We start from the raw sequence: 72,089 nt of genomic DNA on the forward strand, positions 1-72,089 counted from the left end.
CATTAAAGAACCTGCAGGTGTATACTATGAACAACTCTACACATACGTGGAGTCCATAGCAAAAAAAAAAAAAAAAAAAGTGAATTTTAACCTAACCTTTACACTTAAACAAAAATTAACACAAAACAAACCATATATTTAAATGCAAAACATAACATTATAGAACTTTTATATGAAAAAGTGGAGAAAATTCTCAGGACCCACAGGTCAATTATCTTGATTAAACAGACATGACACCAAAACCACAAGGTATAAAAGAAAAAGTCAATACATTGACCCTCATCAAAATTAAAAGCTTCTGCTCTTTAAAATACCTTGTTAAAAGATGAGAAGATAAGCTACAGACTAGGCAAAAATATATACCAACAACTTAGCTCAGAAAGAACTCCTGTCTAGAGTACAGTATATGAAGAATTTTCAAAACTCAACAATAAAACAAAAATTTGATTTTAAAATGAACAAAAGACTGAACAGACATTTTACCATGAGGATATATAGCACATAAAAATAAATTTGACATCATTAGCCATAAGGGAAATGCAAATTAAAACAACACAATGCAATATTACTACATGCCAGTTAGAAAAGCTAAAATAAAAAATAATGCCAGTACCAAATACTGGGAAGGCTGTGGAGAAACCATATCTATTGTACTTGGTTAGTGAGAATGCAAAATGGTACAGCCACTCAGGAAAATAGTTTGGCACTTCTTTTCTAAAAAATTAAATGTACATTTGCAATAAGACTCAGCAATCACAGTCCTTGGCACCTTTTTCTTTTCCTTTTTTTCCTAGAAAAAAGGAAAACTTATTGTTACACAAAAACCTGATCACACATATCACACATTCTCATTGCAATTTATTTGTAATAGGTCGAACTTGTAAACATCCAAATTTCCATCAATAGATGAAGGATAAATGAACAGTGGTTCATCCACACCATGGCATACAACTCAGCGATAAACAGGCATAAACTAACAACACATCAAAGTATGGATGGATCTCAAGGGAATTATGCCAAGCAAACAAAAAACTAATATCAAAATAGTTACATACTATGGAATTCTATTTATATGCAATTTCTAAAATGACAAAATAATAGAGATGGAGAACCAATTAGTGAGTGCCAGGGGTTAGGGATAGGGTGGTGAAGTGAGTATGACTTTAAAGAATTAGCATGAAGGATCACTGTGGTGATGGAAGAATTATATATCTTGACTTTGGCAGTGGCAACTCCAATTTACACATATAATAAACTGCATAATACTACATACACAAAAAATATGCATGTAAAACTATTGAAATCATATGGTCTGTTGATTGTACCAATGTCAATTTCTTGGTTTTGATGCTATACTCTGCTAATAGTTACATAAAACTTAACCAGTTGGGAAAGTAGGTGACATTTATTCAGGACTTTACTATTTTTGCGATCTGTTGTGAACCTATAATTAGTTTAAAATAAAAATATTTTTAAACCATCTTGCCAATAAGTTACATTAATAGTTATAATTATTAATAATTATAATTTTTGTCAAGCATTATGGTCAAAAATTGTTTTTAGGCTCTATATGCTTCCATTGGACTATTTGTCTACCCTGTGTTGATACCATAATTCTTAATATAACTTTATGGTGTCTTGATATTTGGTAGAGTAAGTCTTTTCACTTCGTTTTACTTTTTAAAGATTGTCTTATCTATTGTTTGGCCTTTGAATTGAATTTCCATGTAAACTTTATAATCAATTTCCAAAAAAATATACCCTCTACTTGGATTTTCATTAAAAGTGAATTAAATAGCAAGAGTAATATTCTTTGCAATATTGAGTCTTTCAGTACATGAACATTACACATCTCTAGATTTATTTAAGTCTTTACATTTGCTCTTAGTGATGTTTTGTAGTTTTCAGTATAGAGATATTTTTATATCATTCATTTAAAGTATCTATAAATATTTTACATTTTTTGTTGCTATCTGCTTCCAGAGTAACGTGACAATACAGTTTTGTATATTTTCTTAGTATCTGGAACCTTGGTGATTTTACTGATTTCTTAGTCTAGTTTGTACATTCATTTGAATTTTTTATTACACAGTTTTGTCATCTGCGAATAATGGTAAATTCCAATCAATTATTATGTTGCCATCAGTATTTAGCTAATTATTAATCAAGAAAATGGGTGCAAAGGGAATAAACTTAGGAGCAGAGTCTGTTTGCTTCACCAGGAAGCTACAGCTTCACAACCCAGGGGATTACAGCATGACTCCACCAAGGGGGTTAACACTCCTCCCTTCTTATCTCTTATACACGATTGCCTGGTGGGAGGATGTGGCAGACAGGCACATGCACAATATGTCAAATGGAGCAAGGGAGGTGCATGACCAAAGAGTCCTGTCAGTCTAAGTAGGGGGTGTGAACCTATTTAAAGCCCATAAAAACTTGAGAACTTGAATGGCCATTTTGAAAAAGCACTCGGTCCATCTCAGACCCAAGCGCTCTTTCTCTCTCTCTCTCTCTCTCTCTCTCTCTCTCTCTCTCTCTCTCTCTCTCTCTCTCTCTCTCTCTCTCTCTCTCTCTCTCTCTCTCATCCATAACTCCCATTCGCACATTCTCTCTTGCTGGGGAGCATACAACCATGTGGGTGTAGAAGCTACTGGAGCACAGAGAAGATGGCGTGAGCTCCAAAAGGACTAAACTGAAAAAGAAACACTGGACACTGGGTTTTGTTTTGTCCTCGCTGAGGACAAGTTTGGACGTTTTTCACGGCAGGACAAACATGGAAAATTGGAAAATCAGGGGGCAGCTTCTATATCCACCTAAATAAACCATGCCACACCACAGTTTCTCATGTGTGGGTCCTTGGAATGCTTTCCTCATGGTTTCATGAAGAGCCTCATTTCCACTGACAACAATTACACATTTTATATCTTTTGTCCTATGTATTTATAGCTCACATAGTTATACTAGCTAAACTCCAATACAATTTTAAATAGAAATAATGAGATATCTTGTTTCATTCCCAATCTTGGGTGAAAGCTTTCAATATTTTATCTTTTTTTTGATATTAATTACTGCTGTAAGGTGGATTTAGGTAGATAGGTAAATAGGTGATAGATAAATAGATAGAAAGATAGATAGATAGATAGATAGATAGATAGATAGATAGAGAGATAAAAACGCTTGATCAAATTAAGGAAATTCTATTCCTAATGTGTTAGGAAGATTTTCTCTATTTAATTATAAGTGGGTCATCATCTTTTACTTATGATATGTTTGCATGTGAACATAATAAATGCCAAAGAAAAACTGTACTTTATTAAAATTAAAATTTAAATGAAATTTAATTGATTACAATAATTAGAATAACTTTAATGCAAACAAATCTGCACAACTCATTTTAAATTATTTTTGTCTTTCAGACTTGGGATGAAGCTTTAGCAAAGACAGCAAAAGCATGGGCAAACAAGTGCAAATTTGAACACAACAAATGTTTAAAAAAATCATATAAATGTCATCCAACTTTTGAATTTGTTGGAGAAAATATCTGGTTAGGTGGATTACGCATATTTACACCAAAATCTGTTATTGTTTCTTGGTATAATGAAAATAGATTTTATAATTATAGTAGTTTACATTGTTCCAAAGTTTGTGGCCATTATACACAGCTAAGTATTTGACATTTTATTGATTAGTTCTTATTTATGCATATTCATTTTAAAGTATATTTTATTGATTATGTTATTACAGTAGTCCAAATTATTTTCCCTTTGCTCCCCTCTGCCCAGTACTACCTTTCCCTCCAGCAATCCCACGCCCTTAGTTCATGTCCATGGGTCCTGTATGTGATTTCTTTGGCTTCACCCTTTCCTATATTATTCTTAACTTCCTCCTGTCTATTTTGTACCAAACAATTATGCTTCTTAATTCCTGCACCATTTCCCCATTTCTCCCCCTTCTCCCTCCCAGCTGATAACCCTCCAAATTATCCCTATTTCTACGATTCTGATCCTATTCTGGTTTGCTTAGTTGGATTTTGTTTTTATTTTTTAGATTCAGTTGTTGATAGTTGTGAGTTTGTTGTCATTTTAATGTTCATAATTTTGATCTTTTTCTTAAGTAAGTCCCTTTGACATTTTATATAATAATGACGTGGTGATGATGAACTCCTTTAGCTTTACCTTGTCTGGGAAGCATTTATCTGCCCTCCCATTCTAAATGATAGCTTCGCTGGATAGAGTAGTCTTGGTTGTAAGTCCTTGCTTTTCATCAACTTGTTGCCAGTCTCTTCTTGCCTGCAAAGTTTTTTTTTTTTTTGAGAAATTAGCTGATAGTCTTATAGGCATCCCTTTGTAGATAGCTCTCTGCTTTTCTCTTGCTGCTTTTAAGATTCTCTCTTTATCTTGAACCTTTGGCATTTTAATCATGATATATCTCGGTGTGTTCCTCTTTGGGTCTAGCTTGTTTGGGACTCTCTGTGCTTCCTGGACTTGTATGTCTATTTCTTTCCCAAAATTTGGAGAGTTTTCCTTCATTATTTTTTCACATAAGCTTTCAATTTCTTGCTCCTCCTCTTCTTCTGGCACCCTTATGGTTTGGATGTTGGCATGTTTAAAGTTGTCACAGAAGTTCCTAAGCCTCTCCTTATTTTTGTCAATTCTTGTTTCCTCATTCTGTACTGGTTGACTGTTTTTTTCTTTCTTATGTTCCAAATTATTCATTTGAACCCCAGTTCCCTTCCCTTCACCATTGATGTTGTGTGGATTTTCCTTCATTTCATTTAGCATAAACTTTACTTCTACTCTTATGCATTTGCCATACTTAAGCATATTTGTCAAGCCTGTGAGCATGTTTATCACCAGTGTTTTGAACTCTACATCTGTTAGGTTGGCTAGCTCCTCATTTGTTAGGTTAGCTATCTCCTCATCACTTAGTTCTCCCACTGGAACCTTGATCTGTTCCCTCTTTTGGGCCATACTTCTCTGTCTCCTCATCTTGACAAGCTCCTGTGTTTGTTTGCCTCTGTGTCTTAGGTAGAGCTATCATACCTGTTATGTTGTAAGGGGCGGAGCCTTAGGTATTCATCAGTAGAGGATGACCCATTTCACCACGTTGTGGTGTTGTTTGTGAGGGAGTGGTTTGAGAGGGAACAATGCCGTTTGCCCAGCACTTATCCCTTTTCCAGGCACTTCTCCCACTTTGTATGAGACTGACACCTCTCTAGCTGTTGCTCTGGCTGTCATTCCCAGAGTGGGTGGGTCTGTGGATGTTCTTGCACTGTGCAGACTCTTTAAACAAGTGGACTCTGCTGAAAGACTGGCAGTTTCTTCCTCCACCACAACTCCCACTGGTTTGTACAGTCAAAAGCAATGAGGCTTTATTTTCCCTGGCACTGGGACCATGAGCTTCCCCATCTGGTCTGGTGCTGGGAGCGCTCCCCAGGTGTCTCTTTTGACTTTTTAAAACATATGACTGTGTTTTCCACCGATCTTCTGCTGTTGCCACTGCTACTGCCACTGCACCACGTCCTCTCTTCCCCAGCTCCAACCCTCCTACCTGTCTGGATGAGTACTTCTTTATATCTTTGTTTGTTGGACTTCCACGCAGCTCTATTTTCTGGAACTTCTGGTTGTCTCTAGTTTTGAGGTAGTTGTATTTCTTCTTAGTTGTGGAGGGAGATACAGCGTGTTTGTCTAGGTCTCCATCTTGGCCAGAAGTCCCACTTATGTGTATTCTAATCACAAGACACGCTTTCTGCATTTTCTTTTGAGTTTGTTGTATATCCTAAAAACTCACCTTCACTTGAAGATAGTTTTATTGGATATAGAATTCTGTAGAGCTTTTGTTTTTGATCTTTAAAGATTATTGTCATCTCAATGCATTAATTCTAATAAGTCATCTACTATCATCTTTTCATTTACTCCTGGGTATATAATGTCTTTTATCCCCTGATTAACTTTAAAATTTTTTCTTTATGGCAAGTTTTGAACAATTTCATAATATACTGAAGTTTTCTTCATATTTCTGTGCTGCAGTTTACTGAGTTTCTTAACACTTGTAGGTTCATAATTTAAATCAAATTTTGAAAAATGTTGGAAATTGTTTCTAGAAATATTTCTGCCACTATCTCTCACTTCTCTCTCTGAGAGTGCAGTCACCAATGTAGAACCCACTTGAGTTTTCCTCTGGTTCACTAATGTTTCTTCTGTTTTTTCTCACATTTTTAAAACTGATTCATTTAAGTAGCCTTATTTCTTTATCTTTAAGTTCACTAATATTTTCTGCATTGATGTTTAATCTACTCTTAAAGACATTTAGTTTATTTTTCATCTTATATGTGAAAGTTTATATCTCTAGAAATTTGATTTTGTCTTTTTAAAATCATCATAACTATATCTAAAATATTTGATCCCTCATCTAGCTTTTTAACCATATGAGATAGTTACAGTGATTATTTTAACATTTTCTCAATTAATACTAGGATCAATTTTAGTTCTAGGGTAATTTCAATTGATTATTTTTTTCCTCTGCATTATAGGTTATTTATTTATTTATTTTTGCTTAACATATTGGATATATTTTATTATATTCCCAATATTTTAAATTTTGCCTTTTTGAATTCTTAATTTATTTATATACCTATATACATTCTTAAATTCTCCTCTGGAAGACAGTTAAGTTACCTGGAATTTGTTAAATCTTTTTGGTTCTTGCTTTTAAAATGTTAAGTGGAACTAATGCAATGTTTATCTGGACTAATTATCTCTCATCAGTGAGGCAAAATTCTTCTTCATACTCTACCCCAGTGCCCCAGTAATTATGGAACTTGCCAGTATAGCTGGTGGAAAGGGCTCTTCTCCTGGCCTAGTATTCTTTCCTGTAGTTTTTATAGGTGCTTCTTTCCTGAGTCTAGGTTAGTTTATTCAAATGCATGCTCTGATGAGTAGTCTGCTGAATTAAAGACAGGGAGGCCCTAAAGATTTCTACAGTTGTGCCACTGCTAGATTTTCACGACTGAGGTACTATACCATCTAAACTCTTGCCTCCTTGAACTCCCCAGACTCTCTGCTGTCTCTCAATTATGTGAATCCATCCAGCTTCTTCTGGCTTCCCCACCACCTCTTCCCTGCCAGTCATGGCCTGGAAACTTTCTCAAAGCCATAAACCAAGAAAGTTGTACAGCTCATAGCTTCTACCCACCCCAGCTCTCAGGGAACATTATCCTTTGTTGTCGTATGTCTAACACCTTGAGGAACTTTATTTCTATAAAATTTCCAATTCTTTCAGTTGTTTCAGGTGAGAGTTTTTGGTGAGAAATGGAAGTCACATTTCAGCCAAGCTAATGCTAGATATGGCACTGAACTCCTAGGATGACCCATTTAAGCAAAAGAAACCACTCTCTTCTCAAGACTTATTCATCTGTATCAGTTGAATTAAAATACAGTGTGTGAAAGCATATCATTTCTATCAGAGGTACACTGAATAAGGAAATTAGCAGCTTTCATGCTCTTACTCTCTTTAACCTTTGTCCAAAAATAGGATGCTGTAAATCTGGAAATCTTTCTCATAACAGATGTTTTATACACAGATTGTCATTTGGTATTGCTAGGAAATTGAAAGAATGGGATCAAATGTCAGGTGTCCTGATAATAAGCAGAATGTAATATTCTTAATATGGCATCAAGGCTGAGTCATGGCCTTTATATAATCCTTTGTTTGCTCTTTAGTAAAAGAAGAAAAATTAAACTTTTCAAATACCCTTTGTGCCTTAGCAATACTACAGCAGAACCCAGAGCTCACTCTTCATTGGTTAATTTACTCATATGTTTAAACAATTCAGAATATACTCGTTCTTCTTATTGGTTCAACAACTCTTGTTTGTGTATCCTCTTTGGTGTTCTGAAGGAAATACAGTAAAATTTCTTACTATTACCACCTGAAGTTATTTGTACTAAAGTTACAACCAATGTTCATATTAATGTTACATCTAGTCCCTTTAAGAAGAGCAAAATATTTTAAACCTATACATAATCAATATTTATTTTTACTGTTCCAAAAACCAAAAAAGTCACAGTTTAGATATATTAAGAAAATAAAATATCATGGTGTAGTCATTCATGAAACATTTTAAACATGAATTTCTTGAAAATATATATACATATATACATGTAGTCACATTGTTCATTAATTTTCTAAAACATTCCAAAGGAATGGAGTATTTTAAGAATATAACTTAATCTCATTTTATTAAGTGGGAAACTAGCACAGAATTGATTCATCTCTCTTCTGTTCAAAGTGTTTTTATTGCATTTTTCTGCCTTTCAGGCAAACAGTTTTGAAAAACTGTTGATTTCAGCTACATCCAGGCCATGGGAAATAGTGACTAATACATTTTGTTAATTGAACTGTAAAATAAATGGATTAAGAAAAATTCATTTGTGTTTATCAAAATCTATATCAATTTTCCTGGTTATTTTGTTTTCCAGAATAGAGTATTTTCCCCTTCATTCATTTAGGAAATGGAGGGAATTTCCTTCTCATTGTCACTAAAGAATACTAATCTTTTCACCTCTTTATCTCTCTTTCCCTTAGCTAGCTTTCCATAGAAATCTTATTCTTTTGAATAACTACTATCCTTTACAATGAAACAAAAATATTCACCATTTTTACAACAGGCATGTTTTTTGCACTAACCCAGTGTGTCCTTAGTCTCTATCCCTAGTCTCATCCTTATCTATCTCTTTTGATTTGACAGAGGTAAGAATATGGTAAAAAACACAAAATTTGAAATGTGATTATAAACTAAGTAGAATATTTAAATAGAAAGAAATAAAAGTTAATAATTGTTTTCATTTTAAAGTGTGATTTTAACATTCCTTGTATTATATACTCATGGAGAAAATAAAAATATTTCATAAACCACCTAGAAAAAAATATTTTGCTATATATTATATTTTTTTGATTTATGAGTATTATCGTGAGGGAAAATTAACTGTTACCCCCTTATGAAAGAAACCTTTTAAAAAAGTGCTTTAAAGTAAATACTAGAGATTAAGAAAAATAATCAATAAGAATTTATGTATATTCATTTTTATAGCATGACTAAGATTATAGTTATTCTCACAGTGCACTGTGGCATATAGTTGTTTTGGATATTTTATTTAAATTTTTTTTCCTTATAGGTAGTTTGGGCCAATTCATATAAACTTGGTTGTGCAATTACAGTTTGTCCTAAACTTGGGGGAGGTGAAGCTTCAATATTTGTCTGTGACTATGGACCTTCGTAAGTTATTTTGTTATTAAAAATATTTTATATTGAAATAAGTGTTACAAATTGTTTCCAAAATAGAGTCTTATACCAAAAAGACAGGAATATATTTAATAAATAAAGTATCCCTCTATAATGTTAATCAAATGAAATGGATGAAAATAGAAAGTCGTGAGAGAATATTGCTATTACCTTGTGTAAAGAATTATACCTGCCATGAAATATTTAAACCTCAGAGTAAAAATGATGAACATTGTTTGTAAAGTAACAACAAACAAACAAACAAAAAACAGATAATCTAAAATGCATTGCCACTCTAAATATTGGAAAACAAAAGAGTCTGGCAGCTGCTTCCCTAATACTACACAACATAACTGGATTCAGCAAATGAAAACTGTATCACAACAACCAACAACAGAAGCTAGGGAATTGAAACAAAGGCAAACTAGGCAACGAGAGTGGGAAAAGAATTATAGGTATGGGGAACATACTGGGGGGAGGTCAGAGGGGAGGGGGAAGGGAGGGAGATGATACGAGAATTAAGAAGCATAGTAGGAAGGAGTGGAATAGACAGGAAGATGTTGAAAAGAACTATATGCACAACCAATGGGCATGGACTAAGGGGGGGCAAATGGAGGGGGGGTGACAAGGTGGAGGGGAGCAGGGGGAAAAGAAATTGGGACAACTGTAAAGCATAATCAATTAATAATAATAATAATAAAATGATTTAGCATGCAGCTATGAAAATAAAGAGAGAAGAAAAACAAAGGACAAATGAAACAAATGGAATAAACAAGATGATGATAGCCTTAACCTTACCTATGTCAATATTCACATCAAATGTAAAAGCTACAAGCACCCAAAGAAAAAGCAGAGATTGTGAGATTAATGAAAAAAATTAAAAATGATATGCTGTCTACAAGAAGTATACTTTAAACATAAAGACACAAATGCATTAAAAGTAAAAGGATGGAAAAAGCTCTACTACACTAATGTTAGTAGAAAGTAAAGCTGCAGTGTCTATATTAATACCCAATCATGTGAATTTCAGAGCAAAAAATGTCACCAGGGATAAAGAAGGCAATTAAAAATAATAATGGGGTAAATCAAGAGGTAACTTGGATGAAATGAACAAATTCCTCAAAAGAGACAAATTACAAGTGAGAAATAAAAAAAATACAAAGCAGAATCTTATAAATATAGGTACATAAATTCTAAGCAAAATTTAACAATTGAATCCAATAATATAGTAAAAACATAATACACCTTGTCCACATGGAGTTTATTGCAGGAATGTAGGTTTGGTTTAACTTTCTAAAATCAGTCCATGTAATCAGCCATCCTAAAAATAAAGATCATATGATCATTTTACTAGACTGAGAATAGGACATTTATTTCTGATAAAAGTTCTCTGTCAAATAGAAACAGAAGGAAACTTCTTAAACCTAATACAGAGCATCTTTGAAAAACCTGCATGTAATCTTATACCTAATAGTAAAAAATTTTTCTGTAAAGTACAGATAGTAAAAATGTTAGGCTTTGCAAAACACATGCATTCTGTTACATATTTATCTTTGTGATTTTTATTGTTTTAAATAACTCCTTAAAATATACAAAATCAATTCTTAGCTCACAAATCACAAAAACAGACCACAAGCTAGATTTGGCCTATGGACTATACTTTGCTGACTTCTGGTCTATAGATCTATATAGAAAATCCAATAGAGTCTATGCAAACTCTTCTAGAACTAATTAATAAATTTAGGAATTTTTCAAGATATAAGACCATATATTAGCAATAATCATAAGTTGAAATAAAATGACAATACCATTTATAATAGCATCAAAAATATAAATTATCTACAGATAAATCTGACAGAAGATATGAAGGACCGGTACACTGAAAATAACATAATATTCATGAAAGAAATTAACACATACACAAATAAATAGAGGGATATACCCTTGTTAATGGGATAAAAGACTCAATATTGTTAGGACATAATTTTTCAATAAATTGATCAATAGAGTCAAGACAATCCCAATAAATATTCTGGCAGGTGTTTATTGTAAAGACTGACAAACCTTTTCCCTACAATTCATGTGGAAATGCAAAGACTTAGAATAGCCAAAACAACTAAGAAAAAGAATAATTTGGAAGAACTGACACTATTGTTTTCAAAAATTATGATAGCTAGAATAATTACAACATTGTGATATTGACATAAAGTTAATCAAACAGATGAGTGGAACAGAATAAGGAGAACAAATAAACCCATACATGGTTGACCATATATGATTTTTCATAGATGCACAAAGGCAATGCAGTGGAAAAGAGATGTTTTAGCAAATGCTGCTAGAACAATATGTCATCCATATATAAAAAACAAAAGTAAACTTGAATCTACACAAAACACAACCTACAAAAATAACACAATAGATCTTATACCTAAATGTAAAACCTAAACTATAAAATTTGTAGAAGAAAACATTGGTGAAAACTGTGACCTTAACAAAGCAAAAATTTTTAGCTACCACACCAAAAGCATGATCCATAAAAGAACAAATTTCAAGTTGGATAACATTAAAATTTTAAATTACAACTATTTGACTTTCAGTCAAGATGGAGGTGTCAAAAAAGATTACAACTATTCAAAGATAATTCTAAGAGAATGAAAAGATAAGCTACAGACTGGAATAAAATCTTTGGAAGACATATCAGATAAAAGACTTGTACTGAGAATACAGGAGGAGCTGTCACAATTCAATTATCAGGAACACTGAAAGCAATAAAAATGGGTAAAAGGTTAATAAAGGAAATATACAGGAGGTAAATAAGCAATGATAAAAACCTAAATATCATTAATCATAATTAAAATCACAATGAATACTGCTACACAACAATATGAATGGCTAAAGACTGGCCATTTCAAATCCAGAGGAAGATGTGAAGGAACTAAAATTCTCATCCACAGCTGGTGGAAATATATAGTGTCACAAATATTTTGCAAAAACAGTGTGGAAGTTTCTTAAATAGTTAAATATGCACCAATCATAGGATCTATTCCACTCTTAAATATGTATTCAAGAAAATGTATGTCCATAAAAAGACACATCTAAATGTTCAAAACGTGCGTAGTAAATTTTGTACGTAATAGTAAAAACCTGGAACAACCCAAATGTCCATTAACAAACAGATGAATGGCTAAATGAATTGTGGCTTATTATTTAATGGAATATTGATAATGTTATTAATGCTTTTCTTTGTGTACCCTAAGTACCATTTTTTAAAGTCTTCCACAGGCACAGAGATAAAAAAAGAAAAGCAGGTTTGTTAGAATGCATCAACTTATATTATTGAAAATCAGGCATAACATCTGCCAAATGGCTGACCACATGGTACTATTTTTTAGTACATCATCAATCAGAACTAGATAAGGACTACAGTATTGTGTTTCCATTCGCAACTTAAATTTTGCTTATTTCATTTCATAGTGTTTTACAACAAAAATTAAATCTGTGGCTGTTATATACATAATTACACTGGGTTCACATCTAATTTGTGTTCTATAGAATATTCAAGAATATAACACCTTGGCCAGGTAACTCAGTTGGTTAGAGCATTCTCCCAACATGCCAAGGTTGCAGGTTCAATCCCTGGTCAGGGCCTATGTGAGAATCAGCCAATAAATACATAACCAAGTGGAGCAGCAAAATGATGTCTCTTTCTTCCCCTCTTCCTCTCTCTCTCTCTAAAAAAAATTAATAAAGGAATTTTTTTTAAAGAATATAACTGTTACTTATTAAGAATATTCTGTAAAGAACAGTTTTAAAGTTTCTTTCTACAAAAGAAATAATCATAAAATAGGGACAAAATTAATTTTCCTTCCAATATTCGTGACTTAAGGAGCAACCAAAAAGACTTACATAAAAGAATGAACAAAATTAGAGGAATAAATAGCCATTTGGCTACTCAATGTTTCTTTTTTCTAACAGAGGAAATTATCTACACACACCCCCTTATGCTGAAGGACCATCCTGCTCTATGTGTGGAGGAATGGACACTTGCGAAGACAAGCTCTGCCGTAAGCAAAAAGGGGGAAAACTGTAACATTCTATTTGGAAAGCAAAGTTTTCATAAATTCATTACATATTCAACTTTAGCTCCCAAGTTGATAGAGAATTTATTAACAAGATTTGATTGCTACTATATGATGATATAAATCATTTGTCATAGATCATATTTAAACTCAGACGACCCTCCCATTTTCACTGAATGTTTTCCCTCTCAGGCTAAAGGACAGAAAGTAGTGAGTTATAACTTTGATCAAGTGTGCTGCAACACAGTATATATTTGCTGCTATACAAAGAACTATCAGTTGAAATGTTTATTAGTATTTGCCTCCATTCTCCTCCTTTTATGGGTTATTATTAAAACAGTGACTTACTCAGAAATAATACATTAATCAAGGTACAAATTAATTGTGATTTAAAACTAAGGTTTCTCGTCTATCATCAGTCTTTTGGTTCTCAAAATAAAGAAACTTTTTAAGGATAAGTGTATAAAATTGTTGAGGATAAAGTGAAATGGGTGAAAGGGGTAAATGATATATAAATTGTTAAAAACAAGGTGATGCCACAAAACAAATAAAAAACACAAAATAAAAGCATATTAAATGATTCTACTTACATAAAGTTCAAAACCAGGAAAAACAAATCTACACATGGAGTCAGGACAGCTGTTACATTAGAAGAAACAGGAGTTAGTAATTCAAGAGGATACCAAAGGTTATCTGGGCGTGTTCACTTCATGATAATTCATCAAACTTTCATGAGCTATGTATATTTCTATATCCATGTTATAGTACAATTAAAGAAGTATAGTGCCTCTAAATTCAGATTTCCTTAAAGCAATTTGAAAAATAAACTAATTGGCCCCAGCCAGTATGGCTCAGGGAACTGGGCATCATCCTGCAAACCAAAAAGTCACAGGATTGATTCTCAGTCAGGGCACAAGCCTAGGTCGTGGGTTTGGTCCCCTGTCCAGGTGCATAGAAACAGCAACCAATCGATGTTTCTCTCCCCACTCTTTTCCCCTTCCTTCCCCTGTCTCTAAACCATCGCTTTCTCTATATATATAGGCAATAAAAAGAAAATGTCCTACGGTGAGAATAAAAAATTAATAACAAATAAACTTATTGCAACATGTCCCACTTGGAAATGAATGTTTTCTAGTTAAAGACGTATAATAATAATAACAATACACTCTTTCTTATTCACTTTTCCTTCCTGTCCAGTATCCAAGCCACTGTCACTTCTCTCCTGAACTAGTGCAATCTCCCACTTCTGTTCGTACTTTATTCAGAACTGTTTTACACAAAGCAAATCAGATCAAATACCTTCTTCCCTAAAAATTTCTCAATTGCTTCTTACTGCAATTGAAGAAAAATCTGACTCTATATCATGTAGTGACCAAGTCCAAGCGTGATCTGACTCTTACCTCTCTCCCCTGTATTTTTTATTACTCTCTCTTTGACATTACCACCTTCAAATACTCCAATGTTTTTCTAAAAACTCCAGTATCCAAATCACCTGTGGATCTGCTTCTACTTTTAAGATTGTTTTGTTTTCTCTTAGATTTGGTAATATGCTGCTACTTGATGTGGTACATTGCCTTTAAAGATGGCCACCAACAATTCCTCCCCTCCTTTACATGCATGCCTCTATTCCCATCAAGGAATGCAGCTTATTTCTCCTCCTCTTGAATAAGGGACTTAATGTTGTGCCAGTGCTGGGCTTGGACTTTAAGAGACATGGCAGGTTTGGCTTCTGCTGTCTTGCAAGCTCCCCAGCATATGAAGAAATCCATGTTCTCTTGCTTGAGAGGTCACATGCAGAAAGGCCCTGGAAGAGGAGAGGTCACCTTTCTATTTCAGCCCCAGCTGAACTCCAGTGTAAATGCAGCCATGTCATTCAATTCTGATGACACTACATATTAACAGAGAAGTCGCATAGCAGAGCCACCTGATCCAGATAATTGTGAGAAATAATGAACCGGTTTTGCTTTATGCCATTAAGTTTTAGAAGTCTGTTTCACAACAATACATTGCAGAAACACTTGGTATAACTGTTTTTATTAAACACCTAACATATGTAAAACAAACTGTAGAAAATTCTACCTTTTCCTCTGCTGAACAGATGGACTTGGGGTTGTTCAGCTTGATCCAAACACAATTTAGTCAAGGCTGGGTTAGAATTTAGGAGAAACTCAGTTTCCTCTCTTTACCTTTCCCTGTTCCAAGGGTGTATGTGGACTTCTAGGGCTTTCCACTGAGAGGCTCAAGTGTTCACTGTTGCCTCACCCTGGTGGATTCTGGGCTCTAATCTCTTTTTGGCCTAGCACACTGGAATTACTAAAAAAATCTGATTTCATTTCCAGAGGCTTTCCACTTAGATTTTTAACCTCCTGCTACTCACAGATTGAAAATTAAAATAGCTTGAGTCTGAAATGGATATTCACTGGGTTTGTTTTCTCCATCTCTACCACTCATCTGAATCTTGACCTACTCAATTCTCCAATTTTATCTCTCTAAGCCTCACAAGACCAACAAAAGCTCTGCTGGTTTCTCTTTTTCCCCAAGTCGGTGTTTGCCAGAGCAAAGCCCATATTTTCAGCCCTAGGCCTGGGCCCACAATCAAAAATGGCCTCAGAAAGAAAGCAACATTCATAACATCAGCCCACCTCTCTATGAATCTTCTGCTCTGAAATCTTCACCCTCCGGTCTTTGTTGCTTTAAATCTCTGATGCTCTTAAACATTGTTTTGATGTATTTTATTTGGATTTTCTAGCTGTGCTTGATGACAGCTTTTGTCTGTCACAAATGACTCCATTACAGAGACTTAAGCAAGTATTGCAATTGTCTCCAAGAAAATCAGGTCAAATACCTTCTTTTCTTAAATTTCTCAATTGCTTCTTACTGCAGTTGAAGAAAAATGTAACTCTGTGCTGCACAAGCTGCACAAGCTCAAAGCTCCTGGTAAGGAGAAGACCTACCCGGTCTAAACTTGCAGACTCAGTAGGTCTTCCCCCAACTCGCTCCTTTTTCAGAAATTATTTCGCTATTCTTGGCACTTTGTTCTTGCAAATTAATGTTAAGTTTATCAATTTCACAGAAGACCTTGAAATTTTGGTTGGCATTATATTGAATTTATAGATAAATTTAAGAAGAATTGACAACTTTGTAGCATTGACTATGTTAGTAAAGATTATTTAGGTTTTAAACATTTTTCAGTTAAGTTTTGAAAGTTTCTCAGTAAAGGCCTTGCACATCAAATTAGATTTCTTAGTAACATGTGTTTGTTGCTATTAAAATGGTATTTTAAAATCATATTTCCTAATTGATTTTTGCTGATTTGTAGAAATATAAGTTTTTTTATATTAGTCTACTTCCCATGAATCTTACATAATTCTTTTATTAATAGTTTGTTAATTCTCTTAGACTTTCTTAATGTTCTCTATGAAAACATGTAAATGTATTCTGTCATCTAAGCTTTATATTAGTTACTTATTTTACTAACATTAATAGTCAGTGAATCTTGCAGTGCAATAGTGGACACTATTCTCTTGTTTCTGACTTTAAGGACAATGTTTCACCAGGTTATCATAGTTTTCTCTTCCTTATTTTGCTATGAGTTTTTATCTTAAATGAATATTTAATTTTATCAGATTATTTTCTGCATTTCTTGAAATGATTCCAAATTTTTTTCCTTTAATGTCTTAATGTTGTAAACTACATCAAAGGATTTCTTTCTTTCACTTTGGAAATTTTGAAAGTAATACTTTGTAAATTTAATATTTTTTAATTTACTTATGCTTTCAATTCCTCTTGAGTAAGTATGATTAAAAAGAACTGGTTCAACTCACTAATATTTTAAAATTATTGTAAAAAGATAGGTACATGGGGGTTTAATTCTTTAAATCTTTTATCACATCCTCTTTCCTTTTTCCATTTTGTTTATTGATTCCCTTGTTCTTATTTTTTAAACAACTTTACTGGGGTATGATTGACATGCAAAAACTATGCATATATTTAATGTACACAACTTAAACGGTGAGATTTATACTTTCATATAAGTACTGGAAGTTAAGTTATGGCCTAGAAATCCAATTAAAACTCTTCTTTGAATCCCATAACAAATTCAGATAGGTCTTGAGGTTTCTTTTATAGGTGGCTAGATTCTTGTTAACATTTTACTTACAGTTTTCAATTTAATTTTAGACATATCATTGCCCTGAAATTTTCCTTCTTCATTTCTCATATGATTTTGACTTCCAGGTTGAAGTAGCCTCATAAAAAAAAAGTTGAAAGTTATAAGCATTACCTCTTAACATTTTGGTTACAGTTTGTAAAAGATTCTGATTACTTTTTGAATGTTTGGGATTTTTCTGTAAAACAATCTTGTTCTAAGTTGTGCGTGTTTGTACATTTTAAATTAGTGGTGTAATTTCTTTAATTGTTATGTGATATTAACATTTGGTGGAAATTAACAAATTTCTGTTTTATACAAGTTTTAATGTATATTAAAATTTATATTATATTTTTAACTCTGTTGCATTTGTTCCAATTATGTAAGTCCTATGATTTCCAAGGTGTGCTCATTCTCTCTCTCTCTTGTTGTTGCTCAGTTTCTGTGAATGCCAGCTTTTGGTTTTGTTGACTTCTTTTTTGAGAGACAGGATATATAGCTTAATAGTTACAGGTAAGGCCTTGGAATGAGATTGCTCAACTCAGGAGGTGATTAAGAGCATTTAAGTATGATAAATCATAAAAGTGACTTGAGCCCAAAATAATAAGTTTTTAATAAACCTTAGCTATTATTTTAGTGAAATTCCTCATTATTTTCTATCTTTCAGTCCAATTTATACATTTATATTCGTTTTTTAATCCTCACCTGAAGACAAATTTTCATTGCTTTTTAGAGAGAGAGGAAGGGAGAGAGAGAAACACTAATGTGAGAGAGTAGCATCCATCAGCCGCCTCCCATACATGCCGGGATTTTATGCACCAGGACTGGGGATTGGACTCCCAATCTGGGCATGTGCCTTGATCAGGAATCGAACTTGCAACCCTTTCGTTACAAGATGATGCTCCAACCAACTGGGACACACTGGCCAGGGTTGGTCCAGTTTTTATTTTTGATAGCACTGACCATTCTCTGAAATGATCATTTTTACTCATTTCTATTTATTTAGTCCACTTTTAAATTGATGGTAGATTTTCTTCCTTACTTTTTCTGTAAGGAGAAGAACTTTCTTTTTTCCTGATAACCATTATATCCATATCCAAAGTCAGGAATCCTGCTCAATACACAACAGACACTCAAAAAAATTAACAAATAAATGAAAAACTAATAAAATAAATGAATTCCTAACAAATTGCAGATTGAAAAAATGGTAAATCAGGGAGAGATATTTGATGGGGAAGAGATGTAGAGCAAAATTTAGAGCAAGGGCCACTATCAAAATGAGTGAAATATTTGATGAAAGTCTCTGAGTACCCAAAATTCAACATGGACTACCTTTTCCAGGGATTTTAAATGGGTAACTCAGACTGGCAAAGATAAAATTATATAGTTTTGTCTATGTTTTATTTTCATGCCTTCAACAAGCAAAGCATTCTAGAAATATTTGTGGACATGACATTGTTGGCAGGGAGCATCATATAAAATTTTAAGTACAATGAAATCTGGGGAGGAAGCTCCCATTTTCTTAAGTTAAAAAGCCAAATTTTATTTCCTGGGTTGATTATCTTATTCCAAAAGCCAGAATAGCAAGTAAGTGCTTTTTTTGCTTTTTTCATTTGCAAGTAAGTGCTTTTAATTTTATATATATATATTTTTGTTTTGTTTTAGGGAATAAAGAACATGATAAACCTCAAAGTACGTATCAACATATTTGAGTATTGATTTAAATACTTAATTTTCTTGAAACTAAATTGAGCTCTTAACTGTTGTGTTTTATTGACAGAATATCCGAATTGGAATCCTCGGGGGAAAGCACCTCAGTGGACAGTATGTAATTTATTGAGCCTAGCTTGTGTTCTTCTGAGAATGATTTAATTTTTATTTATATACAAGAAAAATTCTCAGACATGACAATAAAGAAATAGTTTATGGCTAAATGTAAGTCTCATCAGTTTAATTATTAAAACTTCACTCTTGTCTGTTATCTAAATTTAATGTCTGGTTTTAATTCAAAAAATGTATTATAGAACAGAAGAAGGGCAGCAGTTAAAAAATCTTTCAGGTTACTTATTTTAAATTACAACTTTATATGCATCAAGAGTCCCATTCTCTAATATTTTAAATTGTCATTTCAGTTACAACAGACCTACAGAACTAAACATTACAGATATTAGATATTTTTATTATATTCCAGTAGTTTTCTTTAATACCATCAATATTTTCAGAAACAAAATATTATTAATGTGTAAGATAACATGTCATGTTATATTATCGTCATGTCATGTCAATATTTGTGGAAATGAATAAAAACAAAAAGATAAATAAATTATATTTTAAAACTTTGATAGATAAAAGTATGTTCTGAAAATTAAAATTACTCTTTTAAGAGATTTTCTAAAAACAGGTCTTGTGTAAGATAACAAATACAGATAGTATACCTTTTAAAACTCTGTATAAAATCATCTGTACTTTCTCTATAGTTAATGACAATTTTACAAACAAAAGAATTGCTCAATTCTGGTATTTTTCTGAAGACAAAAAAAAAAACAAAACAAAAAAAACAACCCTTTCATATTATTCCATTAATACAGTTTAAAAAATATGTTATGTCAAGTTGTTGACTCTGAACTAAATTATCTAGTTTTTTTTCCTTCTCAACTAAAACAAGCACCAACTTCCCTCCGCTATAAATATTAAAAACCATTTTTAACTGAGAGTTATTTTATATACATTGCCAAGTACCTAGCAATTTCCACATTGCTGGTTCATGCTTTTATAAAAATGAAGTGAAGTGATTTTGCATTTCAAATCTGCTTACATTAGTCAGGGTTCTCAAGAAAACCAACAGGGGGAGATTGTGTGTGTGTGTGTGTATGTGAGAGAGAGAGAGAGAGAGAGAAGGGATAGGGGAGAGATTTTAAGAAACTCATTTACATGATGTGGCAGCTAGCAAGTCTGTAATCTGTAGGGCAAGATGGTAGGATGGAGACTCAAATAAGAGTTGCTATTGTAATTTTAAGTCTGAAGCCTGGAAAATAAAATGTAATTTCTATTTTGCAATCTGAAAGCATGAATCCTTCTTCAGGAAATGTCTGTCTTTGCTCTTAACTGATTGGACGTGGCTCACCATTAGTGCAATATCTAGACCAGTGTTTGACCAAAGACTAGCCACCATAGTCTAACCACACGGACACATAAAATAACACTGCTATTTGGTATCATGTAAGTGTAGCCATTATCTTTTCAGTAAACTATTGTTATTTGTTTAACTACGGCATAATTAAGATTTTAATTCAAAATTAATCATTCCTTAACTGCAGTCTGAAATAGCTATAGGTAAATTGATATATATGGAGTATACTCTTCTATCTTGTATTGTCTTTATGGACTTTAAATTAAACTTTTTTATTAATAATTAAAATATCCTCTGATTTCTTATATAATTACTCCCTTACTTCAAATTCCTTATTCATCCAAGCACACATAAGTTCCTTTTATCAGATTAACTGAAATTCTACAGACTACATGAAAACTGAATTATATTCTCTGATTTTGAAGAAATATTTGTCACAGAGTATTACATTGACATTGCTACAGGAATGTGCTAGTAGTGACAATTCTCAGGAAATGGGGTGTCTGTTTGCAGAGAGTTCTATATATGTTTAAGCTGTGAGCAGAGGCTGGGCAGGTGGAGGGCCTCTGCCTTTCTGCTGAAGTTTCACTTCATTGCCAAAAAAAAAGAAAATTTTGGACCAAGGAGATATCTTCTCTGTTTCTTGTGATCATAACGACAGACTCAACAGGTTGGCAGGATATCTCGGGAGGCCTGGTATCACTTGGAATTCTTTTATTCTGAAGAGATCTTATTCTTTATAGTGACCATAAGTAACCCTCTTATTTCACTCACATTGTATTTATTAGACAAACTGTTCTGGGCTTGGTCTTTTTAAATAAATGAGGGCAGTTAACACAGCCGTTGGGAAGGGCGATCTTCTAGGGATCTGTTTGTCCTACTAGACTATGTTTGAAATTTCCAGATATTGCCTAATTGCTTGAAGATTAAATGATCAGACTTGTCAGTCTTAGCTGGGCCAGATTTATCCTATTCTTAACACTTAGGAAGGACGGTGAAGAGATTATTTAATATAGCCCCTATAGCCCTGGCCAGGTGTCTCAGTTGGTTGGAACATTGTCCCATACACTAAGAGGCTGCAGTTGATTCCCGGTCAGGGCACATATCTAGGTTGCAGATTTGAGCCCTAGTCCAAGTACCTACAAGGAGGCAACTGATCAATGTTTCTGTCTCACAAAAATGTTTCTCTATATATCCCTTCCTCTCTCTTTAATATATATTTCCCTGTAGTTTTTTTATTATGCACCCTTATCAGTAAAAAGAATATATTGCAGAGTGATCTACAGTCCTGATTTGCCTAGAACTGAGGAGTTTCCCAGAACATAGGAAAACATAATAAGCACAAGGCACTCCCTAAACAAAACAGGCAGTTGGTAACCCTACACGTGAACCAAAAGTATGTATGTAGCATTAATTACACATATTGTGTATATTTTTATAATAGAGCAATATGTATTTCAAAATACACAAAAATTAAACCTAAAAAGATGACATAAAATGGATTTTAAAATAAGCATGGAATAGATGTTCATGCCAGGAAAATGATAACCAAATGATTGATATTGTTTGCTTGTACTTGTAGCTTACCAACTAAAATCTGCAATATCTTTTCAATTATTTTTGCAAGACATTATAATTTTGTGATGCTTGGCTTAGTTAAAACTGGTAATATAATCCGCATAAATCTATCCAAACTGACACACTGCAGCAAAGGAAACAAGCAAATCCCAAATCATCAGTCCAAGTGGAACTCCGATTTTCCCTCAGGAAAGTGTGATCCCTAGTCAAGAACTCCAGGAACTCAACTGGATTTGTACCTTGAACTAGTGAGACCACACTGATTATCACAAGAATAATTCAACAAGTATGTATTGAGAATGCATAATATGTCTGGGAAAATGCTAAGTTTTAAAATTTTATTTCAGTTATTGTCAATATAAATGAAAATGAGGTATAATTTATTAACAGTATTAATTTTAAAATACCTAATAGTAAGTAATGTTTTCAATGTGCCAAGCACAAGTGCTTCACATATAATAATTTATATAATCCTTTCAATAATTCTGTGAGGTAAATGCTATTACTTTTCATTTCTTGATCTACTAGTGGACTTAGACATGTTTTCATAAACTGAACTCAGATTTACAAATATATTTTTAAGAGTTATTAAGATAGTCTGGGGGAATGCTGTTCTTTTAGGGAGGATTTTTAGAAGTTTCTGCATACATATTACCCTACTAAGTAAATATTGAGCTCAAGAATATAAGAGTAATGCAAATTTAGGAGTCAGTATTTCACATAAATATTCCCAGATTTATATTCGATTTTATGGTTTTGACTTTAGGACAGAGGCCAACTGTTGGGTGGTTCTTGAGACCACCTTTCACCACCTTATTTTTTGGGGGGGGGTGGTTCTTTTGTCCCTGTTTACCTCTGTCATTTATTTTTCTAGTGGTGCTGTACATTTTCTTAGGAATTTTACATTTTTCTTAAATGTGCATTAATGGCACATTATATTTTAATAAAGTAAGTTCATCTTCCTGTTAGGTAAGATAGGTAGTAAAACAAGGCAGGGAGGAGGGAGACATATCTCACCCATTGACTCAGCAGTCCTGAGTCTGGTCCATTAAGACAGCAAGGGGTTGGTGTGGGTCCAAATATCACAAGCAGGACAACACAGGAGGAGAGTCCCTGAGACTCTGTGTTGGGAAAGGGAGCCTCTGTAGCAATTTCACTAAGACAAGGAGCTCAACATTTAGGAGTTAAACTAGGCATCATCAGATTCTCATTAGCTTGCAATATTTCCATATTTTCTCTCATCAGCACCTTATAAGCAGCCTGGAATATCAATATTAATCTTGTCTGACAAGTTGTCTAGTTCACAGTAGCTGAGAACTTATTTTTGGTTTTCATTTCTTCTTTCAGACAAAAATGACTAATGTCCTAGCAGATTTTAGCCTGTGCTAAAAATCTGAGAAAGAAAAAAGCTGAGAAAGAAAGCCTTTGTACATTACTCCAAAGGTTTAGAAGGGGAAGAAGGAGGGGGAATCTAGAAACTGAGTAAAGTATATAACCCCTGGGCCCCAATAGTCCCACTAGCTGAGTGCCCACTTATAGCCTCAGCTCAAGTATATAAAACAAACTTACTAACAACTTTATTTCCTCTACACATGGAGCATTCAGACTAGCCAGGTACCTGCTCACAGCTTTGTGCTCATATGTTTTTCATAAATAAACTTGCTATCTCATTTCCACTATACGTGTTTGTCTCTTGCTTGAATTCATCTCTTGCTTGAATTAATCTCTTGAGAGCAAGACAAGAAACAAGGTAGGTGGGGATTTCGCCGACTTGGGTCTACCCCCCCCGTAACATTCCCACTTTTTCTCAGTTTTTCTGTCTGTAAGATGAACATAAAAACATCTGTTTTTTAAGGTATTTATTTTTTAAATGAGTTGATATTTTCCAAGCATTTAAAACAGCATATGGTAGTGGCGATGATCACACAGCACTGTGAATGTAACTGCTACTGAATTTTACACTAAATATGGCTTAAACAGTAAATTTTGTTATGTATATTTCACCATAATAAAAAATTTTTAAAATAAAGTAGTATCTGACAACAGTAAAGATTTTTAAAAATAAATATAGAATTTACTACTTTGTATTATAATTGTTTGATGATTTGTTCATAATGCCTTTAACTAAAAGCTTCATGTTGACAGCTATATCTAGCTTGTTCAGCTTTTGTAGCTCTGACACAAAGGGGTCCTATAGAAATACTTGTTGAGTTAGATGTCAAGCATTAGAATGGCTTGCTTGAGAGATAGTGGTTTCATTGTTAGCATAATTTTTCAAGCAGAGGATATAATGATCATCTATCAATGATGTATCAGAGAATATGTCTAATACATGAGACTAGTAAAAGTGTCTAAAATCTCTTTGTAATCTAAGATCGCATTATTCTGTTTACCTCATGCTTTACTATAGCAATTTTCATAATCTAAGAACAGTACTGTCACGGAATCCAAGGCAGGTTCTTTTTGACTGGCAATTGGAAGAATATGTGAGGTAATGTTGGACTCTCTGACATCCCTTTATTACAAATATTATTACAGCATCCATACATGCACCCTGCCTTTGGCATACACTGGACCACAAGCCAGCCACCAACCATGCTCCCACTGCTAGCTCACTATGCTCCCATAGGGGTTCCTGCCCCTTATATATTGTGCATAGACAAAGCCAGCTACTAGCCAAAATATGACATCAATGCTTTTATAACTGCAAGTGCACTGCACATGCGAATCTAACTATTATCTCTAAGCAGCCCATGCTTGGGCACCTGGGGTGAAGGAGCCTGACAGATTCTATTGTTCTCACAAGTACCAACATAATATCGGAATTCCATTTTCCAGCTCTTGCCATCTTCATCCCCAAAATAGGCTCTGGTCATAGTAAAGCACTCTTAGCCTTTTCCACTCTCCTGGAAAATGTATTACATGCTTCTTCTTTTGTTTAGAATGCACTCTTTCACCTACTTGTGTTCTTTGCTGTCTTGATGTCACATTCTCCAGAAAGGCTTTGTATTTTTCACACAGTATAAAAGTTACCAATTTTCTAGTTCTTTAAACTGTAAGCTGGGAAGCGGAGTCTGTATCTTATCCACCAGTCTTTCCCAACCCTGTAACACATTGCCTTGTAATAAATGTTTACTAAATGACTAAAGGTATGAATGAAACCATCTTATGAGGTATATTGCTTTCAATTGTATACATCATAGATAATTTTTAAAAGCATATTTCTTTTGGGGTATTTTGGCCAAGAAGTTAGAATGCTTTCTTTGTGGCAAAATTCTGTCCCGGGGTCAATGATTTTGAATATCTTCTTAATTCTACGAAGCACAATATGTTATAGCCAAATGGGACACCCCCAAACAAATATGTACTTTTATTTTGTGCCTAGAACTTATAATCTTCAAAGCAAGTTTTCTAAAGAAAAATGTGTGAAGGTAAAAAGCACAGGCTAAAAAATCTGCTAGGTTACTAGTCATTTTTGGTCTGAAAAAGAAATGAGAACAAAAAAATAAGCTCTTACCTACTGTAAACTAGACAACTTGTCAGAGGAGATTAATATTGATATTCCAGGCTGTCTGTAAAGTGCTGATGAGAGAAAATATGGAAATATTGCAAGCTAATGAGAATTTGATGATCCCTAGTTTAACCCCTAAATGCTGAGCTTTCTAATCTTCCATTCATTTTGTGATCTCCCACAAAGAATCATTAAAACACTGAGCGAAAACCTCAACAAAGTCCACCTTAAAGAGGATATTTTTCTGTCTGTGATGAAAATGAAGGGCGCATCCTGCATTAAATTCCCATCTCAACAGGTAAGGATGGAAAACTAAATAATTTTCAACAATATCAAAGAATGATCATCTACATTTGCATAATTAGAAGGTTCCTCAGACATGTTAATTATTCAGCAATTAGCATTTACTGTACAGGGGGGTTATTAATAAATGATGACACAACATTAGGCATCAGAAATCAAGAAATAAACGCTGGATAATATCCAGCTACATAAGTTAGTTTAATGAAGAGCCTGCACTGACTTGACTCAAGCCTCTCTTACGTTCCACGTGCCAAGAGCTGGGACGAACTTTCCCCAGGACACATAGAGGTCGGGCTTCCCCTCATGTTTTCCCCTCCTCTCGGGGCGGGGCCGGACTCATCTACAGTGCCCCGTAGATTGGCAGGCCACTGGGCGGGCCTGCGCGTGCGCACTGGCCTGTCTGCAGCCGGTGGCTCGGTTCGTGGAGGGTGCGAGGTTGTGCGCACTGGATTGGTACGTCCAATCACTACCTATGATGCGACAGGGAGATCTGAAGTTGTGGCTGTGTGAGCTCTGGCTACTACTGGTGGCTTTTGGCTTGAGAGCGAATTTTTTGCCGCACGAAGAGGACATAAGCTTTATCAATGAGTACGTGAACCTCCACAATGAACTCCGAAGCAACGTCATTCCTGGAGGGGCTAACCTGCGCTTCATGGTGAGGCCCTGAGACGGTTGCCTGAACCTCTCAGGCAGCCCCTGTCCCGACGCAACCCCTGGGCCTCCCAAAGTCTGGGCCAATGCTCCGAGGCTTAGGAATCGCGGGCAACTGCGCTTTTAGTTTGGATTTAAAAGTATGTACACGGAAAGATTATCCTCTCAATAAATAAAAATCACTGTCTCTCTAACTCGTTTATTATCAAGATTTTGCACAGGGCTTGGGACTAGGGTGAGTAGAGGCACTCACCAGAGGTGCAAATTTTAAGGAGGCTTCAATTCGAGAAAATGATAGTTGAATGCAATATATGTGTGTGTGTGTGTGTGTGTGTGTGTGTATGCGGACGCAAAAATATCATTGGTGAAGACAATATTAATTTAAACAAGATCCTTAGGCTTAGATTAGAAAGGAAAATGAGGCACTCTCAGGATGGTGCAAGTGAAAAGTTAGATCTTGTTTCTATTTAAAATTTTGAGTTGTTTTTATCATGTGTGTTTTTACATTAATTTTGCTTTTTTAAAATATTACCTTGATTTTGAATTTTTTAGTATCCACCCTAAATTTTGCTCCAGGGGAAGTGTTTCAGTCACATCACCCCTGTCCAAACCTGATTTTGCATTCCCTTAACTGTTTCTTCTTGCTTCTTTCCCATCTCTCCTGCCCCCATTTCTATTTAACATCTCATCAACTGTTCCCTTGTTGGTACAGTCTTCGTGATTGTCGTTAAAAATGACTGCAGAATGTATTGAAATAACTATTCTCTTATCAGGCAATTAGGAGCTTCCAGTTTCCATTATAAATGATATTGCAAGGAGTATCTCTGTAGACCTGAGTCTTTTCTTCCTTCTGGATTGGTTTCTTAAGACAAAGTCCAAAAATGGCATAAAGAATGTGATATTTTTAATTTATATTATACATAGCAATAGCTAGTCTAAAGGGTTGTGCCAAAATAGGCAAATATCAGACTTGTATAAATGATCTGTTTTTACCACATCCACACTGGCATGGGGTTTTCAATCGTTTGATAAACTGATAAGTTATAAAATGGTACTTCATTTTAACGTTAGCTTTAAAATGCTATTTTGATTGATTATATTTTAGTTCTTTCTTGTTCATTTCCTTTGTCTTTTGTATTATCAGTGTTTCCTCTTCTGTTTATATATTTTCCTATAGAAATATACTAGGACTTAGTACTGTTGCTGCAGATAGTTATTTCCAAGCCAATTTTTATGTCTTGAATTTAATCAGAGTATTTGGGGATATTTGAGAGTTTAAGCTATGTATCCCCCTTTATGAATAATTCTATCTTTTTAAGTTTGAAGATTAACCTTCCTTCTGGTAATAAACACACAATAGCTTATAATGCAACATTTTATAGGTTATGTATCTCTAATCTCTAAACATTATATTTCAAACATAAAGAAGTATCAAGAATAATATAACAGACATGTGTACTTGCAATATGTATCTTAATATATGAATATTTTAATAGGAATATTGTATTGGAAACAGTTCAGAACCCCAACCTAAAACCTTACTATCTCCTCTTTCTAAAAGTTGATGTATTTTTCTATTGATTTTGCTAGGATTTAAATGTTAACTGTAAATAGTGTAGTTTATTATAATAGTATGATCTCTTAGAACTTTTCCTTGAGTTTGAAAATCATATATTTTTTATTGGTTATTCTTAACATTTTAATATGCATATAAGTTTACAAAGCCCAAAGTTAACATCTATAACCTTCCAAATATAAAAGGATCTTAAAACACAAATTCTAAATGTCTCCTGCCTGTCTCCATGCTATTGTTGTCATCTAGTATTTTCTTCTACTTGTTAATAAACTTTAAAATTTTAGTTTTTATTGTTGTAATATGCATAACCTAAAACTTACCATTTTAACCCTCTTTTAGTGTACAGTTCTGTGGTATTAAGTACATTCACACTGCTGTGCAAACTATCATCATTCATCTCCAGAACATTTTCATCTTCCCCAGTTGAAACTCTCTACCCATTAAACACTAACTCCCCATATCCTCCCCCCCACCATTTCTGGCTTCTGTGTCCATGAATTTGACTACGTGAAGTACTTCATATAGGGATCATACAGCATTTCTCTTTGTGAATGGCTTATTTCACTTGGCAATGATGTTTTCAGGATTCATCTATGTTGTAGCATGTATCAGAATTTCCATCTTTTTAAGGCTGAATAATATTCCACTTTATATATATACCACATTTTGTGTATCTATTCATCTGTCAATAGATACTTAGTTTGCTCTCACCATTGGCTATTGTGAATAATGTTGCTATAAATATGGGCATGTATACAAATATGTGTTTAATTCCTTGCTCTCACCTCTGTTGGCTATATACTCAGAACTGGAATTACTGGAACATATGGAAATTCTGTGTTTAATATTTTAAAGAACTGCCATTCTGTTTCTCATAGTGACTGCACCATTTCACATTTCTATCAGCAGTCTACGAGGGTTGTAATTTTTGCACATATTGCCAACACTTGTAAGTTTCTGGGGTAGATAGATAGATAGCCACCTTAGTAGATGTGAAGTGGTATATCATGGTTTTGATTTGCATTTCCCTAATGTATAGTTATATTGAGCATCTTTTCAGGCGCTTATTGGCCATTTGCATATCTCCTTTGGAGAAATGCCCATTTAAATCCTATGTTAATTTTTGGTCAGGATTGTGGTTATTTTTGTTAGTTGAGTTGAAGAAATTCTTCATATATTCTGGATTTAATTCTTTATCAAATATATGAGTTGTAAATGTTTTCTCTCATTCCATAGGTTTCCTTTTATTTTATTTATTTAGTTATTTGTTTGTTTATTCTTTTTTTCACATTTTTAAAATTGTTGTTCAATTATACTTGTTCCATCTTTCCCTCATCACTCTCCCCTGCCCTACCACCATAACCTCTCCCAGAGTCAATCCACACCCTGTTGTCCATGTCCATGGGTCATTTATATTAGTTCCTGGACTAGACCCTTCTCCTTCTTTCCCTCCTTCTCCCCCTCACCCCCCTTCTGTTCACTGTCAGTCTGTTCCTTGTTTCCATGCCTCTGGTTCTATTTGGCTCATTTTGTTCTTTAGGTTCCTGTATTAGGTGAGATCATATGGTATTTTCCTTCACTGCCTGGCTTATTTCACTAAGCATAATTCTCTTCAGTACTATCCATGCTGTCGCAAAAGGCAGGAGTTCTTTCTTTCTGCTGCATAGAATTTCATCATGTAAATGTACCACAGTTTTTTGGTCCACTCATCCACTGATGGGCACTTAGGCTTTTTTGAGCACTTGGCTATTGTAAATAGTGCTGCTATGAACATATGGGTGCATAGGTTGTTCTGAATTGGTGTTTCAAGATTCTTTGGATATAATCCTACCAGTGGAAATGGAGCATCAAAAGGCAATTCCATTTTTAGTTTTCTGAGGAAATTCCATACTCTTTTCCACAGTGGCTGCACCAGTCTGCATTCCCACCAACAGTGCAGTAGGGTTCTCTTTTTTCCACAGCCTCACCAACACTTGTTGATTTGTTATTGATGGCCACTCTGACTGGTGTGAGGTTATCTCATTGTGCTTTTAATTTTCATCTCTTGGATGGCTAGTGATGTTGAGCATTCTCTTTCATATGCCTTTGGACCCTCGGTATGTCCTCCTTGGAGAAGTGTTTGTTCAGGTCCTTTGCCTAATTTTTAATTGGATTGTCTGTCTTCTAGGTGTTGAGTCATATAAGTTCTTTATATATTTTGGAGATCAAACCCTTGTCTGAGATGTCATTGGCAAATATGTTTTCCCATATGGTTGGTTCCCTTTTCATCTTACTGATATTTTCTTTAGCAGAGCAGAAACTTTTTAGTTTGGTGTAGTTTTGTTTATTCTTTATTTTTCTTGCCTTAGGAGATATAGCAGCAAAAATATTGCTACGTGGGATATCTGAGATTTTACTGCCTGTTTTTCTCTATGAATTTTGTGGTGTCATGGCTTACATTTAAGTTTTTGACTCATCTTTAGTTTATTCTGGTGTGTGGTGTAAGTTGGTGTTCCAGTTTCATTTTTTTGCATTTCCCTGTCTGGTTCTCCCAGCACCATTTGTTGAAGAGGCTCTTCTCACTCCATTTTATGTTCCTTTCACCTTTGTCAAATATTAATTGACCATAGAGAACTGGGTTTATTTGGGGGCTCTCTATTCTGTTCTATTGATCTATATGTCTGTTCTTATGCCAGTACCGGACTGTTTTGATTACAATGGCCTTATAATATAGTTTGATATCAGGTATTGTGATTCCTCCTACTTTGTTCTTCTTTCTCAAGATTGCTGAGGCTATTCAGGGTCATTTTTGGTTCCATATAAATTTTTGAAGTATTTATTCTAGGTCTGTGAAATATGTCATTGGTATTTTAATAGGGATTGCATTGAATATATAAATTGCTTTGGGTGGTATGGACATTTTAATGATGTTGATTCTTCCCATCCATGAACACAGTATATGCTTCCATTTGTTTGTATCTTCATTAATTTCTTTCTTCAGTGTTACATAGTTTTCTGAGTACAGGCCTTTTACCTGTTTGGTTAAGTTTATTTCTAGGTACTTTATTTTTCTTGTTGCTATAGTAAATGGGATTTTTTTTCAGTGTCTAACTCTGTTATTTCATTGTTGGTGTACAGAAATGAGTTTGATTTCTAAATATTGACTTAGTACCCTGCTAATTTGCCAAATTCACTTATTAGGTCAAGTAGTTTTTAGTGGAGTCTATAGGGTTTTCTATGTACACTATCATGTCATCTGAAAACAATGGCAGTTTTACTTTCTCCTTTCCAATTTAGATGCCTTTTATTTCTTTTCTTTCTTTTTTTTTTTTATGATTGCTGTGGCTAGAGCTTCCAAAACTATGTTGAATAGACGCAGAGAGAGTGGACATCCTTGTCTTGTTCCTGATTTTAAGGGGAAAGCTTTTAGTTTTTTCCCATTGAGTATGATGTTGGTGGCAGTCTTCTTGTATATGGCTTTTATTATGTTGAGGTATGCACCCTTTATTCCTAGGTTGCTGAATGTTTTTATCATAAATGGGTGCTGAACTTTATCAAATGCTTTTTCAGCACCTATTGATATGATCATATGATTTTTGTCTTTCATTTTGTTTATGTGGTATATTATGTTTATTGATTTGCAAATATTATACCATCCTTAGATCCCTGGAATGAGTCCCATTTGATCGTGGTGTATGATCTTTTTAATGTATTGCTGAATCAAGTTTGTCAATATTTTGTTAAGGGCTTTAGCATCTATCTTCATCAGCGATATTGACCTGTAGTTTTCTTTCTTTGTTGTGTCTTGACTTGGTTTAGGAATCAGTGTAATACTGACCTCATAGAAAGAGTTTGGGAGTCTTCTTCCTCTTGGATTTTTTGGAATAGTTTGAGAAGGATAGGAGTTAGTTCTTCCCTAAGTGTTTTGTAAAATTCGCCTGTGAAGCCATCCAGTACAGGGCTTTTGTGTGCCGGGAGTTCTTTGATTACTGCTTCAATTTCACTAGTTGTTATCAGTTTATCCAAGTTTTCTGCTGCTTCTTGATTCATTTTTGGAAGATTATATGTTTCCAGAAATTTGTCCATTTCACCCAGGTTGTCAAATTTCTTGTCATATTGTTGTTCATAGTAATTTTTTACAATCTTTTGTATTTCTTTAGTATCAGTTGTGATTTCTCCTCTTTCATTTCTGATTTTATTTACTTGGGTTTTCTCTCTTTTTTCTTGATGAATTTGGTTGAAGGCTTGTCAATTTTGTTTATCTTTCAAAGAACCAGCTCCTGGTTTTATTGATCGTTTGAACTGTTCTTTTAGTCTCTATGTCATTTAATTCTACCCCGATCTTGATTTCCTTTCTTCTACTCGCCCTGGACTTCATTTGTTGTTCCTCTAGTTTTTGTAGATGTAGGGTTAAGTTGTTTATTTGAAATTCTTCTATATTTTTTAGGTAGGCCTGTGTTTTTATGAACTTTCAGGACTGCTTTTGCTGTGTCCCATATGTTTTCGGTTGTTGTGTGTTTGTTTTCATTTGTTTCCAGAAACTTTTTGATTTCTTCTTTGATGTCATTGTTAACCCATTCATTATTTAATAGCATGTTATTCAGTTTCCATGAATTTGAATGTTTGAGATTTTCCTTGGGGTTGATTTCTAGTTTCAAGCCATTGTGATCTGAGAAGATGCTTGATATAATTTCAGTTTTCTTGATTTTGTTGGGGCTTCTTTTGTGTCCTACCATGTGGTCTGTCTTTGAAAACATTCCATGTGCACTTGAAAAGAATGTGTATTTTGCTTCTTTGGGGTGAATGGTTCTGTATATATCAATTAGGTCTACTTGATCTAGAGTGTGGTTCAGTGTCATGATATCCTTAATGTTTCTTTGCTTGGAAGATATATCCATTGTTGACAATGGGGTGTTAAAGTCCCCTACTGAGTGTGTTACTGTCAATATCCTTCTTGAAGTTCTCCAAGATTTTCCTTATGTATTTGAGTGCTCCAATGTTGGGTACATGTATGTTTACCAAGGTTATATCTTCATGATGGACTGTTCCCTTAAGTATTATGAAATGTCCTTCTTTGTCTCTTTTTATGGCTTTTGCTGTGACATCTGTTTTGTCTGATGTAAGTATTGCTACCCCAGCTTTTTTTCATGTCCATTTGCTTGAAATATTTTTTTCCATCCCTTCACTTTCAGTCTGTGTAGATCTTTTGTTCTGAGGTGGATCTCTTGTAGACAGCATATATATGGGTCATGTTTTCTTATCCATTCTGCTACCCTATGTCTTTTGATTGGTGCATTTAATCCATTACATTTAAGGCTATTATTAATACGTACTTATCTTTTTCTTTTTCTTTTTTTCTTTGTACCTGTGTTCCTCTCCCCCCACCCCTCTTTCTTCATCTTCTTAAAGCAGCCCCTTCAGCATCTCTTACAATGCTGGTTTGGTGGAGATGTATTCTTTTAGCCTTCTTTTGTCTGGGAAACTCCTTATTTCACCTTCCATTTTGAATGAGAGCCTTGCTGGGTAGCATACTCTTGGTTGTAGGCCTTTGTTTTTCATTGCCTGGAATATTTTTTGCCATTCCTTTCTGGCTTGTAGTGTTTCTGTTGAGAAATCTGATGATAGCCTTATCAGCGCTCCCTTTATGTTATTAGCTGTTTCTCTCTTGTTGCTTTTAGGATTCTCTCTTTGTCTTTGAATGTTGGCATTTTAATTATGATGTGTCTTGAAGTGGGCCTGTTGGGGTTCATCTTCATTGGGACCCTCTGTGCTTCCTGGACTTGTGTGACTTTCTTTCATCAAGTTAGGGAAGTTTTCTTTCATTACTTTTTCAAATAGGTTTTCTATCCCTTGCTCCTCTTCTTCTCCTTCTGGTATTCCTATGATATGGATATTATTATGCTTCATGTTGTCCTGCAGCTATCTTAAAACATCTTCATTCTCTTTTGGTTGTTTTTTTTTTATTTTATTGCACTGTATGGAAATTTTTTTCTACGCTGTCCTCCAGCTCACTGATCCAATCTTCTGCTTCATCTAACCTGCTTTTAATTCCTTCTGCTGTGTTCTTCAATTCAGAAATTGTATTCTTCATTTCCTCCTGGTTCTTATTTATAGTTTCTATGTCCTTTTTGATGCTGGCGTAGTTCTCAGTAAGCTCCTTGTAGCTTCCCTGAAGTTCTTCGTAGTTCCTCTGGAGTTCCTTGTAGTTTTCTTTGAGTTCACTGAGCTCACTGAGCTTCCCTATAATCATTATTTTGAATTCCATGTCTGATAGTTTGCTTACTTCTATTTCATTTAGTACTCTTTCTGGGGATTCTTCCTTTCCTTTTGATGGGAGGTTGTTTCTTTCTCTCCCCATTTCTGTGACTTTTCTTGTTTGTTTTTGCTTCTTAGATTGACCTACTTTGACTTCCTGTCTTCATGTTATGACCTTCTGTGGTAGGAGACCTGTGGGTTTCAGTGGTGCAGTCTCCTTGATTTCCTGAATTTCATGCTCTTAGGATGCCCTTTAAGCTGTTTTTTCAGGCTGTCTGGTGGTACTTGAGTTTTAGTTGTTGTTGTGTTGCTCTTTGGTAGGTCCTTCCCTCCAGCTAGCTGACTGAGAGTCACTCCTCCCACCACATCTTATATACTGTTGTAGAGGTGCAGTTTCTTTACTTCCTGGATCTGCCCCTGGTGGCATCAGATCATGTCCCAGTCTGGGCCTCAACAGCCTGTTTGAGAGTACCAGGGATCTACTGCCTTTGTCTGTCTTCTTTAGTTGTTAATCTATTCAATCTGTGATCAGCCGTCAGGCTTAAACACCGAGGGCTGGGCAGATTAATTCCTGCAGGCCGGGATTTTGCTTCCCCTCAGGCTGATGCCACTTGGAGGGGAATGGTCTGCCCGCAGTACTGGGGATGAGTCAGCACTGGGACCTAGTTGGCTGCTCCCTCAATTATCTCCTCAAAGCCACCACCCCAAATTTTCCTTAAGTGTCTCTAGTCCTCTCTGCCCTCCTTCTGCTAGAGCTCAGGGTAAGTTGGTGCCAATATATTTTCATATGTGGTCCCTTTAAGAGCTCTTTTCCCCAGCCATTTCTCTCAGGCCAGCAAAAAACCCTACAGCTTTTTGCTTTTCACAGCTGGATGCTATTTTACTTTCTCTTCTGTTGCTGTAGGCTGCGAGGCCCAGCTGGGGGTTTAGATCCAACCCTTCTCAAGGGGAACACCCAGCTGCTGAGATGTTTCTCCATCTCTTCAGCTGCCACCCATGGGAGTCAAGCCAGCACTCTCACATCTCCTCACTTCCTACCAGTCACATTGTGATGAAGCGGCCTTTTCTGTCTGTCCGTAGTTATAAGGTTTCTCTCCAGTAAATGTTCAGTTGGTAATTCCAGATGATTTCTCCACAATTAAGTTGTAATTCCAGATTGGTCCTGGTAGAAGGTTAGTGTAATTTTCACTTACTCCTCCACCATTTTGGATCTCCATAAAATATTTCCGTGGGTTTCATTTTCATTGTGTTGGTAGTATCCTTTGATGCACAAAAGCTTTTTAAATTTGGTAAAGTCTAATTTATCTTTTTTTTTTTATCTTGTTATCTGTGCTTTTCAGGACATATACAAGATATCAAGCCAAATCTAATGAAGCTTTTCCCCTTTGTTTTCTTCTAAGATCTTTATACTTTTAGCCAACAAGTACATGAAAAATGTTCAAGATGACTAATCATCAGGAAAATGCAAATCAAAACCACAATGAGATATCTCTTCACAACTATTAGGAAGGCCATCATCAAAGAGACAAGTGGTAACAAGTCTTGATGAGGATTTGGAGAAAAAGGAACTGTTGTGCACTGTTGGTAGCAATGTAGATTGGTGTATCCACTATGGAAAATATGTTGTGCGTTGGTTCGATATGATTTCAAATCAACTTGTAAATGACAAAATGAAGTTGTTTTAAGAGTAAAGTTGTTTTGACATAAGAGTGGGGTAAGATGTGCCAGGATGTCTTCATTTCGTTTGTTATTTTTGCTAAGCATTTAAGAGTTAAGCTGATGAAGGGCACTGCTGAAGCTTACCGATAAAAAACATGAAGAAACAACTATAAAGGGGACATTTAGGTTATAAATACTTGAGAGTTTCAGTATGGACAAGGCCACTCTTTGCTAAGATAAACAGCTCTTCAAAGAGCTTTGGGGCATTAGCTATGACTGCAGTAAGGGCTACTCTTTTATTAGCAGTGGCTAAAGATGTGCAATGGCCCTGTGAAAGAGATCAGCTTGCCCATCTACACCAGTGCCATAGCAACATGCTCTACCAACAAATGACTTTTTTATTTTTGCACTGGCAGCTGGACACCAGCTCTAGCTTGCTTAGCTGTGTCTCCTGAGCACCAACTTGGAAAAAGTATACCTCAGCTAAATTTGGACTTTATTCCCTTCATCTCTTCTTGCTTGGAACAGTAGTGCAATTAAACTATCATTGCTTTAAAGTATGTTATTTTTTACTGGCTTTTAAGAGATTATTGTATATGCTGTTGGCTTATAAAATTACTGTAATTCCCACAGTGAACCTGTGTTAAATAAAATACTGGCAAAACAAACTCAATCTCTGAGTATAGTTTTTCTACCCAAAACAAAACATGGCAATTCTTCAAAAATTAAAAATAGAGCTACCATGTGATCCAGCATTTCCACTCCTGGGTATATATCCAGAGGAAGTTAAAAACAAGATATCAAAGACATTACTGCACTCCCATGTTCATTGAAGTATTATTTACAATAGCCAAGATGGAGAAACAACCTAAGTGTCCATCACTGGTTGAATGAATAAGAAGATATGGTGTATATATACAATGACTATTATTCAACCATGAGAAAGAAAAAAAAAACAGCAATTTACAACAACTTGAATGTATCTTGAGGTCATTATGCTAAGTGAAACAAGCCAGACAAAGACAAAAGCTGCATGGTATCGCTTATATATGGAATGTTAAAAAAAAAATTTTTTTTAAATACTGACTCATGGGAACAGTAGAAAAGAAAGTAGTTTTTAGGGGTTAGGGGTGGAAGAAATAAGAAGAGATTAGTAAAAAGGTAGTAACTATAATTGAAAACACTCTATCATATACTTTAAAATTTTTAGACTCTTTCCAACTGTAATTTTATTCAAGGTTGAGCAAAGGAATTTGTAAATATAATTTATTTTGCACACTGTCATGGAAAGCAAGTAAAATGCATACAAACTTAGAAGTTGAGAGTTAGACTTTCTGGGTTTAAATTCAGGATACACAATTTATTGGCTATAACTGGCTACCAGTAAACTACTTGTTTGATTTTAGTTACTTCCTTTGTGAAACAAAAAATAATAGTAATGCACACCTTATAGGGTTAATCTGGACATTAGGTGAAATAGTACATAAAAAAAAAAATAGTGACTGGTACATAATAAGCCAGTGCTGTATAAATAATATGCAAAATAAGGCAGTAAAAGGATGGTTCATGGAACATTATTTACAAATGAGAAACAATCTAAAAGGTCATTAAGAGTGGAATGTAACATTTATTATATATTATTTATATTATGGAATACTATATAAAGATTGCAAAAGTTAAGTAGATCTAGTTGTGCTAATATGGAACAATCTAAGTGAAAACTGCGGACAGTCAATAGTGCAAGTAGGAAAAAAAATAAAATACTCTTTTTTTAAACAATGATTACCTTTGGGTAAGGAAGTAGTTGGAGAGACTATTCTAAAGGCTTGATTTATATATTTTCTATGTTGTGTACAATGGGGGATCCCAAAATGGAATTATCTTCTGGAGGGTGGGCCCCTTGCAGTACAGGCTTCCCCCACTAGGTGAGTGTTTTGGGGAACCCATCTGGATCAGTGTACCAGCTGGCATTGTTATAAGAGGCTGCATTGGGCTTCAGTGAAATTTTTTTGAAGACTCAGTACCTTTGCCCATTTCATGATGGCTGACTTACGAGTGCACGTGCTCACACCACACTGAGTATTCAGCAGTTATTGACCAAAACGGTATGACCCCCACACCCTCCCTCCCTTTTCACCCTTTCTCGCCCCCAGTGACTTTTCTTGTTTCCCCAATGAAAAAAAACCCTCAAAGGGAAATGTTTTGCCAATGTGGGAGATGTGAAACAAAAAATAGCAGGAGCACTAAAACACATCAAAATTGAGGAGTCCAAAACTGCTTTGAGCAGTGAGAAAAAAGTCTTGATAGGTGTATTGCACCAAATGGAGAGTACTTTGAAGATGACTGAAGTTTAAACATGTAAGAATAAATACACAATTTTTTCTAAATAAATTCCAGTTTTTAGGGTGACCGCCCTTGTATACATATAATCTATGAAATTAACTGAGAAAACCCTAAGGAAATCCTAGTATTAGTTTTCAGAAATGCTTACTGAACTATAACATATGTACTTAACATTTTGGTTTCACAACTATTTTGTTGAATTTTCTGTGTTCTTTTTGTTCTTGTCCTTAACTAAACAGTGAACTTAATGAGGCTCTAAATAATGACAAAAGTACACATTAGTGGATATTTCCAGAGAGCTGGCCAGGGAGCAGCATCTAATGAAATTTTCTCATTTCTGGGAACAGCATAAACTATGTTCCTCTTTTACAACATTTATAAACTACCAACTACTATGTTTGTATATGTATCTATATATGTGCATATATATATAATATGCCTAACTTCATATTTTATTCCTCACAATATTTTGCATAAATCAGTGCTCTTAAATGAATATTTTCATCTTAGATGAATAGTTCTTAGATGAATATTTTATATTATTATATTCCTATGAATAAAAGGCATAAGATCAAAAATATATATTCTTAAGACACTATATATGCGTATTATACAGTTCTGAACAGACTGTATGTAAGAATATCACAATCAATTGCATCATTAACAATCTGACTTTAATTACAAATATATGCATAATCCTTTGTCTCAGGAAATAATTGTTCCACAAATAAGACCTATAAGCACAAAGTTAGGATCATTTTCCTTAAATCTTACTATGAAAACTCAAGAAAAATAATTTAGAGCATACACACCAGAAAAAACTCATGATTTTCTTTCTTTGCCTTTTGCATTTCTTTCAGACTTGGGATGTAGCTTTGTCACGGACTGCTAGAGCATGGGGGAAAAAGTGCATGTTTGAGCATAATACTCATTTAGAAGAACTAAACATGGCCCATCCTATATTTAATGGTATTGGTGAAAATATGTGGATTGGCCCTGAAAATGAATTTACTGCAACTATTGCTATCAGAAGTTGGTATGCAGAGAGGAAAAGGTACAATTTTGAAAATAACAGTTGTTCTGGTGACTGTTCTAATTATATACAGGTATCTAATTTTTATATCAATTCAGTAGACTCCTTAATTGCTTTACTGTCAAATTTTTATTGATTGTTTCAGTTTTATTAATAAATTCAAATAGTAATATTACTTCCAATATAATCAAATTCTTATCTGTCCTAGGTCCTCAAAAGGTCTGTAATTTCATCTATTATGTGAACTATACAATCAAACATTCTTTTAAATATAAGAAATCTAATCTACCTTTCATCTTCATCTTCAAAGATGAAAGGTGCTTTAGAAAAATATGAATACTGGAAAAGGAAGTAAGAAACCAGAAAATAAAATTTATTTTCAAATTATTGACTATAATAATTATTGACTATTATAAATAAAAGACTTGATTTTTTTTGCACAGATCAGTACACATACTACAATATAACTGATGGGTTAAAGTATTTAAATGCAAAATAGGTATTATTTGCCTACTTCATGTCTAACAATCTACCCTTATACTTTATACTCCAAAAATACATTCATACTTACATACATTTATTATTTCACATATCACATTGTTTAATAATCATCTACATGTGATACTACATTAAGGGCAGGGATCTTGTCATAGGTTTATCCTTAAAACCACAACATTATATCTTCAATAAATATTTGTGTCAGGGTGAACCTCCAACCTTATTTAAAATATGATTATTTTTCTATCAATAGACTCTTAATACCATGTTTTATGTACAACTTTAAATCTTTTAATTTTTTCACATTGAACTCATGTCTTTCATCAAATTAATCATGTTGCAAAAATGTTTGATCTGTTTATTCTTACTCTAGAAAGTGATAGTGGTTTTCTACTGTCTTACTCATATCAAAACTAGTTTCTTCAATATGACTTATTACCCTCAGTAAACTAATAAGTCTGCTCCCTGACCTCCTGTTTTATGTTTTGTACTCCTTAATCCTAGTATCTTACACATTTTTGTTTCCTGCATTTTATCTAACTCTTAATTTAACTGTTGCAGACATTCTGTTCTCTATTCTTTTCATACATCACTCTACTTCTTTGTGAATCACACTTTTAAAACCACTAAGGCTTGGAATTAAAAGAAAAAGAAAACAGAAATTATTCCCCTCTTTCCCAGAGAGGTCAACAAAATAAAACAAGTACATTTTTGTCACATGAAAGTATTAGAAATATTAAAGTGATACAGAGAATTCCTGGAACATCTTTAATTATTCTCATTTATTACTCCAACTTAAGACCTACTTTTCCTTTCATAAGAACAAGCTCCTATAATCATTTTTTAAATGAAAGGCTCAGACTCTATTTTATGATGGAATTTCTTCAACAAAAGAAAAGTGCTAATAGCATTTAATTACTCTCTACTCTTGTATCACTTTTCCTTCTCATCTATAATTTTGGTGTCTCTCTTTTTCTCTCCTTTATTTACAGCTTTTATTTTTGTAAAACTTTTCTCTTTCTCTTTTCCTCTGGAACTCCCAGACTCAACAAAATGAAAACTGATTCAGTAGGTGGGCCTTTTTTGGCTCTAAAACATTATTCTGGATGAGTGTTTCTCAAACTCTTTATCCTAAAAATACTTATTGTTATAATCTATTAAAGTGTTCCTCTGAATAGTGTTGCAAATGCTTCCCTAAAACCACGATAATTCTCTACCTGCACCCAAATGAAGAATAGTTCATATTTCTTTAATTGTTTAACTAAAGGTTCTGTGTGAATTGAATATATTATTGTTTATAATATGACAGTAAATGTTTAGAATTAAATTTTATGTTTTCCTTTAAAATTTTATTTTAGCTTGTTTGGGACAAGTCTTACAAAATTGGTTGTGCTGTTACTCCATGTTCAAGAATTGGACATATTAGATATGGGGCAATTTTCATATGTAACTATGCACCAGGGTAAGTTACTTCGAATTTAAAAAGATATATAAAAACAAATAAATTGGAAACTTTTATTTTAAGTTTTCTTAACTTTCAATATATTCTCTTAAATGTCTTTGTGCCCTATACAATAATTAAATATAAGATATTAAAGATGTTATACTGAAATATTTTCAATTCCAAATGAATCAATGTCATAATTTGAGCATATTAATATTATGTATAGACATTAGCCAAGTATTACTTCCCAAATGAATCTTAACTTTAGTATTATTTCATAATATCTAGCATAATTAGCTGGGATTTAAATTATTTTTCAATATAATTTACTCCCATATTATAATAAAAGTCAAAACAAAATAAGATTAGATGTGTTAAAACATGCTATTTGAGTTATTTCAGGACTATATCAACTTTGTAACATGAAGTACACTTTTAATTGACTAATTTTTGGAGATTGCATTATTAATTTCATCTAATATCATACATATAAGGCATTGTAGTATCTCCGAGATGGAAGAGTACTTTTAAAGTCTCCTAGTCAAACTATCTATATGAAATTTTAAGTTCCAGAAAGACTGTACCAATTCATTGTTCCATTATGTGTGCAGAGTATCAATTAAGCTTCCAAGTATTCTCAAATGGATGAGTGGAAAGTAGTCATTTATTTTTGTTTCTGCATCAATTAGTTCAATTATGAGTGAGACAATTTCTTTTCATGTGATTAATGACCATTTTCTTTTCAGGAAATAACCTCTTTATATCTTCTGCTCAAGCTTACAGTAAGGGTAAAGATACATGTTGGCAGCTTGACCATCTCTTAAAGCAGCAGATGGGAAGTGGTGCACATCACTGCTACTTCTGTTCTGTTGGATAGAAAATTGATCATATGGCCACATCTGAGTTGCAAGGGAAATTGGGAAATATAGTGTCCCATTAATATGCTAAGCTAAAATACTTCTATTTCAGTATTTCAAGAGAGATTTAAATTTACAACTAGCAGCCTCTATCACAAATATATAAGTACTGAGAATTTTTGTGAAAAACTTTCTTCCTGGAAGGAATCATAGAAGCTGTTAACAGAAGTTATCATTGGAAAACAGATGAAAAGTGTAAGATGGACACATTTTTCCTATTTAAGGTTGTCCTTTTCTGCTTTCTCCATCTACCATATACTTAGAAATATTGTTTGTGTATTACTTTTATTTATTTATTTACTTTTACAGCAACATAGGGTATCTGGATTGATACTGAAGATATATTTAAGACATTTTGGGAAGGTATAAATAACAGGATTTGTAGGTCATTGAAGTAATGAGAGACAAGAAATAGTCAAGGAAGATTCTTAGATTTATGACTCAGTCATAAATAGTGTTGCCATTAACTACAGTGAAGAACACTAAACCTTTTGAGAGGGAAGACTATGAGTTCCATTTGGGACATAATGAATTTTAGTTGGCTGTGAAATACTCACTTTGAGATGTTTAGAAAGCAGGTGGTTATATGGGTCAGAAGCTCGTGAGTGAGGCCTGGCATAAGAACAAATATTTGGAGTGCCAGTCATAATTGAAATCATGAATTGTCTGTGAGAGGGTACAGAGTGAGAGGGGAAGAGGACCTCCAGACGATCATGCCAACATTTAAGGGAAGTCAGAGGAAGATAAATGGCAGGGGCCACCTAAGAAGAGTGGCCCTACAGATAGAAGAAGAAAGAACAAGAGGAGTATGATATCATAGTAGGCATGCAGGGAAAATGTTTTCAGAAGGAAAATTTGTCTAACATTTCAAATTCTAAGAAATCATGCGAAGATTTAAAAATATCAGATTTAAAGAGAAGTTCATTGATAAACACAGAAAGAGCCACTTATGTGGGGTAGAAGAAAGTGATGCTAGGTTGGAATGAATCAAGGGCTGTTTATTGTTTTATTTTTCAAATGGGAGTGATGTGAGTATATTTAAATATTGACATGAAATATCTAAAATAAAATGAAAGTAATTCTTTATAAATAATAAAGGTATAAAAGAGATTATGCTTAGAAAGAGGAGAAGAATTTCTTCAGTTTTATTAGAAAAGAAAAGATGGAGTGAGAATATTTGTCATATTTAGTGACAAAAAAATTTCTCAAGTTCCATTCTAAAGGCCATTGTGTTTCTCTGTGAAGTAAGACAGAATAAAGAGGAAGATAGTGAAGCTGGAGTTTTGAGGACTGGGAAGGTCTAAAATGGTTACAGAAAATGAGAGAGAAATCGGACTAAGGAACCATTGAAAGATTCTTTACCTAGTTTAATGATTTTTCTCCAGCAGCACTCAGTCACCCTGAAGCAGACATGGAACATTCAGACAGTAAGATGCCTTCATTTTTTCCAACACTTGGGTTTAATCAGGTGGATGTAAAGGAAAAATAGTACAAGAGAGTTTCGGGTTTTTAGCTGAATATGCAAATATGAAAATATGCAAAGACCTAATCTAGACAGAGAAGAGACAATAGGGTGGATTGGGAGAAAAAAGACTTGCAGTACAAGTGAAATTAATGGACAAGTAAATAAGTGCACGACCTAGGATAGGAGGTAGCAGTCAGTGAATGTACTGTGTGATTTCTCTGAGTTCAGAGATGGAGTAGTTTTAGTGGATAACAAGGTGCAGAGCGAGAGTATTTAGAAGTTCTGTGATGGTGAAGACATCTAGTAACAGAGAGACTAGGTTATTGAACAAATCACCTGTAAGCGTATAGTAATCATGTAGGTCCCAAATTCTAAGACAATGGCAAAACTTTGACTGAAAGGGAAATTGTGAACCAGGTGCTGAAACAAGAAAGAAGGCATGGTCAGAAAGAAGATAGTATCTTGGGGAGGATTAGAGAATCGTGTAACAAAAGAGCGTCAGCCTTGAAGGAGCTTCATCAGTGTTTAACTGTGGGCCCTAACCCTTTAGTTTTAAGATGTGCAAGAGAAGCAGATGTGACCAACTGAGTTTAACCAAAAGTGATACAAAGCAACATAGCTTTGCACATAAAGGGAAAATTTGAGGCAGAAAAGGAAAGGATTCATGCTTTCCTTGACCTCGAGTAAGTCTAGGAAATAAACATAGAGTCCTTGCCACAGCAAGTATATTAGATGTATCAGAAGGAGAGCCAGATAGGATTTCTAAAAGATAATCTTTATTGCTCCTTACTGCATTGTATTTTTACCTAGCTTACTAGGATAGATTCTTTAAATCTTCGGAAACCTGTAGATATCCATATGTAAACTAGAAGCCAGCACTGTGGTATTTCTCAATGATATACAGAAGCAGTGAAAGTGGTTATTGTATGTGCTGTGACTATATGAGAGAAAAAGACCAACATCTATTTGTTCTTCTCCTGCCATTGTCCTATGGACAATGTACAAACTATGTAAGTCTAAACATGGAAACTTTGAGAAGAATCTGCTTACAAATTATAATTGCTAGATTGTCAGTCCATGGAAGTGAATCACCTCCTTCATGAGCAAAGTGGTGGTAGAAATGGGTCTGGTATAAGCAATTAAAGTTTCTCCTTCTGGAACAGTATAGTTCTGTTATAAAATTTGAATAGTGGTTTTCTAATGGACTTTGGGTTGGACACGGGTACATTACCCATTAGTCAAGCCAGGCAACATGTCCTTATCTAGGGCCTGGACGCACATTCCGTGGGTGGCGTATGCTAACGGTACAACCAGATGTGAGTCTAAGAAAAGTCCCGAAGACTTAATATGCCTAATGTTTGTTTTTATAGCTTCCAATACACAGAGTAAATAAGCAATCCTGTTTAAATGACCAGTATTAATGACCCTTCCTTCACTCAAAAATATATTTTTCCTACCTATTTCTTCTATCTTTCTTATCTTAGGTCTTTTATATAAGCTTAACAAATCATATCTACTTTTGGGTCTCTTTTCCTTACTTAGTTAGCTTTGGGCAATTGACGTAATAATTTCTCACTTCTCTCCTCTGCTATATGCAATGGTTAAACCAACTTTGTAAAATTCCATTTAAATGTATTTGCTTGTTTATATATTTATGGATATTTCATGTAGACCTCAAAGTAATCCAAGCAGCTAGGTCTTTGGGACAATAAGCATTTCAGGGTATTGCATACTCTTCAGAAAATTAATATATCATTTTTTTTCAGAATTTTTCATACATTTATGCCAACCAGAAAGTAGTTAATTATAAAATATTCTGTAGCATCCATTTTTAAAGAAAAACTTTGCTCCTAACTAAGATGAAAGATGCTTTAAACCCAAAACATATTTAATTTGCAATATTTTGTTTCAATGATGTGGGAATTAGTTTCAGAAGAGACTTATCAGGGGCAAAAAGAGGAGGAAGATTGCAGCTCCAATTTAAGTACTTCCTTGAGTACTTATTCTTAATTAAATCACCTTTATAACTTAACAAAAACTTGATAACCATATTATTTAAATAACATACAGTTTGAGACTTTTTCTAACTAAATGTTTTCTGCTTTTTTGTAGAGGTACTCCAACGAGAAGGCCTTATAAACCAGGAGTAGTTTGTACTGAATGTAGCAGATATGACAGATGCACAGATTTTCTATGCAGTAAGACAAAGAAAATAACTTTAACAATCAAAAATCCATAGTGCATAGGATGACAAAAAAGTGACGTGTTGAACACTAGTTTTTTATTGTCATGATAATATTGTTTTTTTTTGACCAGAGTGGTATATTATCAAAGAGAATTGAAATGTATCATCTTTAGATTTTTCTAAACTGCAAAGCCTTTTCTGCCCTCTCTTACCTCTATTCCTGCCCCTAAAGACATCACAGAATGTCTGAAAGAAGAAATGAAAACTAATAGCTATCTCCTGAAAAGGCTTCACAATTAGTTCCTGAAATAGCAGCTTATTTAAAAATACTGCTCTAAATGGTAAGATATTCCAAGACATTTATAAAGAGAAAAGAAGTAGCAAATGTTTAATAGTTTTCTTTTAGTTCTTTTCCCCTCAAATATTCAAAAGCTAAAATAGAAAATACGTTTTATTTTATTTTATTTTTTTAGTTTTTTCCAAACATAAGAGCATAGAATCCCCAAGTATAGTCACCTGGAATATATGATACTTAGAAGAATGTAAGGGGCATATTATGCTTTGTGTCAAAGAAACTAGTGAACAGTTTTATCATAATGCCACTGCTGGAGTGACTCCACCCTAACATTCCTGCCTTTGGTTCACTTGAATTAAAGTGCAAATTTCTGCTCTTCCTCTTTTACTTTTCTTTCACTTCCTTAATCATTCAGTCCTAAGGCCATTAGGTAGGTCAGAATGAGGTAGGCCTCCACACAGAGGGCAGCCGGATGTGACATGTTAGAGCCTTAACAGGATGACAGGGAATCTACACAAGTGCAGTGGACATGGGGAGACAGCCTAAGCAGGTGAGGATGGTGTCCACGTGGGACTGTGGTCTTGTATGGGAAGTTAGAGCCCTCGTGGAGTGAACCAGTGACCCTGCTTGAGGACAGTCCTGGTATATGAGAGGCAGATAGGAATGTTCGTGCAGAGTTGGCTCAGTAGATGGTATCTGAGCCCAAGCAAGGTGAGGACAGCATCAATGTGGGGTGGGAGGGAAATGCTTGGCATGGAGTATCAGAGGCTGACATGTAAGGAAGGCATCCATGGAGGGATTGTTACAGAACCCCTGGGCTGCTCCCATTGAAACCTAGCACCCACGGGCTGTTTAGTTAGGGGCCCGATTGCCCGCCACCAGAATTATAACTCTCAATACCAGAGTTTACTGAAAAGAAAAAGAATTGTTTATTTAACAGTTATATAGATTTAGATTATTTGCGGATTTCTGCTGTTAAGTCTTATGTTTCTTAAAACACCCACAAACACATATTTCTGCCTCCCCCTACCAAACCAGGCTAGTTTTAGAAAAGTTAGAGAAACTGTTTCCCTACCTCCTAGTCACAGTTCAGCTTTACCAGTAGCTGCCAATCATTCAATTCTGATTGGGAAGGTCTTTCTGTGCTGTGGTGTCCACCAGCTTTTAATCCAGAGCCACGTGAACTCCCAGCCTTTCCTTTCCAAAACCACAAAGGTATTCCCCCTTCTCCAAACCACAAGGTGTGTCTCAAAGCTGCATGGTGTTCTCCATTTCTAATCCACAGGGAGAGCACTTCTGCCCTCCTTTCAAATTGCATGGAGAACCCTTCTTTTCAAAGCAGCATGGTGTGTGTCCCGTTAAAGTGTCTGCCGCTTATTTTTAAATCCCTGACTGCGTCCCATGACACAGTTGGCATGGTACCCAGTTCTGACCATTCACAGAACCTCACACAGGCTCTGTGTGCTTTTTCCATACCATTTTCCAGCCCAAGACCCCTCCCATCTTCCCAGGCCTTGGATGCATTAAACCATTTGCATAACAAAGACACTAACCCCTAGCCTTAGGTAAGTGAAGGCATCCTGAAAGCTGTTTCCTTCTCCCCATCCCCCAGCTGCAAGCTCTGGGGGTTTTTGGACACTCCCTTTCTGTAACAGGATGGGCTGGCATTGGTTGCTGGAGCCCAAGCAGAATGAAGAAAAGATTCACTTAAGGGTGGCCTGGCAAGAGCTATTAAAATCTAAGCAAGTGAAAGGGCATCCAGGTTGAGGAGCAACTTTGTATGAGATGTCAGAGCCCAAACTAAGTGAGGAAGGCTTTAATATGAAGTAGGTGGCCTGGTATCAGAGAGGTCAGAGCCCCAGTGGTGCAAGGAGCAAATCCACACACAGGAGAAGTTCAAAGCTGGATTTCAGTGTCTGAGCAGGGTAGGGGGTCCAAGCGAAGTGTCAGATTATAGGTTGCCAGATTAAATGCAGGATGCCCAGTTAAATTTGAATTTCTGATCAATGAAAAATACTTTTAGTATAAATATATTCCTAAAAAATTATTTGTTGTTTTCTGAAATTCAAATTTAGCTAGGCATTTGTGTTTTCATTTGCTAAATCTGGCAGCTCTTCCAACCTGGTGTGGAGTGTCAAAGCCCAGGCAGCATGGGAGGGCACCCAAGTAGGGGAGAGAGTATGGGAAATGATGGAAGATTGGAAACATAGTAGGGGTTGAGCAAATAAGTAAATAGATTAAGGATAGTGGGAACCAGTTTGCTCACTGTCAGATAATGGAGTACAAATATGAAAAGGAAGAAGATTAGCATGAATCTTGTGATGGATTGGAATTACAGGTATTGGAATTTAAGGATTTCAGTAAAGATAAGTAAACTAAATGTAAATATTCCCTTGCTCTGAGATGACCTTAAAGCAGTGACCCCCTCAACCCCGAGAGGAAGGAGCACAACTAGCAGACAGATCTTAGTTTCTAAATTTCAATCTGCACTCAAAAGGACCAGAGCTCATTGGAGGAAGGTTGGATTTCAGGGTTAGGGCAGGAGAACTATAAGATAAATCCAGAATATCTTTTTATACCTGAAAGCAAGAAAGTGCTCAAGGAGTGATAGAAATATGTAACAAAAAAGACACACAAGGACACAGAAGCCATCTTAAAGGGTTCTCGCTGGTCAAATCTGGGACAACTCGAGCATGGAAATAATGATAATGGTAATCAATTATAACTCATTGAATAAAACAGGAGAAACTATGATTTGAACTGATATAAATGAATAAATTAAAGTAATTAAAGTTTGGTGAGGAACAGTGTATTACTATAGTTTCAGAGTAACTGCCCATAAAAACACTTAATTACTAAAGGGATAAGAGTAACTTCACAATGGAGAAGCCTGGAAGAAACCACCCTAATCAAGTGATCGAGGGAACATCATCAGTAAAGGAACATTTCAAAATTACCTGCCACTTGAGAGGATGCAACGAGAAGAGCACAGCATCCCTTCTGTGCTATTCCTGCCAAAGACGCATGACCTAATCTAATCACAAAGAGGCATCTAATAAGTCTAACTTGCTAATTTGTTTTAAGAATTGAGGATCTGTATACAGAATAACTGTCTTATTATCCTCAAAAGTTTTAAGACTATGAAGGTCAAATAAAGGATGAAAAACTGTCCCACACTGAAGAAGCTAAGAGACATCAAAACTAAATGTAATGTATAATTCTGAACATGATGTTTTGCTATAAAGGACACTATTAGCCCAACTGGGAAAAATTGAATGAGGTCCAAACGTTAGAAGGTATTAATGTAATGATGTTAATTCCTGATTTTGATGGCTCTATTATGGTTATGTAGAGGAATATCTTTGTTTATAGGAAATGGTAAGTATTCTGGGATGATGAGGAATCAGATTGGCAACTGGCATTAAAATGTTTTAAATATGTTATTTGTCTTAAATAAAAAAAGTTATTTGTTCTGATTGAAACATTTGAGGGTTAGAGATTTTTTTTAAATTTTTAAAATTTCTTAAAAATTGCAAAACCTAAGGAAAGAAAATCACTTTGGAGATTTTTTGTTATAGTCCAGAGGAGAGATGAGGCTTATATGGGAGTATTTGTAAGAGTTTAGAGATAATGAGACATTTGATTAATATTCATGGAGCAAAATTAGCAAGTCTTGGAGTCTAATCCGATATGATGGTGAGAAAAAGAGAGTCTAATATAAATATTAGGTTTGTGGTTTGGGTGACTAATGGTGCAATTTATTGAGATATGAATTATGTGAAGAGAGGAAGCTATGGAAAGTAGATAATGGACTCAGTTTTGATCATTATTCGCTTTCAATACCTGTATATAACATCTGTGTAGACAAGACTAGTAAGTTTAAGGTACAGGTCAAAGCTGTATTTTAGAATTATTAGCATATCAATGAGACTAAAAATATAAAGAAGGAAGAATTCACCCAGGTACAACACACAGACAAAAATATTATACCAAGAATGAAATCCGGGGGGTGGGGGCGTGGTTGCAAAAAATATGAGGAAAAGAATGGGGGAGACAGTAGAATGAGTGGAACAAGAACAAGAGGGTACTCTAGTGCACCCATTGAACTGGAAGCCTAGAGATCAACAGGGACCTACCTGAGAGAGGTCTCAGAGGACTAGTAGCATGGATAGCAACCAGATTTCCAGGGGTTGAAAGTGAAGGAGAAATATCTACAGTAATACCACTGTGTCCAAAAGCTTGGTTAAGGAATTTCCAGTTTAAAGTAGCATCTTACTGGTAGGTCCCAACAAAAATTCTCTTAATTTTCCATTAAAATGCCAAGCAAGATTTTTTAAATTTAGACAATAGAAAATATTTATTTAAGAGCAATGGGGGGAAAATGGGGCAACTGTAATTGAAAAACCAAAAAATAAAAAATAAATATTTATTTAGTATTAACTGTGTGCCAGAGATTGTACCATGTAGTTAGTGGAGGGAAGGGGGTAAAATGATAAGGAGAGATATTTCCTGTCTCTTGTTTGCATCCCTAACTGGGACCCAGCTGCAACCCAGGCATGCACCCTGATAGGGAATTGAACACAGGACCCTTCAGTCCTCAGGAAGACACTCCAACCAACTGAGCCACACTGGTCACGGATTATTCTTTTGTTATGCCTACAAACTCTTCAGCTAAACTCAGCATTCCAAAATTTTCTCCTATATTTTCTTCTAGAAGTCTTCTGGTTTTACATTTAGATATATGATCTATTTTGAGTTAATTTTTGAATATAATGTGAGGTTTATGCTGAAGTTCTTGATCGATTGATTGATTGATTGATTGATTACACATGGAAGACCAAGTATTCAATCACCATCTGTGTAAAAGACTGAAATTTCACCATTGAATTGATTTTGCACTTCTGTCAAAAATCAGTTTATTCAATTTGATATACGCTTAGTTTCCTGAATCTGTATGTTTTCCAAACTTGAGAACTTTTTAGGCATTATTTCTTCATACAACTTTTTCTCTTCTTCTCTCCCTGGGACTCTGATGACATGAATGTTAGACTTTTTGTTTTTGTCCCACAAATTCCCTGAGGCACTCTTTATTTTTATTTTTTAAAATATTTGTTCTGTGTCTTTCAAATTGTATTACTTACATTAAGTTCACAGACGCTTTCCTTTGTTATCCTTATTTTGATATTGAGTGCTTCAGTGAGTTGGTTCTGTTTTTTTGGTGAGACCCTGAAGGGGAAAACCAAACTAAGCCATGCCTGGACTCCTGAACACAGAAATCATGAGATAATAAATGTGTGTTGTCCTAATTTTTGGTAATTTGTTACACAACATAGAAAACTAATGCAAATAATACTGGAAAAGGTTTGTACATGACCTGTACAAAAAAAAAAAAAAAAAAAATAGAAAAACAAATGGCAAAATAAAATATTATTTTTTAAAAATTTTATTTATTTTTAGAGAGGGGAAGGGAGGGAGAAAGAGATGGAGAAAAACATCAATGTGTGGTTGCCTCTTGCATGCCCCCAGCTGGGGACTTGACCTACAACCCAAGCATGTGCCCTGACTGGGAATCAAACCCAAGACCCTCTGATTCACAGGCCTGGCTCAATCCACTGAGCCACACCAGCCAGGGCTAAAATATTATTATACTGCCATGAAACAGAAAATGAGAGCAGATATATTATCTTCAAGAGCACAAGTAATGCACAGCTTAAAACAAGGGACCAAAGGAAAGACAAAGATCAAGGAAGAGATGGCAAGACAACAGAATATGAAACTGCTGTTAGATCATAGGAAAAATATGAGAGAAAATAAAACCATTGCAGAAGTGAAAAGCACATTGAAAATGGCACAAGAAACAAAATAGTGCTGGAAAACACAATAAGGGATGGAGGTCATGACTTAGAAAGACAAGTAAGAAATTTAAAAGATTAAAGAGAACATTATAAAATACTGATAAATCAGATTCAACATGTGAATAATTTGAGGCCCCGAAGAACAGAACCAAAATGATAGAAAAGAAAATAAGCTACAGATAGGTATATAGATATTCAAAGAAATAACTTAAAAACAATAAAGAGAAATGTTTAAATCTAAACATTGGAAATACATATTGTGGAATGTAAATTGGTGCAGCCATGATGGAAAACAGTAGGAAGTTCCTCAATAAATTAAAAATAGAACTACCATATGCTCCAGCAATTTCAGTTGTGCACATTTATCCAAAGAAAATAAAAACAATAACTCAAAATGTTATATACCCCCATGTTCACTACAGCATTATTTACGATAGCAAAGCCATAGAAACAACTTAAGTGTTCATTGATGGCTAAGTGGGTAAGTAAATTGTAGTATAAAAAAATGGGATGTTATTTAGCCATAAAAAAGAAGAAAATCAGCCCTGGCTGCTGTGGCTCAGTGGACTGAGTGTCGGCCTGTGAGCCAAGTGTTGCTGGTTCTATTCCCAGTCAGGGCACATGACTAGGTTGCACAATGGGGACGTGAGTGAGAGGCAACCACACAGTGATGTTTCTCTCCCTCTCTTTCTCCTTTCCCCTCTCTCTAAAAAATAAATAAACCAACAAACAAATTAATTATTTTTTTAAAAAAGAAGAAAATCTTGCCACTTGTGGCAACGTAGATGGACTTTGAGGACATTATGCTGAGTGAAATAAGTCAGTTTTAGCTTAACTTCTTGATCTTTTTTCAAACTTGAGAAGCTTTCAGCCATTTATATAATATATATATATATATATATATATATATATATATATATATATATATAAACACCACACTTTCTCTTCTCCTTCTGGGACTCTGATGACATGAATGTTAGTCCTTTAGGCAGGACTGTCAATTCCCAACACCACTACTACTAAACCAGTGTAAAGTCAGTTCTGTGTTGTAGAACTGAAACTGGGACTAAGTATCATTCTGTGAATAGAGGGGGAAAATTCAGGCTGTTCTCAAACTTTTCTACAATAACAGTTAATGCTAAAAGATGGTGGAGTTACACTTATATTCTCCTTAATACAAGAAGTGTCAACCAAGAATATATATACAGCCAACCCTATTATTCAAGTATAAGCAAGTAGACACATACGGGACCATGCAAGAAGATGACTTTCACCAAAAAGAAGAGATGAGTGGAAAACCAAAAGGTGCACTGAAAGAACTATCCATAAGCATTTAATCTTTATTGATAGACAAAGACTAAAACAAATATGAAGCTTATAATTACAAAACAAAATATAATAAAATTTGGCAATATACAAATGATATAATTTTTAAAACTTGGAAGGAGAAGAGAGAGAAAAATCTTCTCATCTTTTAAAGCCAGAGGCCAAAATATGTTATTTAGAAATAAGTTTAACTGAATTTAAATATTTAATCAAGTGCAAAAATAAAAAGAAAATCACTAAATATTAGTGATGGGAAATGAAGAAAGATGTAAAAAAGAAATGTACTAATTATATCATTGCTTATTCAAAGCGATCAACAGATAACATGCACACAGAATGAAGTAGAGAAAATATATAGACTGCATGGTAAAATATTTTTTTAAGGAGTTCTTTCTAAAATAGAAATCATTACATGAAATATATAGTAATAAATATGACCAAACACAAAAGGCTAAATAACCTCTAAGATCCATCAGATGATCAGTTCATCTCTAAGGTGCCCAAAGAGTGATTACTAAATCTTCCTCTAAGGGTTTTATTATTGCAAGACCATGCTCCAGGTTGTCATTGGGCTCTCCAGGTGTGGGAAGTCATTGATCCCCCCACTCTTCACCAGGAAATGTTGTCTGACCTTCTCTGCCCAAGTGAGTAAAGGAAAGAACATTTATTTCCTAAAATGCATTATGATAGCATTGGGCTAGATAACAAAAACAATGAATACCTGGCTGTAGAGTTAACTTGGGCACCTAGGAAATAAAGAGCAACTGAAAGCTTCTGAAAATAAGGATTAAATGAGGAAAGTGAGTAGATTCAGAAGATTACATTGGAATGATCAGCAGGGAAAAAAGAAGAAAATTAGATGTTATAGAATCTTAGAAAGCTGAAATTGGAATAATCTTTAGAAAGCAGACATGAAGTGATTTGTATAAGGTGACACGATGATTTAGGGACAGAATTAGTACTAGAATTCACATCTCCTCACTCCTATACTTGCATGCACCCTCTAACTGGCCAAGAGAGAAATCAAAGATATTAGCATGACACCTGAGAATTAGGAGGATAATGTCATTGTTGTTGGAAAAAGTCTTCTATTCAAGAGAAAGAAAACATTTATGTAATTATTTATGGACTTTTTTTTCTTTCTAGGTAATGCAGATCGTGACAAAGCCAAATGTATGTATTGTTGATCTTTATTTTGTAAATGATTTAACTACTTTATGTGAAATCCTGCTTTCAATTGTTTGTTTATTTACAGATTATTGGTTTTGGTATCCAAGATGGGAAGTGCCCCGGCCACTTGTGTGTAATCCGCTCTGCATATGTATTTTCTTTTTGAGAACACTATGTTTTATACTATGTGCCACAATTGTTTTGATAATACAATCTCATTTTCCAAATATATTGTTGGAGGAACAGATGGTATTTTCCCCTGAAGTAACAGAAATAGAAGAAGAAATGTTGGAGGAAAAGGAAGAGGAGAAGGAAAAGAAAGAGGAAGAACAAATGGAGGAGGAGGAAGCAGAGAAAGAAGAGGAGGAGGAGGATGACGATAAGGATGAGAATAAGGAGGAGGATGAGGATGAGGAGGATTAGGAAGACCAGGGGTAAGATATACCACCACAAAGACAAAAGTATACCATAAATGGGTAATTTTTTTTGAAAAATGAACATTGAGCTTTAACAAGAAAGAATATGTACTATTGCAATACTTTTTACTTCCTTCTATTTTTCATACTTATTTAACAAGTTTAAATTTGACAAAGAAACAAAAAAATATCTATTTTATAGTAAGTATTGTTAGGCAAGGTCTTGGACCCTAAAGAACAAATAAAGATATGATGATAGAAATATTAAAAAGGATTTGACAACCTAATCTTAAGATTTCACTATCTTATCCTTATAGAGGAGAAAATTTACATTTTCTAAATATGTTCCTGTATTTGTGTTTTAAAATGTTTTTAAGTGGGTTAATAAATTTCTCAAAAATTAAGATTTATCTGTGAGGTGCTTAGGGTCATTCCACATTCAGGACAACATTTAATAACTTTTGCTTTTGTTATTTTTACCATTACTATTATAGTTGTTATTAGCAATGGCTATTGTGGTGGTGGTGATATTTTTCATTTGACATCAAGGCATCAAATATTATTTATTTGTGTAATTATATGTTTGGAATGGTTTAAGTGGTACCTGTATATGCTGTTAGGAGACAAATTTATTATTTCTACTTTATGTTCAATATTTCATTAAAGCTTTGCTGTAATTCTTTACTAGGCTATATAATTTGTTGCCACTAAGGGCTAATAAATGTCAAAATTTAATTGTTGTTATTGAGCAATCTGACTGCTTTTAAATTTAAGTGATAAAATAAACTTTAAAAAATAACTATTTACTTGTAGTTATTAAAAAATATAGTAAAATTGCATAAATGGGTAATATAAATTAACTACTTACCATTTGTAATACTAATAAATGAACTGAATAAAAATACTTAACATGGAAGAATACATCAAATGGTATAAACTCTATGTTTATTAACTCTATTAAAAGCCTGTGCTTAAATGGGGCAAGATGAGAATTACACAAAAAAGCTCTGAATTATCCTCTGAGATTTGATAGTTTCTGAGGGGTTTTTTGTTTGTTTCTTTGTTTTCATTTGCATTTTTTTTTCTTAAGAGTTTTGCTCTACATATATTTATTTCAATGAAGTCGGTCTCTTTTCACCCATAATCCTAAGAAATATACATTTTTTAAAGTATATTTTATTGATTATGTTGTTACAGTAGTCCCAATTATTTTCCCTTTGCACCCCTCTGCCCAGTACCCCCCTTCCCTCCAGCAATCCCACACCCCTTAGTTCATGTCCATGGGTTGTGCATATAAATTCTTTGGCTTCACCCTTTCCTATATTATTCTTAACTTCCCCCTGTCTATTTTGTACCAACCAATTATGCTTCTTAATCCCTGCACCACTTCCCCACTTCTCCCCCTCCCCCCTCCCAGCTGATAACCCTCCAAATGATCCCCATACCTATGATTCTGTTCCTATTCTGGTTTGCCTCGTTGGATTTTCTTTTAATTTTTTATATTCAGTTGTTGATAGTTGTGAGTTTGTTGTCATTTTAGTGTTCATAGTTTTGATCTTCTTTTTCTTAAGTAAGTCCCTTTGACATTTCATATAATAATGGCTTGGTGATGATGAACTCCTTTTGTAGGGGCACCAAATATTCCCTGTAAAAAGTTTCAATATGTAAGTATATAAGGGCTTTAAATGTTCTTCATAAGAAGTAGCAAGGACTTGCTAAAAGGCCTTGGAAAAAGGAATGTAAGGAGTGTTATAGCAATAGTGATTTACAAGCTAAAAGGACCTCAGCCTCTATCACCTTCCATTTACTTGTGTCTGGTTTATAACATTTGTGAAGGTTGTGCTTTGCAGAATGTCTAACCCTTTGAAAATAAATTGCTTCGCAGGGAGTTCATCCTTGGCTGAAGAGCTATGCTGCCGCCGGAGATAACCTTATAGCCTTGCGAATTTCTGTTTCTGTTACTGCCAAGACATTCCTGCAGTCCTACCCAGCCCCCTCTTCCTAAGGCTGTTTCTAGCCAAAGAAAAAACAAAGAGACTGCAGCAGTATAAAAACCCAGCGTTTAGACTCCATTGTAGGTTGGAGCATGTTAGAGACCAGCTCAGGGTCTTCCCAACTCCTGGCCATCATTAAAAATCCTTTGCTTACTTTATACACTGCTTCAGAGTGTTCAATCTCACCTGTGTAGCCGTAACACTTTAGCTTTACCTTGTCTGGGTAGCACTTCATCTGTCCTTCCACTCCAAATGATAGCTTTGCTGGATAGAGTAATCTTGGTTGGTTGCTTTTCATCACACTGAATACTGCTTGCCAGTCCCTTCCTGCCTGCAAAGTGTCCTCTGAGAAATCAGCTGATAGTCCTATAGGCAACCCCCTGTAGGCAACTCTCCGCCTCTCTCTTGCTGCCCCCAGGACTCTGTCTTTATCTTTCACCTTTGGCATCTCAATCATGATGCGTCCTGGTGTGGTCCCCTCTGGGTCCAGCTCTCCTGGGACCCTCTGTGTTTCCTGGACCTGTATGTCCATCTCCTTCACAAAATTTGGGAAGTTTTTCTCATTTTTTTCAATTCTTGCTTCCTCATTCTGTACTGGTTGACTGTTTCTTCTTCTTCCTTATGTTCCAAATCATTGATTTGAACCCCAGTTTCCTTCCCTTCACCATTGGTTTTGTGTGGAATTTCCTTCATTTCACTTAGCATAACCTTCACTTCTTCTCTTACGCATTTGCCGTACTCAAGCATATCTGTCAAGACTGTGAGCATCTTTATCATCAGTGTTTTAAATTCTGCATCTGTTACGTTGTCTATCTCCTCATCTGTTAGGTTGGCTATCTCCTCACCAGGTAGTTCTCCCACTGGAGCCTTGATTTGTTCCCCCTTTTGGGCCATACTTCTCTGTCACCTCATGCTGACAGGCTCCTGTGTTTCTTTGCCTCTGAGTCCCAGGTAGAGCTGTCACTCCTGTTACATTGTAAGGGGCAGAGCCTTAAGGATTGGTCAGTACAGGGCGACCTGTTTCACCACGTTGTGGAGCTGTATGTGGGGGAGGGGTCCGAGAGGGAACAATGCCACCTGCCCAGCATTCTCCCCTTTTCCAAGCACCTCTCCCACTTCCACACCAGACTGGCACTCCTCTGACTGCTGCCCTGGCTTTCGTTCCCAGAGTGGGTGGGTCTGCGGATGTTCCAGGATGTGGGGGCCCTTTAAACAAGCGGAATCCACTGAGAGCCTGACAGTTTCTGCCTCCGCCCCAACTCCCACTGGTCTGCCCAGGCAGAAGCAATGAGGCTTGATTTTCCTTGGTCAGTGCTGGGACCGTGAGCTTCTTGGTCTGGTGAGGAGCTGGGAAGGCTCCCAAATTGTCTCTCCTGAATTTTTAAAACGTGTAACTGTTTTCCGTCAGCCCACTGCTGCCTCCGCTGCTGCCACCACCACACCACAAACTCTTCACCCTGGCTCCGCCCCTCCTACCTGTCTGGATAAGTATTTCTTCTTTATATCTTTGTTTACTGGACTTCCATGCAGTTTGATTTTCTGGAACTTCTGGTTGTTTCTACTTTGGAGATAGTTGTATTTCTTCTCAGTTGTGGAGGGAGACGCAGTGTGTCTGTCTATGCTTCCATATTGGCCGGGAGTCCTCCTAAGAAATATTCTCAGGTAGAGAAAAGGGCTGGTTATCTATAGTTATTTTTCAATTTTTATTATTTTTACATTTGTATACTACTTTATAGCCCCTGGCTGGTTTGGCTCAGTGGATTGAGCGTCGGCCTGCGAGCTAAGTGTCGCTGGTTCGATCTTCCAGTCAGGGCACATCAGAGAAGGAAAACTCTGACTCCAAAAAACCTCCGCTGCCTTGCGGCATACCTCTTCAGGGGAAAGGCTAAGGGAGTAAACCCCGACAGAAAATCCGGAGCCGGAGTCCCTAAGGCGGTTTGACGTTGTAGTCAACACCGGCAACTCCTGCGGCGCACCTGAAGCCAAGCTGTATCGACTCCGTCTTTCCCTTGGACCCTTCAGCTGCGAAGAGAGGGGGCGTCTGCTGCATGGGCAACAGCAGACCCTCCATATCACCCTGCCCAGGCTCTGTAGCTTCAGCTTCACTGGAGAGGACACTCCAGCGTCATCGCAAGATGTCGATTCAACACGGGAGGAGACAGATACCGTGTCACTCCCGAGTCGGACTGCATAGCCATTCCCGGCGGTGCAGATAGACTCTTAAGAAGCTACACCATTGTCTCTCGAGAGGGACGGCTGCTGACGACGACGACTACTTTATAGCTTCTGAGATGCTTTCACATAATTATTTTATACTCAAAATCACTCTGTGGAGTTAGTATTACCTTCATTTTTAAAATGAGAAAACTGACTTTGGATTTGTGAAGTGGTTCAAACTAATTTCTGAACATTCTGATGCATAATTGATGTTCAATTCCCAATATGACTAACCTGTTAAATATCTGTATATCTAACTTCTACTTTTCTACATCTAGTCTTCAACATATTCTCCAGGTAATTTCATGGGTTATAATTGCTATAGGCCAGTGGCTCTTAACTGGGGGCAATTTTGCTACTGCCTCCCCCTCCCCTTCTCCAGGACATTTGGCAAAATCTAGAAACATTTTTGATTATCATGATCAGAAGAGTGCTGCTGGTATCTAGTGGGCAGAGACCATGAATATTGCTAAACGTGCTACAGTGCACCAGGCAGTAAATTTTTCCTCCTTTTCCTAGCAGAAATTCAACATTTTTGTACTGAAAGTGGAAATTGCCAAAATCACATATCCACTCAAATTTAGAGTACTACCTGAGTGAGAGAAATGTGATTATGGGCAGTATTAGATAAGATTCTTAAAAATATTTAAAATATGAAGAGTATTAATGATATTCCCTATATTAAACAGATTGATATATTTCATAATTAGAGAAAACCATAATCACTAACCTTTGACTCATTCCAGTTGGGACAGTACAACAGTTGTGACTAGTCTGTCCCATACTACACTAAACAAAGCAGAAAATTAAATTAGAGAGCTATAACATATAGTTTAAAGGAGTCCTTGCTATGTGTGATAGCAAGGATGTGCCAGTTTGGGGGAACAGGACCACAAAGTTTGCAGTGCACAAAGTCACACAATGGATCATTGGGAATGATGCTATTTAAGCCACTCCAGCTTTCACCACTTGGCTCCGGGTCCCATGTAATATTTTGTTGACATATCCCTACAACGTATTGCCTCTAGCTTGGTATGTTAGTTGTACCTTCAAAAGACCACCCCAAAAGTTGATCAGACCAGGATTTTCTACACTGTGTAATGTGTCTAATACAACAAGTGGATTCCATAGTCAGGGCTCTCCTTCTGAAAATCCTTCTTATGTAGTGAGACCTCCTGGCAGAATGCCTGCTTGTATAATAGTTTTCACCTGTGGATCAGGCACTCAATAAATCCACACATGGTGGTATTGGCTAAGACTTTGAGGGTAGAAAAGTCAAGTTCATACCCAGAAAAGCTGTTAGAATAAATGTCTATTCCAAAGAAAATGAACTCCTGACTTTTCCAGGATGGAGGAAGCCCAGTGTTATCAACTTGCCACCAAGTCCCAGTTTTTCTTCACAAACAATAGTGCCATATCAGGGATTCAGCATTCACCTCCATTGTTGGTAAATTGTACATATAGAGGTACCTAGATCAGCACTGATAAGTGAAAGTCCATGTGTGAGGACAATAAAATCTAGTCAGGCCTTCCTCAACCCAGAAGCCCAGGCATGGGCTGCTAGAGATAACACTATATAGGCCCGCACAATGCACTTGCAGTTATATAAGCATTGATGTCATATTCTTGGCTAGCAGCTGGCTTTGTCTATGTATGGTATAAAAGGGGCAGGATCCCCCATGAGAGTGTCCATTCATGTTCGTGTGGGCACAGTGAGTGGGGCTGCCCGCGTGGGAGTCTGGCTAGAGGCCGGCTGGGGGTCCAGCACAAGCCCAAGGGTGGAGGGCAAGTGTGAATGCTGTAATAATATCTGCAGTAAAGGAACTGTCAGAGAGTCCAACGTTGCCTTGCATATTTTACCCAACTGCTGGACAAAAGGGAATCTGCATTCATTGGCATGACACCATACAGATGGGCCTATGTGTGGCATTTGTGACTTCCATTTACCTATCATACTAATTCCGGGTAGATAAAGGACAATGGCTGGCTAATGTCAGCTGATTGAATCATTTTGTCCACTTGGTTGTTCAGTGCCTCTGGTGCACATTAACCTGTGAAAAATCTTCACACACCATTCCCATATCTCCATTCACTTGCCTTTGCCCAGACCCTCATATTTCTGGCCTTTCAATCCTTTTCTTTCTAAACTCCTAACCTTTGGTGAGGCATTTACTACTGCCATGTGTCCATATTTATTCTCATCTCAGACCACTGATGCTTCCATACAGTGGGTGACCAGGGGTACCACTCAAAACTGCACCTTTAAGATTTTCCCTCTCTCCTATATTTCCAAGGTCATCCCTGAGTATGTTTGTAATGCAAACCGTTGTCCATTTTCAGCTCGTACTCACATGTCAAGCCAACCAATTTACAAACTATAATTTAGCTTTTATCCATTGTCTATACATAGAGGTACAGGACCCAGCTCAATATAGTCATATGTGTGATCTGAAAAGGGATGCTAGTATAACAGTGGTGTGTGAAATGGAGCCCTAGGTTGTCTATAGGTTACTCATGCCCTCTGGTCCTGCTTGGATTTGATCCAATGATGATGTCAACTCAGATCTTTTTTCCAATAGTTCCCCAATTGTATGGACAGTCCTATTTTCAAGTATATCTTCACTCAGTTAAATGTCCATGGGTCTCTTTTGCAAAGTGCATGCTAGTGCCTTTCTCCTGGAAATTCAGGAGTTGGTGCTTTCCAGGTGTACAAGCTAACTCAGGCCTAGTAACTAAGCTAGAGATATGATTTCTTACAGGCTGCTTTCTTGGATGTCTACTAAAATCAACTGTACCATTTCAGATCCTCCTGATGGCAACATCAAGACAGAGTCAGAAGTACAAGAGATTTATTAATTGATGCCTGTAAAAATGGAGGCATCAAAGAACACAGTATGGGAAGGGGGGAAAAGTAACTTTACAGTGGAGAAATCTGACAAACACTACTTAGCCAGGTGATCAAGGTCAATATCAATAGTGGTAAGTGATGATTAATAACATGTATCTTTGATATGATATGATAAAATGACATTTTACCTCTGTGGGCTTCTTTCCAATAATATATAATCCTGGTCTAATCATGAGAAAAACATAAGACAAATCCCGGTTAAGGGACATTTTATAAGACACTGATTAGTATTTCTAAAACCTGTAAGGTCATCAAAAACAAGAAAACCCCAAAAAAATCACAACCAAAAGGAGTCTAAGCTTAGAAGCATGGCTACTAAATATAATATATCCTGAATGGGGTCCTAGAACATAAAAAACTAAGAAAATCTAAATAAAATGTGGATTTTAGTTAATGACAATGTATCGGTACTGGTTTAATTGTGACGACTGCACTGTAAGATGTTGATAGAGGAAAGTAGGTGTGGAGGATATGGGCCCTCTCTGTACTGTCTTCACAATTTTTCTGAAAAATCTATCTGCACAGTTCTAATATAGCAACAGCCAAGTCTTTCCTGATTAACTAATGGGCTATGTTATTAGTTTAATTATTGTCTGGCCATTTAAATATTCAACTTATTGGAAAGGAAATGGTAGTTACTACAATTGGCAACTCCTTTGGCTCACACTTTATTCAGGACACTACTTCATGGATTTACTGATCTGCTATTTTACTTACAAGAAGGACGTAAATATTTCCTTAGTGAATTTACTTTTATACACATTAACATTTAAATGTTTATTTTGTGAGTTTTTAAATGATGGATCTTGTAAATCTTTCTTCACTTGGTAATTTATTTATCTGCATTTGAACATGTTAAAATTAAAAATAAGAATACTCAAAAAATAAAACAGTTATAAAATAAAAAAAATTGTGAAAATAAAAACAGAAAACTTTGTGAAAGCTACATAAAAATCAATTTCAGTGTCTATGAATGAAGATTTGCTGGAACACAAGCACGCACACAAAGGGCTGGGAGAGCAGGAGTAGGTGAGGTGTTTCCTCAGGCACCTGGGAAATTCCGTCGAAGAGGCTGAGGCTGAAACGCAACTCCAAGAAAATATCAGTCCACAAGGAGGAGCCGTGGTGCAAAAATCCCCCGTGGAGATCTTTCACGTTGGAAGTACATATTCAGCAGAGATGGCTTTTACGGCTGTCACGCTCAGTCATTGGCTGGGGTTGCCCAGGGAGAGCACAGCGGTAGCTAAAATGCTCCACAAGATTCCAAAGTTGCTGCAGCTGGAGGCTGTCCGCTAACTGCATTCCTCCCGGCAGTTTCTATCTTTAAAGGAAATGTGAGGGACGTGCATCTATACGGTGGCTAAAGAGGCTCTGCCTACAGTGAGTGACATTTCACGTGGGTCCAAGCATGTATGCAGCACATATGTATTACAGCTTCCAGTGAGGAGACGAGGGTGATGAAAAGGGGTCACATATTAAACCTGACAACGTCAGGGGAGGCCTGTATAGCAGCCTTACAAACTCAGAGACCAAAAGTAACCACATCTGAACGTTAAAAATTCCTAACTAAAAGCAGGTCATGGCAGGTAGTTACACCCTATGCCTATAGCTTCCTTGACAAAGGTCAGTCCTTACCTTAAGTGAGCCTGTCTATTGTCTTTTAGCATCTAAGATAACATACTTGTGAAATGTCAGAGTAATCTCCTTTTGTAGACCCCTCATGAAACAACCACCTACACCAGAGCACAAGACCACAGAAGCCTTCATTGTTACCCTGTTGCCCAAATACCATCTCTTTGTACTATAAATGTTTACTAGCCTGCACCCACCAATGTAAAAGAAACATGTGTCCTTCCATTTTGCTTTTTACCCAACCGCAGAGATTTCCCCACTTTGCTTTCTTTGACCTCCTTAACCTACCATCAATAGATTTTATATAACCATCCTTATGCCTCCTCCTTTGAGTCTAGTGTATTAAATAAACTACAAAACTGCCATTTTCCAGAGCATTTTCTCAATCTGCTGAGATTCTGCTTCCTGAAAATTGTCAGTTAGGCTCAAACAAACTCATAAAAATTCTCTACAGGTTTGGATGTTTATGTCAACAAGGGAAAAATAATTGTAAAAAGGAGTTGGGGGTGGGTTCTGATTAAACAGTCTGACATTAGACTCTCCTCCATGAAAAAATAATTTTTGAGGATGAGATAAAAATCCCAATTGACAGGCAGGCCGAAGCTGCATTGTGGTAGCCAGTTAGGCAGGCATGAGCAGAGCAAGGATGCTAGGCCAGGCACAGAAGGTCACCAGGCAGAAAGCTCTGGTTGCCTAGCAATGGACAAAACTGAGCAAACAAGGACCTCACCCCTAGGGGAACCTTTCCTCCCTAGCATCCCTCTGGTACTGCAATTTAGACCCAGACCCTTCATATTGCTGGTCTTGTGGTTCAGACTCTCCCCTGACCTCTGCTCCCCTGGCACGTTCCTAGTCATATGAGTTATACCCCCCTTAGAGGGGCTGGAGAATAGCTCTTAAGCATTAAGGCCTCAGGGCAATGAGGTTCTGACCCACACCAAATACATCTGGGCCTCACTTGTGTTTCAGCTCCAGCGCCAGAAAAGCAGCAAAACCCAACAAGTAATGCCATGGCTGACCTCAGGGCCAGGTGCATTGACTAATGAACTCCTGCTCTGGCACCAGCCAATCAGTTGAGACCTTGAGAGAACACACCTGAAAAGCTGATGAATATTCTATTGGAATCGACCTGTAGGACCTCCCCTAAAATCCCTATTCTTAAGTCCTTAAAAGCCCTTAGGACAAAGGACCCAGCATGCTCTCCTTCCCTTGCAGGATCATGTCCATGCCTTTCTCCTACCCCTCCCCTTCCCCCCAGATGTGTTATCTTTACCCTTCTCTCTCCTAAGCCCCCAGGGCCCCTTCTTTTGCCTTTGTAACCTGTTTCCTGAGCCATTTCTTCTACCACTCACTTCTTCTACCTCTGATTTTCTAAATAATATTTCTTTCATAGTTTGAGTCTTGGCTCTGAATTCTAAGCCAGGATTCAAGTGTAGAGGTTGCTGAACCAAGGTTCAGTCTGACCTCACCAGTCTAATACCTGGTGCCATCCTTGCTGCCACCAACAGTATGATGAGGTCATGGTATAATGGCTTGAGGATCAGGAGCAGAGATTTCTGGGTACTGGGCTCAATGTACAGTATAACCCACATCCTAGGGCAAGGATCATATATCAATATTGAGAGGAGAGAAAAATGCATTGGAGAATGAGTAAAAGGGGCTAAATTAGCAAATCATTAACAAAATCTGCTGTTTGGAATTTCAGAGCCCATTGTTGGATGGATGGTATGAGCGAGCAGGAAACCCTGCTGCTGCCATTGAGACTAAAGAGAGGTTCGTTAGGTGGCAATGTGGAATGATCAAAGCTGAAAGACACAGGAAGTTTTAACAAAGCAGATCTCCCTTCCACCTTGTGAGTGTGGCACAAAAGGAAATCGTGCTTCTGAAAGAAGAGAAGTGCTACAAAGAAGCATATTGGGTTTTAGACCTAACTGCCCTTAATACAGCTATTCACCACTTTCACATGAAGTACAATCAGAGGCATTATACTGGATATTGAATGAAACTATACTTACTCATGAGGGACTCCAATAATTTTTACATCAAAAAGTCCAGTAAGAACCAGAACCTGGGTACTGTCAGAAAAGCATTTAAACAACAACAAAAATTTAAATTTAAAAATTATAAATAAATAAATAATTTTAAAAAGAAAGAAACCAGGAAGGTCGTCAAAGTAACCAGATTAAGTGGAAACGATATATTCAAAAACCTGTCTGTAAACAAGAGGAAGACAATTCCCTGGGGCTAAGACTGCCTCTATGAAATTATTTACTCTAACGTTGAAGGTTTGTGTCCCACTATATGATTTTGACATTCAGAAAAATAAAAATAAAAATGATAGAGCTTGGTATATGGGTGGCAATGCTCAGTTAATGGAGATTTGTGTCTGAAAGAATTTCAGCTAACAGAAAATTTCTAGTGAAAAAGAAAAGGGAGTATACTAGCAAAGTGGACAGTTAGATACAGGGCAACTAGCATTAACCCCCATTGGCATAAGTAGATAAAATAGAGAGATAACATGTATTAGTCTGTCAGTGACCAGTGTTCTAAGTATTCATTTGTTTTAGCAAATGGGACACAGGGAACCAAACTTAAAATACCATCATATGGATGCTAGACTTAAATTAAAAGCCATGAGCCTTTTAATCTAAAAATATTGACTAGTCATATTGATACTTATCAGTCACATTCAGAGGAGGAAAGTACTAGTTGACTGAGGCAATGAAATATATTTTTAGTCATACCTCAGTACTCGTCACTTCAGAACTTGTCAAACTTAACACTTGTCACATTTTGATGAGAAAAAAATGTTTCAGCACTCGGGGCTTGATTGCCGGTGGTCACACTTGCTATCACTTGTATAAGTCACAATGCTGCCCTGCAAGAGAAAATGCTTCATCAATCATTGCTTGCTTGCCACTCATCAGAACGAATCAACGATGAGGACTGAGGTACCGCTGTATTTGTGGAAGCCTTGGCAGTGTTAGGCTCCTGAGACGAGTGTGCATGGAGCTGGAAACTCAGTTTCAACAGACATGTCTCCAGAAATTGCTCTTGTTTCTTGGGATTGTCCATTTTGTAATTAGCCAAAGACACTGTAGTCAATAAACAGATCCCAAGGTTAAATGGCTGACCTCCCATGGGAACAATAAGTTATAACTAGGTTTTCTCTGGTATTGACAATTTATTTGGCTTTGATTTTGTGACTGAGGCCTTGCAAAAGACAAAAACAAAAAACAAAACAAAAAACAAACAAAAAAACCTATTCACAAATGCAGACCCAAACTTAGATATCAGCAGATCAGGGAATAGCATTTTATAGCACAGACTGTAATGGATTGGAAGGACAAGGAAATATGTGAAGTGATCCTTTTGCCAATGTAAGAACATCCAAATTTGTAAATAATTTTTTAAAAAGTTTATTTGAGACAAAAATTGACAACAACTTCTTGGGAAAAAGATCTCAAGTGCTCTGGAGAGTGATGGTTTTGCAGTTTCTTTTCTTTTATGCATTTGAAATTAAGGAGGAAATAAATGGAAGATTACATGAGAATGGAAAAAAAGCAAGGCAGGATTGGTTACAGGTTAACTAACAAGGTATGTTTTCTTGAGGGCAGTTGTGCTTATTTCAAGGTGTGTTTAATAAAAACAATGGGCAGGGCTTGCTTAGGGCAGAGATAAACCATTTAGTAAAATAGTTATGTACTCTCCATGACCTGCCCAGTTAGGAATTTATGATCAGATCACCCTGTGAGGTTACTTTCTTTAGAACCCTTTCTTGTCCCCACCTTCAACAATTCATATCAACCACAAAGTAGAGGAATAAATCAAAATTAAAATGGACACTTTGGGCAATTACTAGACAAAATAGGGAGGTAAGAGAGCAGTAAGGAGTATTGTCCCAGATTAAAAGAATGTGCTTCAGTTCGCACTGAAGTTTGATTAAAGGTAGATCAGAATTGTTCCTGAAAGACAGAGTTGGCAATAAAGAGGTAGTGATAAAGGATGTAACTCATATTATAATTACCCAAGTAATTTTTAGATAATTTTTATCCTAGTCATTATTTTAAAAACAGAGATTCAGTTATATGTCTCCAAGATAGAAACATTAAAATTCCAGTAATCTGTGACTTGTTATACAAATGTGACTGCTAGAATCTCACCAATAAGATTGACGGGCTGGATCAAACCTGTCTCTCATGAATAAGTAGATCTGATGCTTGTAGAGTCTCATAGCCGGGGAAAGGGAAATTCCACAAAATGTAGGTTGGATATAAGTTGCAATGAATACAGGGGAGAGTGTGGTCATGCTGTATTTGCTGCTCACTATTTGGAATATATCTAAAGGCTGTCTCCTCTGGTAATGAAAAGGAAAGATGCAGAGGGAGACAAAGGTAAGTGGTGACAGAATCAGGCAACTCTATGTGGGCACCTTAAAGAAAAGTAGAGAACAAGAGAATGAACTCTTGCATTCTTACTATTTACATCTGCACCCTTTAAGGAAGGATCTTGTGATAAGATTCCAGAACTGATCCAATCATTCTGAGTCTATTGCTATGGATGTGGACAAAATGCTATCCTGTATGGTAATAATGAATGAACATTGTGGGTGTGGTCGATGCCTAATGGCATGGTTGTAATTTGGAAATAGAAGTGAGAATAATAGATTATTTAATAAATGTTGAGATTTTTCCCTAAGAACCCAGGGAAAGTTCTACCTGACAAAACAGCCAGACCATTAACAGAAATACAAAGCAGAAATGCATGCTTTGGAGCCTATCACTATATTGACATTTATACCTAGTTCCTAAATGCAATGGAAAGAATCTGAAAATTGATTAGTTTACATAAATGGCTGCATTTTGTGGTAAGGAAAATGATGTTGCTTTTGTATATGGTTTATAAATCCTATGCAAAAAGCATGGGATGATGATAATTAGTTTAGGAACTATCAGCCAGAATAAAAAAAGAGTAATGATTTTTATGAATCAGACATGTAATAATAATAATAATAATAATAATAATAATAGTAATAATAATAATAATAATAATAATAAAAGCAGTGAAATGGGAGCCATGAAGGCTTTCTGTTTCTGGGCCCTGGCCAAGAGTGAGAGATGCAGAAGCTTTGTTAGCATTGACAATCTAAACTTAGAAAGAATGAGACAGTAGGCTTATACACAACTAACTTCTGTAGGGAGCCAAAAGAACTATTGATAATACTAGAAATTATTGCATCAAATACACATAGTTAGATGATACCTGGGCATTATGGGTTTACAATTTAAGGGAGACCAAATCGTGACTCACTGACAACAGTGACATGGCAGGCCATGTGTACTGAGACACCCTGTGAATGGTTCTCGGGCCCATCCTGTTTGTTCACTGGTGGGACTAGGCTTACTGACCAATAATGCCCACATGGTGGGAACCAAGTCTCATTATATCATGTGTTCTTGTATCATATTAATAAGATATAATCTAAATTTTCTTTAATGGAATGGCTACAAAAATTTCTACTGTGTGGATGCTCTCTACATTAACCTGCCTCCTTTTATTGGGTATTTGTGTTCCTTCTAACACATTACATGAATGACAGTGGCTATTGATTCTCCTGCTCAAAAGGAGGTTCCCCACTGCTTGAGTTCAGTTCTAACCTGATGGGGTCATGGGAGACAGTTCTTCTTTTTTACCCATTTTCACATAAATATGGGGATGACAAAGTGCAGGATTTTGGAAGTTGTATAAGTTTTTGGTGACCTGTTGATAGGAGAGAAGTACAGAGGCAGCTGGTCCTGAGTCCCATCCCCTTTGCTCATTGGTCCTCTAAGACCTTCCAGCTCCTTTTTGCTTGGAGCTGTGCCTAGCTGCTCTTCCCTCGGGGCCAGGGCTTTTATTTAGGGCCCACTTATCCAACAGCCACAGTAGGGCTTATTACACTTTCAGGACCCATGAAAATGGCTTAATTAATATTCATTTCTTTTAAAATCAGAAGAAAATAATAATAATAATGAACATATAATAATAAAGCCAGCCTGGATTATATTCATCTTTATATCAGCACAGTTATAAAATATAATTTTAATATTTTTACGGCAAAGGACTCTATGAAGGTAAAGTGCCTAGGGAGTGCTTAGATATGGCACGTAGTTTGGTAATTTTCTTGAGTCTTTCACGAGAACTTAGGGGCAGTAATTTTAAATTAGTAAAAATTGACACTTTTTAATGCAATTTTCCAATTCAGGAAATTAGCTTTATACTTAATTCAATTTATTTGTATAGTCACTTATTTCTCATTTGTTTTTCTCTGTGGGACACTGATTTTGTTCTGCCTCTCAGCTTCTTATTTTCTTCCACTATTTATTCCATTTCTTATTTGAGTCCTTCTTCCCCACATTCCTTGCTCTTTCCTCTGTTCCACTGTTATAATACAGTCCTGTATTACAACAACATAATGTAAGCATACATATATATTTTACTCCAACTTAACAGTTTTATAATTTACAAACAATTATTAGGTCTTAAATAAATTTTAATGGTATCAATTAATAGTTATTTAATATCAAAGGAACTGTTTCATAAAAGTTACTCTACCCATTTTAATGCTAAATTTATTATTTATATTCTAATAAATGAAACTATAACATCACTTTTATTAAATATTTATTCTAAAATACTGCTCATTACAAACAGATTAAAATTGCAGGTTTAGTATAATGTAATCTACTGAACTGTTTATAAAATTTAAAAGCAAAAAAATTGTATTTTTATAAATATAATGATCCAAAGTTTATTTTGTTCTAAACCCCTCAATATTTGGGTTGAATTATTCCTTTACTATTTGTACTTCTGATTCCTTTGCAATGCTTATTTTGGTACCCTCCCAGGATGACCTTCCTAAGAAAACCTTCCTCTAAGCAACTCTATTTTATCGTTGGTCTCTCCATCCAGTTCTGGCACTCAGGAATTAACATCTCCCAGATCTGAGTTAAATACCGCATTTGTTTCCTAGGGCTATTGTAACATAGTACAACAAACTGGGTGGCTTAAATCAAGAAAAATGTATTGTCTCACATTTCTGGAGGATAGCAGTCCCAGATAAAGGTGTTGGCTGGGCCATGTTCCACTAAAGCCTCTAAGAGACGATGCTTCCTTGCCTCTTCAGCCTCAGTGGAACAGGCATGCCTTGGCTTGTGGCAGCATAACTCCAATCGCTGTCTACCTTTTACATGGTCTTCTTCCTCTCTATGTGTCTGTGTCCACACACAGCATTCTCCTCTCTGTACCTCTTCTTCACATCTATAAGGGCACAAGTCATATGGGATTAGAGTCCATCCAAATTACTCATCCTAATTTGATTACGTCTGCTAAGACCCATTTCCAAATGCCAATCTGAAGTACAAGGGTTTAAGACATCCACATATCTTTTGGAGCAATTCAACCCAATCCATCATAGGCACCTTGGTTAGAGATGCTGATATCTCCCTGAATAACTTCTCCAAAGGTAAGTTTTATTTTTCTGCTTCCTACAAAAGGCAGAAGCTAACCATTTTATCCCCAGTCTGACACAGACACCATCCTTTCTCCCCTCCTCCTTCATTGTACTTGGAGTGTGCATGTGAAACTGTAAGTACAGCAACAGCTGTCTTGTGACCATAGAAGCATGACTGGAAAAGCCACATGCTGAGGATGATAGAGCAGTAAAATTGGAAGGGCTGGAAATACACCACATTCGTCGTCGGCGGCGGCGGCGGCAGCCGTCCGTCTCGAGAGACGATGGTGTAGCTTCTTAAGAGTCTATCTGCACCGCCGAGAATGGCTGTGCAGTCCAACTCGGGAGTGACACGGTATGTCTCCTCCCGTGTTAAATCGATGCTGGAGTGTCCTCTCCAGTGAAGCTGAAGCTACAGAGCCTGGGCAGGGTGATATGCAGGGTCTGCTGTTGCCCATGCAGCAGACCCCCCCTCTCTTCGCAGCTGAAGGGTCCAAGGGAAAGACGGAGTCAATACAGCTTGGCTTCAGGTGCGCCGCAGGAGTTGCCGGTGTTGACTACAACGTCAAACCGCCTTAGGGACTCCGGCTCCGGATTTTCTGTCGGGGTTTACTCCCTTAGCCTTTCCCCTGAAGAGGTATGCCGCAAGGCAGCGGAGGTTTTTTGGAGTCAGAGTTTTCCTTCTCTGATGTGCCCTGACTGGAAGATCGAACCAGCGACACTAAGCTCGCAGGCCGACGCTCAATCC

At 35.9% G+C, this 72,089-nt stretch overlaps 2 protein-coding genes across 2 annotated transcripts in view; both read left to right on the forward strand.

The window, feature by feature from the left end:
- Positions 1 to 16,325, forward strand: part of GLIPR1L1 (GLIPR1 like 1) — a 23,645-nt gene extending 7,320 nt beyond the window's left edge. Inside the window, exons 2-5 of the mRNA XM_090275150.1 lie at positions 3,417 to 3,666; positions 9,181 to 9,277; positions 13,259 to 13,347; positions 16,246 to 16,325. Of these exons, the coding sequence (XP_090131276.1) occupies positions 3,417 to 3,666; positions 9,181 to 9,277; positions 13,259 to 13,347; positions 16,246 to 16,325 (516 nt within the window). The remainder of the gene's footprint in view (positions 1 to 3,416; positions 3,667 to 9,180; positions 9,278 to 13,258; positions 13,348 to 16,245) is intronic.
- Positions 16,326 to 25,987: 9,662 nt separating this feature from the next.
- On the forward strand, positions 25,988 to 55,105 carry GLIPR1L2 (GLIPR1 like 2). The gene is made up of 7 exons (XM_090275151.1): positions 25,988 to 26,026; positions 26,438 to 26,686; positions 39,355 to 39,600; positions 41,384 to 41,487; positions 45,964 to 46,049; positions 54,659 to 54,685; positions 54,768 to 55,105. Exons 1-7 carry the CDS (start codon positions 25,988 to 25,990, stop codon positions 55,103 to 55,105), a joined length of 1,089 nt encoding a protein of 362 aa, XP_090131277.1.
- The last annotated feature ends 16,984 nt before the right edge of the window (positions 55,106 to 72,089 follow it).

Source organism: Furipterus horrens, unplaced genomic scaffold (genome assembly GCF_987537825.1).
Source record: "Furipterus horrens unplaced genomic scaffold, mFurHor1.1.pri manual_scaffold_4, whole genome shotgun sequence".
NCBI lineage: Eukaryota > Metazoa > Chordata > Mammalia > Chiroptera > Furipteridae > Furipterus > Furipterus horrens.

Coding starts and splice junctions, on each gene's coding strand:
- GLIPR1L2 (XM_090275151.1), top strand. CDS start 25,988: ATGAAGGGCGCATCCTGCATTAAATTCCCATCTCAACAG. Junction 41,488..45,963: donor ATATGTAACTATGCACCAGG/GTAAGTTACTTC, acceptor GCTTTTTTGTAG/AGGTACTCCAACGAGAAGGC. Junction 46,050..54,658: donor ATGCACAGATTTTCTATGCA/GTAAGACAAAGA, acceptor TTTTCTTTCTAG/GTAATGCAGATCGTGACAAA.